At 47.1% G+C, this 71,690-nt stretch overlaps 3 protein-coding genes across 3 annotated transcripts; all 3 read right to left on the bottom strand.

Annotated features, from left to right (window-relative positions):
* Positions 1–23,718: 23,718 nt before the first annotated feature.
* Positions 23,719–24,657, bottom strand: LOC119565193 (olfactory receptor 52K2-like). The gene has a single exon (XM_037889650.1). The coding sequence runs from the start codon at positions 24,655–24,657 to the stop codon at positions 23,719–23,721; it is 939 nt and encodes a 312-aa protein (XP_037745578.1).
* Positions 24,658–49,894: 25,237 nt separating this feature from the next.
* LOC119565192 (olfactory receptor 52K1-like) lies at positions 49,895–55,861 on the bottom strand. Its single transcript, XM_037889649.2, has 2 exons — positions 55,779–55,861; positions 49,895–50,961 (listed from the first exon to the last, which is right to left on the bottom strand). The coding sequence occupies exon 2, from the start codon at positions 50,891–50,893 to the stop codon at positions 49,895–49,897; it is 999 nt and encodes a 332-aa protein (XP_037745577.2). The 5' UTR covers positions 50,894–50,961; positions 55,779–55,861.
* Positions 55,862–69,316: 13,455 nt separating this feature from the next.
* Positions 69,317–70,330, bottom strand: LOC114020140 (olfactory receptor 52R1-like). The gene has a single exon (XM_037889648.2). It carries the CDS (start codon positions 70,313–70,315, stop codon positions 69,317–69,319), a length of 999 nt encoding a protein of 332 aa, XP_037745576.2. The 5' UTR covers positions 70,316–70,330.
* Positions 70,331–71,690: the final 1,360 nt, after the last annotated feature.

The following is a 71,690-nucleotide window of genomic DNA, read 5'->3' as shown; positions in this document are numbered from 1 at the left end:
AAGAAACCCTAGAAAATGTAAAGGGCAATTCCAAGAGGGAGAAAGGAAACTTGTTAATGTTGGAGAAAAGGGAGATGTGTTCGAGAAATAGTTTTGTTCTGCATTTGAAAAGGAGCAGTATCAGGTACTCAGATCACACACGGTCATGAAACACTTTCCAGTCCATTAGCAGTCAGAGAGGATGTTAAACAGCATCTACAGTAGAACCTCAGTGTTACAAAAACCAGAGTTACGAACTGACCGATTACCAAACATCTCATTCCAAATCAGAAGTAGGAAGTCGGGTAGCAACAGACCCCCCCTCTTACCCCCCAGAGGAAATAAAGGACAGTTCTGCATTAAACCTAAACTATTACTAAATAAAAGGAAAGTTTTTTAAAAAAGATTTGACAAGTTTAAGAAACAGTGGAAAAGCTGATCTGGGATAAGTTAAAAAAAATCTAGGAGTCTAATTAATGCCAGTCAACAATATGGTTTTATGGAAACAGATCTTGTCAAATAAATACGATTTCATCCTTTCATGAGAGTACACGTTTGGTTGATCAAGGGAACCAAACAGATGCTACAGACTTCAATTTCTCTGAGGCATTTGGTTTAGTCGGGGAAAACATTCAGTTAACATAATGAACAATATACAATGTTAGTAGAGCACATGTTAAATGGAGTAAAAACGAGCTCACTGACAGATCTCAGAAAGCAGTTGTGAGTGGGCCATTGCCAGCAAAAGGGGTTGTTTCTCATGGGGTTCTGCAGGGATCAGGTCTAGGCCCGGTGCTATTCAGTATTTTCATCAATCATCTGGAAACAAATAGAAAATGATTGCAGGTAAAAGCTACGGACGACCCAAAGATTGGCAGAGTGGTTACAGTGAGGCAGTCAGGGCAGGCATAGCCATTGATCTGCAGTGTTTGTTGAGTTGGGCCCATGCAAACAAAATGTTTTAATACAGTCAAATGCAAAGTGATCCTCTCGGAACATGGAATGCAGGCCCCACAACCATGCTGGGGCACAGTATTATGGAACGCAGGGATCCTGAAAAGGATTTAGGGGTCATTGTGGACAACCAACTTATCATAAGCTCCCAATGCAAGGCTGTGGCCAAAACGGCTCACGCGACCCTTGGATTCATAAACAGGGGAGTGGTGAGTTGGAGCAGGGGAAGGGTTTTATCTCTGGACATGGCATTGATGAAACCGACCGTGTCCAGTTCTTCAGTCCCCATTTCAAAAAAGGATGTTGAAAACCTGGAGAGGGTGCAGAAAAAAAACCACAAAAATGTTTGGAGACTGGAGAAAATGCCTGACAGAGAAAGAGATTTAAAGAGCTTCATCTATTTATCTCATCTAAAAAGACAATCAAGCAGAGACTTCCATGGGGAGAAAACCATGGGAACTAAGGGGCTCTGTAATCTAGTTTAGAAAGGCAGAGGAAGACCCAATGGCTGGAAGCTGAAGCCAGACAAATTCCACTCGGAAATATGGGCCAAATGATTAGCACTGGGGTGATTAATCGTTGGGACAAACTGCAAAGGGAAGTGGTGGATTCTCTAACTCCCCATGTCTGCAGATCCAGACTGGATGCTTTTCTGGAAGATCTGCTTGAGGTTTTGTCTACACTTAAAACACTACTGAGGCACTGCAAAGTGCTTCAATGTAGATACGACCTACAGGGATGGTCTGTGTACTCCCGTCAGGGAGGATAATTCACCTCCCTGAGAGATGGCAGCGAGGTCAATGGAAGAATTATTCCATCGACCTCATGCTGTTTACATCCGGGTTAGGTTGATATAGTGACAGCTCTCAGGGGTGTGGATTCTTTTGCTGTTGCAAAAAAAGCAAATGCAATTTTGGGTTGCATTAACAGAGGCATAGCATGCAAGTCATGGTAGGTGATTGTACCGCTCTACTCAGCAGTGGTTAGGTGCTGTGTGCAATTTTGGTCACCGCTGTCTAGAAAGGATGTAGAGAAACTGGTAAGGATCCAGAGGTGAGTGACAAAGATGATCCAACGGATGGCATGCAAACCATGTGCGCAAAGGCTGAAGGAAGTGGGTGTGTTTAGTTGAAAAAAGATTAAGGAGGGACATGAGAGTGGTCTGCAAGTATTTGAAAGGCTGCCATAAAAAAGATGGAGAAAAATTGTCCTTTTGAGACAAAGGGCAGGACAAAAGGCAACTGGTTCAGAGTGCAGCGGAGCAGATTTAGATTCAATCTCAGGAAAAACTCCCTAACTATATGAACAGAAGGACAATGGAACAGTTGCCTAGGCAGGTTGTGGAAGCTCCTTCACTGAAGGTTTTCTAAAGGAGGCTGGAGCCCTCTGTCCTGAATGGTTTAGACACAACAAATCCTACATCTTGGCAGAGGGTAGGACTAGCTGACCCCTGAAGGTCCCCTGTGGCTCCATGATTCTACAATGTAAAATCCTAGTGTCGACCAGAACTTAGTCAAACACAAGTTTTGGAGCTCAATACAGGGATAACTTGGGTGAAATTTAACGGCTTTTGTTCTACTGGAGTTCAGACAGGATGATCTAATTGTCCCTTCTGATCTTAAACCGTATGAATCTATGGATAAAGAAAGTAGGTCAAGTATTTATATTTACTCTGTCTCATAACACAGGAGCAAGGGAACATTCAAGTACATTGAAAGTCTGAATATATAACATTGAGAAAGAAAAATTGTTTACCTAATCCATATTTGGCCAGTGGAACTCCTTGCCACACATTATTGGAGCAAAGAGCATAGCTGAATGGGATTCACAAATGGATTGGCCATTGTAGGTGGTTCTGGTGACACCATAGTTAGTTAACGCTGTCTGACACATTCAATTAGGAGACCTCATTTTCAGTTGGTTATAAGTTTGCCAAACTTTAATCGTTTGGACTGAAATTTCACACACTGGGTTTCTGCTTCTAGCTGAATTTTTGAAACTTTCAGGCCTAACAGTTCAGCCAATTTCTCAAATGAAGCCAGGAGAAAAGCGGTCTTGCCCATGTTGAAAAATTCATATAATTCTTCCAGTGAGGAGCCCTAGCCCCTCCATGTTTTCCATCACAAAGTCAGGTGAGAGCCATCCCCATTAACAACCAGAGCCCTGAAATGCAAGAGGAGGAGGTGAGAGTCCCTGTGCATTAACTCACACACAGCTGGCTCCTGAGGTCTGTACTCAATTCTTACTCCAAGGGGAGTTTTGCTTCTGTGGGGCTTCAGAACGTATGGGCCACTGCCTCGTAATTTGGCCTTGTATTCTACATCTACTAAAACCTTTCATTCTGAAGCATCCCCTATGCCACTGAAATGCAGCCACCTCGGAGTTGGAGCCCATTAGCCAGGGGCAGAGCAAAGGGGACATTTTGGCCAGTGATATTGGAGCAAACTCATCCCCTGTGGCAAGGGCCCCAGCATGGTTAATGGTTGTGCAGAGTGGAAAGGACCACAGACCTATTCTCTATCCCATCACGCCCACGTTGCACTGGGTTTGTCAAGAAGGTGAGCTCCTCAGCAAGAGACGGGTACCTGTGAATTCTGAGCCAGACGTGTCTTCCCTGGGAATCCTCTGCAGACAGCCGTGTTCCACACCTCTCTCACCCCAGAATCTGCAGCAGCATCCAATGCTGAGAGCCGACCTGGGGTGTGCACCATTTATAATCTAGCTGTGCACACTCCCAGGGGGGTTCACTCAGCCTCTAGGGGAGAAGCGGCATCTGGATGCAAATAGGCTGGAAACCATAGACGCTCTAGCGAATGTCTCTCTTTCAGTGTCTGTGCTTCTGAGTTCTTTATCCAGGTTTAGAAGTAAACAGTCATTAAGGAACGTTCCCAAAGGGAGATGAGAACTCTTGGGCTCTCCACTGAGTCAGAGAGGAATTGGCTGCTCTGTGTATTTGTGTATATTTAAAAAGTAGAGTTGATTAGGGATAATGGGCAGCTCTCCAGAGGGTCTGATACCCTGTAAATGCCCCCTATTAATGGGTAGATAGTAGACAGAGAGATCTGGAGAAAGGTGACTATATGACTATAACAAGGTTTAAAAGAGAACTGGGACTATAACAGGGTTTAAAAGAGACCTGGATAAATTCATGGAGGTTAAGTCTATTTATGGCTATGAGCCAGGATGGGTAAGGAATGGTGTCCTTAGCCTCTGTTTGTCAGAGGCAGGTGATGGATGGCAGGAGAGAAATCACTTGATCATTACCTGTTAGGTTCACTCACTCCAGGGCATCTGGCATTGGCCACTGTCGGTAGACAGGATCCTGGGCTGGATGGACCTTTGGTCTGACCCAGTACGGCCATTCTTATGTTCTTAAGGTAAGCGAGGAGAGAAACGAACACTTTCTGCAGGCACACAGGGCTATCGCTAAGGCATCAGAAATCAGTAATTCTCATCAGTAACTGTCATCATACGGTGTAACACCTTTCATTGAAGGATCTTCAAAACACCAAGTAAAGGAAAGTCACTATGAACATATCCTCATTATACTGATAGGTAAACTGAGGCAAAGGAAGACTGACTTGGTGAAGGTCACACAGAGAATGACAGACAGAACCCAGGACTCGTGACTTCCCTGCTCTAACCAGGGTCTCTCCATTAGTAACTGAGCACATGACAAGAAGGAAATAGACTCACAGTCTAGCAGGGCTTGTTCTTTAGGTGGGTGTGACGGACTTGCCCAGGATGCAACCTGGAAAGGGCGTATCACCGAGCCCTCTGGCATACCAACCTGGGCTCCCTTTCACAATTTGAGGATGTGACAAGCTGCTATCCTCTCCAGGTTTGGACTCTTACAGCCAGACACAGCCAGACACATCTCCACCCAGCTGCAGTTACATGAAAGTTTTCACGAGGCACTCATGAACCAACAATAGAGAGGCTAAAGCCAATTCCCCACCTGCCCTCCCCTGCCCCCAGAGCTCCCCAGGCGAGGAACCCAGAGCTGTACTGTCTTACCCTGGTCAGAAGCCCAGAGACTGTAAGTTTATTACCCAGTCCACCCCTCCCTCAATGTGGAGAGGACAATACACTAGCCCCTGTTCCTGAGCACATTTCCCTTTTGCATTTAAAACAACACATTGTTTTAGATAAAAAAAAAAATATAAAACCGAGTTATTAACTACAGAAGGATAGATTTTAAGTGACTATAAGTAATAAGTGTACAGATCAAAGGAGATGACCTAAGAAATAAAGGAAAATGACTATCTGAGTTCTATAAACTTGACAGATTTGAATCACACAGTGTGTCCCCCTGATGGTACAAACAGTCCACCTGTCCTCCATGCAAAAGCTAGAAATGCCTTCAGCCTGGGACCAAATCCCCAGTTCTGTCCTTCTTCGTAAGGTTTTTCCAGGTGTTGAGTTATGCGGGGGAGTGAGGCCAAGCGATTTTCTTACTTCCACCTTTTATGGCTTCTGTCATTCGGAGGGACCTTCATTTTTCCAAGCATTTTTCCTAGCACAATTACCAGAAACGCACAGGCACAAATGGAGTCCAGCGTCACATGAGCTGCTCATATGCCCTCACATGCTTTCAGAATTTTTGGCACAAAAATGAGACATGCATACAAATAGGGTAATCATATTCAGCAAATCATAACTTTTTCACTGATACCATTGATACCTGTTGCTTTGGGGGCCCAGAATGCCACACCTCCCCCCTTAGTTTACTGCAGAAGTGTTAGTCACTGACTAGGTTGGAGGGAGTGTGCCCAATGCCTTCTTAAGGTTTGGAATATACAATGCCCAAGTGTTGCAAACCTTGGAGTGTGATCCACATGTGTTTTTACAAAGCTCTGTGTGCCTTCTATTTGTCACTCGAAAACCTGTCTTTGTAAATGTGCAGGATTGTCAAGCATTGTGTTTTTCCAACTGGTGATAACTCAATACAGATAGTCATCAATGCCATGAAGTGGTTTGCCTCAGTTTCCCCTTCCACACAGCAGACCAGGTTTATTATGCTTTCCCTGCCGTAACAAGCTTTGAGACTGTTTAGAGGTGTTAGCTGAGAAGCAGTATTCCCATAGGGCTTCTTTTTTACTACATGTAGCATGTTACAACTTTTGATAGGATTTACCATCAGTGCCAAATTCTTTGTTATAAGATTTACCATTAGCAACAAACATTGGATGAGGCTTTCTTCCAGCAACTCACGGAAGTTACTAGATGGCAGGCCCTGGTTCTCATGGGAGACTTCAATCACCCTGATATCTGCTGGAAGAGCAATACAGCGGTGCACAGACAATCCAGGAAGTTTTTGGAAAGTGTAGGGGACAATTTCCTGGTGCAAGTGCTGGAGGAACCAAGTAGGGGCAGAGCTCTTCTTGACCTGCTGCTCACAAACCGGGAAGAATTAGTAGGGGAAGCAAAAGTGGCTGGGAACCTGGGAGGCAGTGACCATGAGATGGTTGAGTTCAGGATCCTGACACAGGGAAGAAAGGAGAGCAGCAGAATACTGACCCTGGACTTCAGAAAAGCAGACTTTGATAACCTCAGGGAACTAATGGGCAGGATCCCCTGGGAGAATAACATGAGGGGGAAAGGAGTCCAGGAGAGCTGGCTGTATTTTAAAGAATCCTTACTGAGGTTACAGGGACAAACCATCCCAATGTGTAGAAAGAATAGTAAATAGGGCAAGCGACCAGCTTGGCTTAACAGTGAAATCCTTGCTGACCTTAAATACAAAAAAGAAGCTTACAAGAAGTGGAGGATTGGGCAAATGACCAGGGAAGAGTATAAAAATATTGCTCAGGCATACAGGAGTGAAATCAGGAAAGCCAAATCACACCTGGAGTTGCAGCTAGCAAGAGATGTTAAGAGTAACAAGAAGGGTTTCTTCAGGTATGTTAGCAACAAGAAGAAAGTCAAGGAAAGTGTGGGCCCCTTACTGAATGAGGGAGGCAACCTAGTGACAGAGTATGTGGAAAAAGCTAACGTACTCAATGCTTTTTTTGCCTCTGTCTTCAGGTACAAGGTCAGCTCCCAGACTACTGCACTGGGCAGCACAGCATGGGGAGGAGGTGACCAGCCCTCTATGGAGAAAGAAGTGGTTCCGGACTATTTAGAAAAGCTGGACGAGCACAAGTCCGTGGGGCCGGATGCGTTGCATCCGAGAGTGCTGAAGGAGTTGGCGGATGTGATTGCAATGCCATTGGCCATTATCTTTGAAAACTCATGGCGATCGGGGGAGGTCCCGGAGGACTGGAAAAAGGCTAATGTAGTGCCCATCTTTAAAAAAGGGAAGAAGGAGGATCCTGGGAACTACAGGCCAGTCAGCCTTACCTCAGTCCCTGGAAAAACCATGGAGCAGGTCCTCAAGGAATCAATTCTGAAGCACTTACAGGAGGGGAAAGTGATCAGGAACAGTCAGCATGGATTCACCAAGGGTAGGTCATGCCTGACTAATCTAATTGCCTTCTATGATGAGATTACTGATTCTGTGGATGAAGGGAAAGCAGTGGCTGTATTGTTTCTTGACTTTAGCAAAGCTTTTGAGACGGTCTCCCACAGTATTGTTGCCAGCAAGTTAAAGAAGTATGGGCTGGATGAATGGACTATAAGGTGGATAGAAAGTTGGCTAGATTGTCAGGCTCAACGGGTAGTAATCAATGGCTCCATGTCTAGTTGGCAGCCGGTATGAAGTGGAGTGCCCAAGGGTCAGTCCTGGGTCCGGTTTTGTTCAATATCTTCATAAATGATCTGGAGGATGGTGTGGATTGCACCCTCAGCAAGTTGCAGATGACACTAAACTGGGAGGAGAGGTAGATATGCTGGAGGGTAGGGACAGGATACAGAGGGCCCTAGACAAATTGGAGGATTGAGCCAAAAGAAATCTGATGAGGTTCAACAAGGACAAGTGCAGAGTCCTGCACTTAGGATGGAAGAATCCCATGCACCGCTACAGACGAGGGACCAAATGGCTAGGCAGCAGTTCTGCAGAGAAGGACCTAGGGGTTACAGTGGACGAGAAGCTGGATATGAGTCAACAGTGTGCCCTTGTTGCCAAGAAGGCCAATGGCATTTTGGGATGTATAAATAGGGGCATTGCCAGCAGATCGAGGGACATGATCATTCCCCTCTATTCGGCATTGGTGAGGCCTCATCTGGAGCACTGTGTCCAGTTTTGGGTCCCACACTTCAAGAAGGATGTGGAAAAATTGGATAGCGTCCAGCAGAGGGCAACAAAAATGATTAGGGGACTGGAACACATGACTTACGAGGAGAGGCTGAGGGAACTGGGATTGTTTAGTCTGTGGAAGAGAAGAATGAGGGAGATTTGATAGCTGCTTTCAACTACCTGAAAGGGGGCTCGGAAGAGGATGGCTCTAGACTGTTCCCAGTGGTAGCTGATGACAGAACAAGGAGTAATGGTCTCAAGTTGCAGTGGGGGAAGTTTAGATTGGATATTAGGAAAAACATTTTCACTAGGAGGGTGGTGAAACACTGGAATGCGTTCCCTAGGGAGGTGGTGGTATCTCCTTCCTTAGAAGTTTTTAAGGTCAGGCTTGACAAAGCCGTGGCTGGGATGATTTGATTGGGGATTGGTCCTGCTTTGAGCAGGGGGTTGGACTAGATGGCCTTAGCTACAGGGCAGGAGCTGGTCTCAACCACCCCCACCCCTGGAAACATGCACCTTCACCCTCCTGCAGAGGAATCAAGGAGACCTCTCATTCTTTGAGCAGTTCCTGGGACTTTCCCATTTCCCTCTGAGGTCCCAACAGAAAACACCTTCTTGCTGAAGGTTGACACTCTAACAGCCTGAGCTACATAGAAGAAATCATTGCCAATTAGCTTATCAATAGGATTATCGTCTCCTACCCCTACTGATAATACAGCTTCCAAACCTTCGGTTTCTATGTGCATTTTAGCCAAAGGCAAAAGGATTTTGTAAAAGCAAAAAACAAAATAATAAAAGTTCTGCCATCTGTCCTGTCAGTATGTTTCCTTGTTGCAGTATACCTCTCCTAACCACCGAAATTTCTGCCCCTGTATCTTCCCACTCAAGGTTTTCCCTGCTATTAATGCTGACAGCCTTTAAGTGCTTCATGCCTAGTTCAGCAGAGGCTAATTTTAGAAACCTTATGATAAATGACACGTGCCCAAGGGGCTTCTCTGCTCAGAATCGCAGCATTCACATGGGCTACCTGCTGCCTGCTTTCTTTGAGCAGAGGGCATTTATTCCTCGGGTGATCAGTGAAATTACAATGATAGCACCTCCTAGACTCTTCTGTTTTCACAGGAAATTAGGTTGGGAATTAGAAGAATGGGGTAAAATGGGACCATACTTCCCATCAAGTGTAAACCCCTCTGTCTGTGGTTTATTCACAATAATTGCTTGTCTTCTCAAAATCATCAGCTAGAGAAGCCATCTCATCCACAGTTTTCACCTTTTTGTCCCACATACACAGTTTCACATCATCTTTACCTGTGTTTAAAAAGTGTCCTGAGAAACAAGTTCAAACATTCCTTCAAAGCTTGTAACACCTGTGCCCCTTACCCACTTTCCCATCTAGACTGGGTCAGTAGCCTGACCAGTGTAAGTTTATTTTCCACTCCAATCCTCCCTCAATGTGGAGAGGACAATGCACCAGCCCCCGTTCCTGAGCAGATTTCCCTTTACACTTCAAACAACAACTATTTTAGGTAAAAAATATTAAAATGATTTATTTACTACAGAAAGTGATTGTAACTAAGAAGTGTACAGCTAAAAGTACATAAGCTAAAAAATAAAGGAAAATCACAATCTGAGTACTATAAACTAGACAGGGTTTGAATCAAGCAGTATCTCACCCTGATGGCACAAACACCCTGATGGGACAATCTTCCCTACATAGGCCAGGATTTCTCCTTTCCAGTCTGCGACCACCTCCCCAGTCAAAATCTTTTCCCTCCAGCCATGTCTTGTGGTGTTTAATTGCAGGGGGAGTGTGGCTAAGTGATGATGTCACTTCCCCATTTTATAGCTTCTGCCATGTTCAGGGAACTTCATTGTTCCAAACAAAGCCCCCAGCACTGTCAGTGGGAAAGTACAGGCACAAGATGGAGTCCAGTGTCACATGACCTGGTCACATGTCCTTGCATCCTTCAGTGAGTCATCACAGGGACCATTACCCACATTCTGGCCAGACATCTACAGGAAAGTCCACCAGGGAGGAGAAGCTTCTTCCATGGCCCATTGTGGGCTCATTGATGGGCCATCAACTTGAAAAGTCCTTCATAATGTTCTGGCTCGACTAGATGTAAACTACCATGTGGGAGTTACCACAGGAGGAATCACATTTGAAATACAGGTACATAGTAGATATTCATATTTGCATACAAATGGGATAATCATATTCAGCAAACCATTGCTTTTCCACTGACACCTCACATGACATAGTTTGTACAAGATTTGGGGCAACTATATAACAGTGGTGAATATGGGGGTTCCAGTGTGTTGCTTTGGGGTACAACATGTCACAGCAATATATCTATCAAACTAGAGCTCTCTAAGATCTAATTTTGTGTTTTAATATAAGCCATACATCCATGTCCTGAAAAAGACAACATTCTGTTCTGTACTACAGGAGAAAAGCAAGCCATCATTCAGAGCAAAGGAAACAGAAAGAGTGTTTTCCCAGCTACCCATCACATGTGCAGTCTGTGACCCCCTGAAAATGTCCAATTCACTTGCATTGTTCAGCGAGTGTCTCTTGCACTTTCTGTTTCTCAGACCTCAGCCTCACACACATTACTGGAGAAACAGACCTTTTGCCACAGTATCTGGGGAGCCGTTCGTCCCATCAGCCATCATCATTATTTTCATGGCAAATCCCAAAGGAACATAGCCTCCTTGCAAACCGAGCGCTGCCCCGATTAATCTCTGGAAGGTGTTTAAGGGGATCAGGTTGTATATTCACGCAGTGGCAGGTCTGTTGTGCCACCTAAACGTTTGGCACCCAGGTGACCACTGGCCATATCGTGATATTCCTTGGTATGCCCACTTCAGAATATGCTGGTCTTTCACTCTAGCTCTGTGTCCCCAGCAAGAAGGCTGCCAAGACTGGCACAGCGCTGATGGTCGTGGTTGTGGGTTCAAGAATTCCTCACGCCTGTTCTTGTGCTGCTGATCTTGTTACGGAGCAGCTGCTGGAGACTGTGAGCTCTGAAAACATCAGCCTGGAGTTCCTCAGCCCCCCACATTTTCCTTCCATCCACTGGAGCTGGGGTACCCATTGTTCTATAGATCTCTAGCTTGGTAGCAAGCCTGCGGCCATGACATCCCCACAAATGCTGCACTGTAAGAGCGCAGCCCCCACATCTTTCTAGCAGCATCCAGCCCTATCTAAGAAGCTGCCTTCTGCCCAGCAATCCCTCTAGACAGGTTAATACTGAGCTGGTTGCAGTTTGCAGTTGCAGGCTGCTTGATGGTAATGACGAGGGACTTAAGGTTATGTGGATTAATAACCAGACTAATGCGCACTGCTTCATGCCCAGCCAGGTCAGTGCTCAGCCGCAGCAGTTCACAGTGCTACACCTGCTATTTCCACTGAAGTGGATGGAATTACAGAGCCTTGAGTGTTTGTAACTGGCACCTAGGGTGGGATGCGCATTAGAAGTGGCAGAGAGAGGGAGGCATGTGTGTGTGTGAGGAATTAGAGAGGAAAGGGAGAGAAAAGGCACCAAAATTCTTGGATAGAGAGAGTGAGATGGGACAAAATCCACGAGAACAGGGTCTTCCTGCCTCTTCCATTCTGCGGAGCACTTTCCAAAGGAGAGACTGTCAGGGTTCCCCCTCCCCACACACTCTGAACTTGGGGTACAGATGTGGGGACCCACATGAAAGACCCCCTAAGCTTATATTCTACCATTTTAGGTTAAAACTTCCCCAAGGCACAAATTCCTGTCCTTGTCCTTGGACGGTATTGCTGCTACCATCGAGTGATTTTATCAAAAACTCAGGGAAGAATCTCTTGGAATCCCTATTCCCCCAAATATCCCCCCAAGCCTCTTCACCCCCTTTCCTGTGGAGGCTTGAGAATAATAGACCAGCTAATTGCCTTAGCAATGTGTGCACACACTAGACCCTTTGTCTTCAGGACTCTGAAATTTATCAGGTTTTTAAAAGAAGAACTTTATTATAAAGAAAAAAGTAAAAGAATTATACCTGCCAAATCCAGATGGAAGGTAACTTTACAGGGTAATAAAAAGATTTCAAAGAAAGAGGATTCCCCTCTAGCTTCATCTTCACAATTACAAAAACAGGAATCCAACTACCTCGGTAGCATAGAAGATTTCTCAGTTGAAATCCCGGACGATCCGCCACTTGAAACACCGACAGACCCTGGTCGTCAGTAGGCGGGATCGAACTCTGGATCTTTGGAGCTTAGTACATGAGTCTCTACTACATGAGGTAAAAGCCAACTGCCTATTAGTTAAGGCTGTCAAGCAGACTCATTTTATCTCTCTCTTTAAGTGGTCTCAGTGCCACTAGATGGGACAGAACACCACACCCAGGAGGCGTGTGGGTTATACAGAGAGCTCCATACCAAGCACCAGGGCCCAGAGACTAGATTTGGCTTGGCTCCCGCAGACTCTCCAATTGCTTCAACACACCTTCCCAGAGCCCCCCCACCTTGGGCAAACTCTGTTTTCAGTTTCTCTCTTTCAGGGCACAGGATTGTTAAAGCAAACAGATCCAGGCCTTCCAAAAGGGGTTGCTAAACCAATTCCTCTACTTTACACAGCACAAGAGATACCCGGATCCAGTTAAACACAATACAACACCGGCACACCATTCCCACCTCAGTGTCCTCACTGCCCTGGAGCATTCTTTGGGATTTCGTCAGAGCCCTCTAAGGTGTCCAGAGGCCACCTCCTGGCTTCTGCTCCATCTGGAGTCTGTCTCTCTGCTGCAGCCATAGCTCTGAAACCAGAGAGTCCCCTCTGCCGCCATTGTGCCTCTCTCCTGCCCCAGCTTCTTCTGACTCATCCAATCTCTGTGTTTGTAAAGGGCTGGACCAATACTGCCTCTCTCTGGTCCCTCTTCTGAGGAGGTTCCATTCCTTCCAAGCCCACCCATCAGCAGAGAAGCTGGAGAAAACGGATTTTATCTAAAATGCAGTTACTCCTTTCTGAAGGGTTCATGTTTAGTTCATCCACCTGGAAACAGTCAGGGTACACCCTGACTGTTGTGTAGGAGCAATGCACACATTGCTCCGTCCAAGGACGAGGACCAGATATGAACCATGGGAAGTTAATTAAAGGACAGTAATCATGGGAAGCTTCCTTGGCCTGGCCTCAAGGCCTGAGAATTAGGATTGTAGTAGATAGAGGCTGGTAAATAAGAATATTAAGCAAAGTCATGTATTCCTTTGTTGTGTCTTTTTGCGGTGGAAGTAGGTAATGCGCGGGGGGAGAAATATAATAAAAGGGAAGGTGGAAAGCTGACAGGCAGCAGCCCATTTCAGCTGACCAGCTTGCTTGCTTGGATAAATTTGTGTTCTGTCTCATCATTGAACCGCCACAACTGGCGCCCAAACGTGGGGCCTTCAGCACTCACCTCGCCCGGCAAGGGTTTCAGACCCGTCACTCATCCGCTTCGTGGATCCCGGTGAGTATTCTTCGCTGTGGTAAGTATGGGAAGCTCCCTCTCTGCTTTGCAAGTGCAACACCGCAATGAGCTACAGTATTTGCTGCGTAAGGCTCAGCATGACTGCCCTGCTCGAGCACTCACTCTCCTGTTACAGGAGGTACGTGCCCAGTGCCCATGGTACCCTGAAGCAGGAACCCTTAAGCTAGCGGACTGGGAGCGATTGGGCCAGACATTGCATGAAGAGCCTCGGGCGCCCGTGCAGGCTTTACATGCCTGTCACCTCTGTCACGACGCGATACTGCGTGTCAACTCGGACAGACCCTCCACCGCGAGGCTCGTAATCTCGCTGAGCCCGTCGGCTCCTGCAGCTCCCCTTGCAGCTCTCCCCCTTCCTACCAATGCAACACAGTGTGTCGCCTCGGAAAGACCCTCTCCCGCGGCAATAGAGGGGCCGCTGATTTCGCCACCACCCCCATCCGCTCCTGCAGCCATCCCTCTCCCTGCTTCGCCCCCAGTGCCTTTATTACCACCGCCTCCCTTACCTTCCCCGCCGGAGCCGGTGTGTGATTACCATCCCCCCCGGGACCCCATGCTTCGGGGCCCCCCGGGGGGTCGTCTGCATCTGCTCAGAGGCTTTCGCTGGTGCAACAAATGGTTCACGCAGCGAAGGCTCGCTCAGATCTTACAGCAGAGGAGCTGGCTGAGCTGGTCTCGGTTTGTCCGGTGACCTGGCACAATGATGACCAGGGCAATCCGGTTGGAACCTGGGCCAGTTTGCCCTACTCGGTGATCAGAGAGGTAAAGAAAGCAATTCGCGAGTTTGGTCTGACTAGCACGTTTGTGCGTGGTCTCATTGAAGGGCTAGGTGGTGGGTACTCCCTGATCCCTGAAGATTGGAAGGTGCTGTTGCGCATGATGTTGTCACCGAGTCAGTATGTTATTTGGATTAGTGAGTATCGGCAGGAGGCGGAACGCCAAGCCCAGATTCATAGAGGGATGGGTGTTATTTATGAGCACTTGGCAGGGGAGGGACAGTTTGCTACTGTTGAGTTGCAGTCTCAGCTCCCTCAGAACTTCTACCCTATTATTTCCACCTGTGCCCAGCATGCTTTCCGGAAGGTCCCAGATTCAGGCAAGCCTACTAAAAGCTTTGTCAGTGTCCGTCAGGGTGCATCAGAGTCCTTTCTGGATTTTACCAACAGATTGCAGGAGGCTATCCTCCGACAGGTGGATAACACTGAGGCAGCTCAGGAGATCCTGTTAAAATTGGCGGTTGAAAATGCAAATGAGGATTGCCGCCGTGCTCTCCAGGCGGCGCAAGCCTCTGGCATTTTAGAGCTCTCAGACATGCTGCAGGCGTGCCAGAACATCGGCACACAAACCCATAAGGCTGGAGTTCTGGCTGCCGCCCTGAGAAAAACCGGGAAGGAGGGGAAGCGTTGTTACCGCTGTGGTAAGGAGGGTCACTTTCAGCGGGAGTGCCGCTCATCAAAGGCACCCGCCCGACCCTCAAAGAAGTGCCCCAAGTGTCGGAAGGGCAATCACTGGGCTAATCAGTGTCGTAGCGGGTCGGGAAACCGCACGACGGGTCTCCCCCGAACCCAGGGCCAAACGGGGGTGTTTCCCACTCAGACAACCGTTCCTCTGCCTTAAAATCCATAGACTCTATGAGGGCGGCGACTGCTGGAAGTGCAGGGCTTGATTTGATCATGCAGGAGGACACTGATTTTCGGCTGCCAGGCGAGGTCTGCGCCATACCTACGCAGGTGACGGGCCCTCTCCCTGCCGGCTTTGTGGGTCTCGTTCTCCCTCACTCTCATGCTGGGAAACAGGGCTTTTTTGTCATCCCCGGGGTCATTGATGCCGATTACACCGGCATTATTAAGGTTCAGGTGTGGACTCATCTTCCACAGTCGCTCCCGCGTGGACGATCAATTGCACAATTGATTTTAGTCCCCTATCAGGTGCCAGCTGCCGAGGATCGAACTCGGGGCGGAGGCGGCTTTGGATCAACGTTGTCTCACTTGCCGTCTCACAGCACGTCCTCTCCACTTGTTGCTCTGACAATGTCAGTCCGCCCCTCGAAACCTCAGTTAACACTTCTCTTAGATGATGTTCCTTTCACAGGGCTGGTGGACACTGGAGCTGACGTTACGGTGATTTGTAATCCGGAGTGGCCAGTTAGTTGGCCTACGGTTCCTTCTAAAGAGTTGTGGGGGATCAGGGGTAGTAAACCCGGGCGACAGAGTTTGTCTTGGGTCACAGTCTCTAAACCGGGAGGCCGTACCCTTGCTACGATCCGCCCTTTTGTGCTCCCTGTCCACCTCAATATTTGGGGCCGTGATTTACTTACAAAGCTGGACACCACCCTCGATATTAATATCTGATGGCCCAAAACCCTCCCTCACCCACATTGCCCTCCGCATTACCCTTGGTATGGCAATCCTTAGAGCCCGTCTGGATTGACCAGTGGCCCCTCCCTCTAGAAAAGCTGAAAGCACTTCATTCACTTGTGCAGCAGCATTTGCAGGCACAGCGCTTGGAGAGCTCTACTAGTCCCTGAAACACCCCGGTGTTCGTTATTAAGAAAAAATCTGGTGCGTGGCGGCTGTTACATGATTTAAGGGAAATAAATAAACGCATCCAACCTATGGGCCCCTTGCAATATGGATTACCAAATCCAAATTTAATTCCTCAAACCGATCAGCTCTGTGTGTTAGATTTAAAAGATTGTTTTTTCACCATCCCCCTTTGCCCACAAGATCGCGAAACATTCGCGTTTACGGTGCCACAATATAATAATCAGCAACCCTCTCAAAGGTATCAGTGGAAGGTCTTACCCCAGGGAATGCAAAATAGTCCTACCTTGTGTCACCTTTTTGTGGATCGGGCCCTCACCCCTTTTCGTGCCCGGTACCCTACGCTAAGGGTCTACCATTATATGGATGACATTTTGCTTAGTGGTCCCCAGGTCACGGAACAACAGATTGAATCTTTGTCTCAGATTCTCGGCCAAAATGGCCTGTTGGTGGCACCAGAAAAAATCCAACGCTCTTATCCCTACCACTACCTCGGCCATAAGGTTTTACAAACCTATGCTGCTCCGGTTCGTCCGGCACTAACTCTACCTCAACCCCTAACCTTTGTTAAGTTACAACAGATTTTGGGTCATTTAAATTGGATTCAGCCCTATTTTCGTCTCCCCACCTCAATGCTGCAGCCGTTGTTCGAGCTCCTCCGTGGAGCCCGGGCACCGGGTGCAGTTATTGCCATCACTGAAGAGCACATTGCCTGCATTCGACAAATCAATGCAGCATTGAGTCAGCAGTTTGTGGACAGACCCCCTGAGGTCCGTCCCCTACGGTTGATTCTTCTTGCCACCCCTCATACGCCCACTGCGGCTCTGTTTGTACCCCGTACGAATACAGCCGTCTCTATCATAGAGTGGCTGTACCTCTCCTCCACTCCTCCTCGGAATATTTACCCATATCTAGATGCCCTGTCTGATCTTGTTCGTAAAGCCCGCCACCGTGCAGTGCAACTCACTGGCACTGATTTAGTTGATATTGTGTTCCCCTTGTCCCGTAGTGAATTTGATTCCTTGTGCCACACCTCCTTGGCTTGGCAGGTTGCTCTTTGTGATTATGTGGGAGAAATTTCTTATAATCCCCCGAAAGATCCTCGGTTGGTAATTACCCAAAAGGTGCCTCTAATTGTTCATCGTCTTAGCCGCTCTCAACCCATTGTTTCTGCTGTTACTCTTTTTACTGATGGCTCTCCACATCGAGGTGTTGTCACCTATCAATCCGGTGACCCCCCTCGTTGGCATTCTCGTTTTACACTGCCTCAGCGTTCCGCACAGCGTTCAGAACTGGCTGCTGTTATTTTGGCCTTTCAACTTTTTGCTGATTGTCCCTTTAATTTAATTGTGGACACCCATTATGTTTATCAAGTGATGGATCATTTACCCCTTGCCCTCATTACCCCTCAGGTCGATGCGGACCTCCTTTGCCTATTTTTGTCCTTGCAATATCTTATCTCCACTCGTAATTTCCCTTATTTTGTTGCTCATATTCGCAGTCATACCCCTTTGCCTGGGTCACTCACTGAGGGCAATGCGCGCGCCGATCGCGCATTACATGGTCAGGTAAACTCCCTTTTTTCTGACCCCATTGAAAGCCATGCCTTTTTTCATCAGTCTGCCTCTGTTTTGGCCCGGCAGTTTCACATTCCTGCTGATCATGCACGTTCCATTGTTCGTTCCTGCCCACACTGTGCCGCTGCTGCTCCTACTTTCTCTTATGCCGTTAACCCCAGAGATACCGCTGCAAATCAGCTATGGCAAATGGATGTCACTCACGTGCCACAATTCCACCCCTACTCGTTTTTACATGTTTCCGTTGATACTTATTCGGGATTCCTTTGGGCAACCCCACAGCGTGGGGAAGCCACTGCCAAAGTAATTTACCATTTGCTAGCCTGTTTTTCTGTTATGGGTCGCCCAAGCCAGATTAAAACGGATAACGCCCCAGCCTACTGCTCCACAGCCCTCTCCACCTTTTGTGCCCGATGGGACGTCCGTCTTAAACATGGGATCCCTTATAATTCCACGGGCCAAGCCATTGTCAAACGTGCCAATCGCACGCTCAAAACCTTGCTTGCTAAACAATTAAAACAAGGGGAGCTGCGTCTCCGAACCTTAGGAGACATTCAACAACAAATGCATATCCTTTTGTTTACTTTAAATAATTTAACGCTGATCGCAGATCAACAGACCCCCGCGGATCGCCATTTTCACAAATCTGAGGTACTGGAAAGACCACGTGTCTTTTACCGTCAGCTGCCTGATCCGCAGTGGCTGGGCCCAGTACCTCTAATCACTTGGGGTCGGGGATATGCTGCTGTGTCTCTCCCTGCAGGACCGTTGTGGGTTCCAGCCCGGTGTGTGCGACCGGCACTGAAACAGCATGGCATGGCACCAGGGGCTGTTGAACCCCATACTGGAGTTTCAGCTGACCTTGGAGGAGAACGTGGTGCCTCCCGGGTCGACAATGGCGGGACGGAGACGGAGGAGACGTAGCGTCCCAAGCCAGCCCGTGACATGGGGAGCAGTAAAAGCATTGGTCGCCGCGGCTCAACGAAGACTGGCAACAAATCAACAGCCAGAGACTCCTGAGACTTTGTTTGTGGCGATTCTCGCCCAAATCACTGCTAATTCTGTACTGATTGTATGCCTTTTGTGCCTGCTATTTCCTGTAGGGGTTGGCTCGGGAGCGCTTCCCCCGTTACGGGCCCGAATGACATATAACATATGGGAAAGATTGGCTTCAATAGCAAATGTTACCCACTTTTGTTTGTCTGATTCTGTAGCAGCCGGAGAATTGTTAGGTACATGCCTTATACCAGTATGTCATCACCCTGAGGAGATAGGGAATGAGACGATGCTCGCTGCTTACGCGAATCTCTCTTCCCAGTACTCTGGCATGGCTAATTGGGGCCCGGCCAACTATATCTTGCCTCACACGGCTATATCCCTCCACACACCGTACCTGGCCGGGGCCAACAATGTCACCTGTACGCGTGTGGTTAACTGCACTAGTATAAAGGTGCCCGTGGGCTGTCGGCAAATTTCTCAACCCCTTTTAAATTGTTCCCACGCTGTGAATGTTTCATACAATTATGGCCATATCATTCTACCATCAGGGTGGTTTTTTACCTGCGGCTCACGCACCTTTAGTTATATTCCCGCAAATTTAAGCGATGGTACCCTTTGCTGCCTTAGTAGAATGACACTTATTTTGCCTTTTGCCGGCCAAAAACGCAGTAAAAGAGATACACCCCTCTCAGAAGATTGTGTCGCATATGTCAATCTTCTCAGCCGCTCTGAGTATACCGCCTTAGCGGCCTCTATTGTTGGGGTCCCCGGGCTTGCCACTTACACAGCCAGAACCCTGAATGCCCTGGCGTGCTTTGCAGCAAAGGCAATTAATACAACATCCAAGGCAATTGCCCTACTCAACGCAGAGCAACACGAATTAAGGGATGCAATTTTAGATAACAGAGCAGCCATTGATTTTCTGCTCTTGAAACATCACCTAGGCTGTTCCACGTTTCGGCATATGTGTTGTTTTAATTTAACTGATAATAGTCGTTCTGTAGAAACTAGACTGGCTGAATTGGCCAATCTTACGGCACACATACGCCAAGATCTGGGATTTGAGGGCTTCTGGAATTGGCTTACAGGTTGGCTGCCCTCTCTAGGATGGCTGCGACAGCTTTTTGGTTATGCTGTGTTTGTGATTATTGGGCTTGTTTTTTGCTGCTGCTGTGTACAATGTATTCCCTCTTTGCTAAGGCTTTCTAGAGATTCACCCTGGCAGGCTCCCCGAGTTATGTCCTTGTCTGTCCGGGAGTTAAATTGCTTGCAAAAGCAAATTGACGGCTACCATGAGATGGCCGAGTATAATTAAACAAAAAACGGGGGGATGAAGGGTTCATGTTTAGTTCATCCACCTGGAAACAGTCAGGGCACACCCTGACTGTTGTGTAGGAGCAATGCACACATTGCTCCATCCAAGGACGAGGACCAGATATGAACCATGGGAAGTTAATTAAAGGACAGTAATCGTGGGAAGCTTCCTTGGCCTGGCCTCAAGGCCTGAGAATTAGGATTGTAGTAGATAGAGGCTGGTAAACAAGAATATTAATCAAAGTCATGTATTCCTTTGTTGTGTCTTTTTGCGGTGGAAGTAGGTAATGCGCAGGGGGGAGAAATATAATAAAAGGGAAGGTGGAAAGCTGACAGGCAGCAGCCCATTTCAGCTGACCAGCTTGCTTGCTTGGATAAATTTGTGTTCTGTCTCATCATTGAACCGCCACACTTTTCTTCTGTCTGCCCAAGCCTCCTGCCTCTGAGCACAAGGAGCATGAGTGAAGAGTACAGTAAAAGCCCCAAGACATAAGGATACAGATGGTTCCTACGATCAAATGTGAGTAAATAGGTGTGACATGGTCAGAAAGGGTTACGCAACTAGCACGCTAACTGACCAAAATTCAACCTTTAAAGACATATTAGAGAAGTACATAAATGGTCATTACGGCCATTTCTCATAAATAGCAACATCGCCATGGGAAATGGACTTGAGCTTTGAAATGCAAACCTGTACTGTTAGAGAATTAGAGGTGTCAGGGTTCCCTCCCCACTCTGAACTCTGGGGTACAGATGCGGGGATCCGCATGAAAGACCCCCTAAGTTTATTTCTACCAGCTTAGGTTAAAAACTTCCCCAAGGAACAATTTCTTCCTTGCCCTTGGTATCGCTGCCACCACCAAGTGATTTAAACAAACGTTCAGGGAGGGCCACATGGAGCCCTATCTCCCCTAAAATATCCTCCCAAACTCCTACACCCCCTTTCCTGGGGAGGCTTGAGAATAATATCCTAACCAATTGGTTACAAACCAAGCACAAACCCTAACCCCTGGGTCTTTAGGACACTGAAAATCAATCAGGTTCTTAAAAGAAGACTTTTATTTTTTAAAAAGGTAAAAGAATCACCTTGGTAAAATCAGGATGGAAGGTAACTTTACAGGGTAAGAAAAGATTTAAAACACAGAGGAATTCCCTCTAGGCAACTTTAAAGTTACAAAAACAGGAATAAACCTCCCTCTAGCACAGGGAAAAGTCACAAGCTCAAACAAATGATAACCTAATGCACCTCACCTTGCTTACTTACACTTTTTGTGGTATGAAAGACTTGTTTCAGGATGGTCTGCAGGAGAAGGAGTTTTCTGCCTGGCCCCTCTCAGTCCCAGGAGAGAGCACACAAACAAAGAGCCCTAACAAAGCCTCCCACCCTTCCAGATTTGAAAGCATCTTCTTTCCCCATTGGTCCTTTTGGTCAGGTGCCAACCAGGTTACTTGAGCTTCTTAACCGCTTACAGGTAAAGGAGGAATTCTAGGCTACCCTTAGCTGTATGGTTATGACAAGAGGTAATCCTAATTGTATGTGTTTATTTATATCTTGTTAGATGTTAACCATGTAAACAGATGGTTCCTGTCTGTTGGTATATCTGTTGATTCAAAGATCAAAAGAAAATAGTAACATTGAAATTAAACTTGGGTGTAATAATTTCATTGTCTAGATTTCTATTTGATGTTTCTGTTATCTACCAATGCACACTTAATGGATAATTACCTTATGCTGATTAATCGAAGCGTTACCAGTGTATTCACAGGAAATAGGTAATTCTATTTCAAAGCAACAATTCTTCATTATCATAGCCTGAAAATGGTCCTTAAAAGAATACTTTGGTCCTGATCCCGTCATCGCAAATCCACTTAAGCTTCGTCAGGAGAAGCTCAAGTCACAAGACTGAGGTCTACGGTTCCATTCTGGATCACCCTGATACTGAACATTGGACTGCAAGCTGAGGATTAGTTCTGAAAGAACTCTTTGCAACTCTAAAGCTCACCATCTTGACCATGAAACTGACTTAAGAATTCTATTCATATCTCTATGTATAAGGATGTCCAGTTACTGCAGGGCAGAGGTAGGCATTGGGTCATTAACTGGGGCTGCCTCCTACCCGCACACAGGCTCCTTGTCAGGCTGCAGCATCTCCCGTCCCATCCCCAGAGAAGAGGGAGCCCAGCTGGGGGCACTGGGTGGGAGGAGGAGATTGGGATGTGATGTATCTCTGGGAGAAGCCTGGAAGCTGTTGGAACCGCTGTGCCCCCAAACCATTCAGCTGGGTTGGCCTCTCCCCCTGCTCTGCTGGTGACACAGAGCCAGCCCCTCCGGGCCCTGTTCTCACCCAACACAAGAGCATTGTTGCCACACACTCAACTAAGTTACCTGAGTGCTTTACCTAAGCTACTCATCTACTTCAGCCAATATCCCAGCTCCCCAGCCATGCACCCCTCAAGGAGCATGGCTGAGATGTGTATGGTGCAAGCTCATTAATTAGCCTCTCCCCCCTTGATGGGGGAAGATATGCATCTTTCTTTGCTAACGGAGCTAAGAGTCCCTGACACTTCACTCAAGAACACACTAGTTAAGATGAAACATAAATCAGGTTTATTAACTACAGAAGGATAGGTGATAAGTGATTATAAGTGATAAAAGAACAGATCAAAACAGGTTGCTCAGGAAATGAAACAAACCTGCAGCGTAAGACTTGCACATGCTCGATAGGATTTGAATCAGCAATATCTCACCCTGACTGATGATACAAGCAGGCTTACAGATTCCTGAGGAACAGGCTGTACCTGCTTTGAAGCCTGGGTTCCCTTCCCCGATTCAAACTCCTTTGTCTTCCTGAGCTTCTTGCAGCTGTTGAGTTGTGGGGGAGTCAAGACAAGAGATGATTTCACTTCCCACCTTTTATAGTTTCTTCCAGTTTTATGAAAAGTCTGTGTATGTGACGTGCGGCGTCCGCCCCCATTGGCCAAACATTCTCCATTGTCTCCGTACTCCCTCCGTGGAGGCTTTCTTATACAGAGTTCCTGTGCTAGTAGATTTTTCCCTCAATGAGTGTTTATGACAGCAATTAACACTGTCTAGCTAATCCTTTGACATATATGAAAGGCTGGTTTGGGGTGTTTCCAGCCTCGTATCACACTTTAGGAACTCACACAAAGCATGATTTCATTACTTCATATACAACCCAAGGGGATATCAATGTTAAGCAGATTAAGCCCTTTAGAATAATACCTCACAGGACATACTTTGTACAAAACGTACCATAATTGCATCACCATGGTAAATATGGAGTGCTTTGGAGTGCAGAGTGTCACAGGGACGATCCAGAGAGTGACAGGAGGTGGGGAGGAGAGGAGAGAGTGAGGGGCAGGGCCTTGAGGGGAAGACGCAGAGCGGGGGCGTAACCTGGGGGAAGATGCATGGTACATGGGTGGGGCCTCATGCTTCCAGTTACCAGGAATTAGAAAGGCGGCAACCCTCGGAGTTGCACATAGTCAGATTCCCCAGTTTGTCACACTGACACAGCACAGTAAAGTCAGGAAAGGGTTTCAGGTCTCTTTGACTGGCCAGTCAGTGATTCAGGGAAGAGGGCCCAGCACCATGTCACCAGCCAGCACTGCATGGAGCTCAGTATGAGAGCCAGAACACCAGGAGAAAGCTTTAGGACCCTTAATGAGTAAAGAGCTGGAGCAGACTATCCCGAATCTGCTGGGTCCTCACCCCATAGATGATGGGGTTTAACATGGGGGGCACCATGAGATACATGTTGTTCATGAGAACGTGGAAATGCAGGGCCATATTGTGCCCAAACCGTTCTGTGAGGGCGGAGACGAGATGTAGGCTGTAAGAGGCTAAGATGACACAGAGGTGGGAGCCGCAGGTCCCAAAAGTCTTGAGGCGGGCGTCCTTTGTTGGGAGGCTGAAGATGGCCCTGAGGATCTGGGTATAGGACATGGCGATAGAAAACACATCCACACCGGTCACCAAGAATGCCACAGAGAGGCTGTAGTAACTACTGAGGCGGATGTCGGCGCAGGCCAGCTTCACTACAGCTATGTGCTTGCAGTATGTGTAGGGAATGATGTTGGTTCTGCAATATGGCCACCTCCTCACCAGGAAGGGAAGGGGCAATACGAGCATGATGCCACGCACCACCAGGGCCAGGCCAATTTTGGCCACCACAGGGTTTGTCAGAGTGGTGGAATATCTCAGGGGATCACAGATGGCCACATAGCGATCAAAAGCCATGGCCACGAGGATCCCAGAATGCATCACAGAGCAGCTGAGAAGGCAGAACATCTGAGTGAGGCAGGCGCTGAAATGGATCTCCCTGGAATTGAACCAGAAGATACTTAGCATTTTGGGTAGGATGGCCGTAGATGGGACCATGTCGGCGACGACCAGCATGCAGAGGAAATAGTACATGGGCCCATGGAGGCTTGGCTCCCTCTTCACGATGAACAGGATGGTGAAGTTCCCCAGGATGACTATGACGTACATGGCACAGAAGGGGATGGAGATCCAGACATGGGCTGCCTCCAGGCCAGGAATGCCCAGCAGGATGAAGGTGGAGGGGTTGGTGAAGTCGGTTGAGTTGGAATCTGACATGGAGTAGGAGAGAAGGTGTCCAGCCCTGAGGCACAACTATGTTTCCTGCATGTACCGAACGTTCCCCTGACTTCCTGATTGTGCCCAGGGTCTAGGGTGATGGTCGCAGGACAAATTTCTGGATGGAGAGAAAATGTTAATATTAGACACTACATACACAGCTGGAGGCTGGTGTCATGGATGAAGCAGATTGGTCGCTCTTCACACACTGAGAAATGACATTTTTATGATTAAGATAAATGAATTATGAACAATCGACCCTACTAATGTCAGTTCCATATTTTATGGTGCTCCTTTCATCAATAATTCCTACACATCGTGGTGTGGGAAACCTTAATAGGCAGGAAACACAAGTGGATGCTGGTTTTCCCTCATTGTTCCTTAGGCCTTATCTGCACTGCCAAGTTTTTTTGCCAAGAGGCAGCATTTGCTGAAGAAATAGTGGAGGTGTAAACACTACAAAGCCGCTTTTGAAGACAGAACTCTTCAGTTTCAGTGACGTAATAAAGGCACCTTAACGAGAGGTGTAAGGGTTTGCAACAATGATTTCTTTTCAAGGCTCTTTGGTCATTGACCAAACTTTCAGAGAAAAAAGTCTGCCAATTTACACATAGGCTTAATGAAATGAAACCCAGACTAGAGAGTCCATGCTGTAGGCAGTTTCCCCATTCACCTAGTTACTGAAAATCTGAGAGTGGGGAAAAAACACCTTTGCTAAGACGTGTGCCGGGGGAAACATCCCAACTAGAAATCTCCTCAGGGAAAAGACTTGGGCATCATTGATAGCAGCTCCACAGAAACACCTGCTCATTTACAGTAGTGGCCACAACAAAGACAATGTTCAGATGACTAAGGAATGGGAGGGAGAATATCCTGCTTTGGAGATGCACTCACTTTTGGTCACCCAGTCGCTATAAAGGATCTAGTAGATAGAAAGGGGATTTCCCAGGCAGGCTGTGAGAATGGGGGAGGCTGGCATATGCAGAAAGACTGAAAAGTCTGGGACTGGTTAGTTTAGAGAAGAGACAATTAAGGGGGAATACGATAGAGGAGAACAAAATAAAGAATGGAACTGATTACATTGCTATGGACAAGCAGAGAACAGCTCCCAGCCAGTAATAGCTATCTACAGATATCCTTCGAAAGGGCCAATTCCCCAAAGATAAGGCAAATTATCAGCAAAACTGATTGTGAGGAAAAATGTAGACAGAAAAAGGGGAATGAAAAATGGAAGTTCTTTAAGAAGAGTTTATGAGAGAACTAAAAAGCCATGATTCCACAATCAAGAAAGTGGAGAACTTTGCTTAAAAACCCAGTTCAGTAGCAAAGTGAAGGCAGCAACTGAGGGGTGGGGAAAGCAATATATAACAAATGGGGAAAAGGGAAAATAGATAGCAAGCAATAGAAATTGGAAGTTACGAAAATAGATACAGGATGTTACAGACATCAGGGGGAAATCCATGCTTTGCAGGGCTAAGGATAACAAAAAGGAGGTTATTAATTATCTTAAGAAGAAAAGAAACCCTTGAAAATGTATAGGCCAATTCCTAGAGGGAGAAAGGAAACTTGTAAATGTTGGAGAAAAGGGAGATGTGTTCAAGAATTAGTTTTGTTCTGCATTTGGAAAGGAGCAGTATCAGGTACTCAGATCACACACGGTCATGAAACACTTTCCAGTCCATTAGCAGTCAAGGAGGATGTTAAACAGCATCTACAGTAGAACCTCAGAGTTACAAAAACCAGAGTTACCAACTGACCAATCACCAAACATCTCATTCCGAATCAGAAGTAGGCAGTCGGGCAGCAACAGACCCTCCGACCCGTTACCCGCCAAAGGAAATAAAAGACAGTTCTGCATTAAACCTAAACTGTTAAAAAATAAAAGGAAAGTTTTAAAAAGAAGATTTGACAAGATTAAGAAACAATGGAAAATCTGATTTTGGATAATTTAAAAAAAATCTAGCATGATCTAATTGTCCCTTCTGATCTTAAACGTATGAATCTATGGATAAAGAAAGTAGGTCAAGCATTTATATTTACTCTGTCTCATAACAAAGGAACAAGGGAACATTCAAGTACATTGAAAGTCTGAATATATAACACTGAGAAAGGAAAATTCTTTACCTAATCCATATTTGGCCAGTGGAACTCCTTGCCACAGACATTGTTCGAGCAAAGAGCATAGCTGAATGGGATTCACAAATGGATTGGGCATTGCAGGTGGTGCTGGTGACACCATGGTTAGTTAACGCTGTCTGACACATTCAATTAGGAGACCTCATTTTCAGTTGGTTATAAGTTTGCCAAATTTTAACCGTTTGGACTGAAATATCTGACACTGGGTTTCTGCTTCTAGCTGAATTGTTTTGGAAAGTTTCAGGCCTAACAGTTCAGCCAAGTTCTCAAATGAAGCCAGGAGAAAAGAGGTCTTGCCCATGTTGAAAAAGTCAAATAATTCTTCCAGTGAGGAGCCCTAGCCCCTCCATGATTTCCATCACAAAGTCAGGTGAGAGCCACCCCTTTTAACAGCCAGAGGCCTGAAATGCAAGAGGAGGAGGTGAGAGTCCCTGTGCATTAACTCACACAGCTGGCTCCTGAGGTCTTTACTCAATTCTTATTCCAAGGGGAGTTTTGCTTCTGTGGGGCCTGAGAACGTATGGGCCACGGCTTCGTAATTTGGCCTTGTATTCTACATCTACTAAAACCTTTCATTCTGAAGCATCCCATGTGCCACTGAAATGCAGCCACCTCGGGGCTGGAGCCCATCAGCCAGGGGCAGAGCAAAGGGGAGATTTTGGCCAGTGATATTGGAGCAAACTCATCCCCTGTGGCAAGGGCCCCAGCATGGTTAATAGTTGAGCAGAGCGGAAAGGACCACAGACCTATTCTCTATCCCATAACGCCCACGTTGCACTGGGTTTGTCGAGCACGTGAGCTCCTCAGCAAGAGACGGGTACCTGTGAATTCTGAGCCAGACGTGTCTTCCCTGGGAACCCCCTGCAGACAGCCGTGTTCCACACCTCTCTCACCCCAGCATCTGCAGCAGCATCCAATGCCGAGAGCCGACCTGGGGTGTGCACCGTTTATAATCTAGCTGTGCACACTCCCAGGGGGGTTCACTCAGCCTCTAGGGGAGAAGCGGCATCTGGATGCAAATAGGCTGGAAACCGTAGACGCTCTAGCGAATGTCTCTCTTTCAGTGTCTGTGCTTCTGAGTTCTTTATCCAGGTTTAGAAGTAAACAGTCATTAAGGAACGTTCCCAAAGGGAGATGAGAACTCTTGGGCTCTCCACTGAGTCAGAGAGGAATTGGCTGCTCTGTGTATTTGTGTATATTTAAAAAGTAGAGTTGATTAGGAAGAAAACTAGGGATAATGGGCAGCTCTCCAGAGAGTCTGATACACTGTAAATGCCCCCTATTAATGGTTAGATGGTAGACAGAGAGATCTGGAGAAAGGTGACTATATGACTATAACAAGGTTTAAAAGAGAACTGGAACTATCACAGGGTTTAAAAGAGACCTGGATAAATTCATGGAGGTTAAGTCCATTTATGGCTATTAGCCAGCATGGGGAAGGAATGGTGTCCTTAGCCTCTGTTTGTCAGAGGCTGGTGATGGATGGCAGGAGACAAATCACTTGATCATTACCGGTTAGGTTCACTCACTCCAGGGCACCTGCCATTGACTACTGTTGGTAGACAGGATACTGGGCTGGATGGACCTTTGGTCTGACCCAGTATGGCCATTCTTATGTTCTTAAGGTAAGTGAGGAGAGATACAAACACTTTCTGCAGGCACACAGGGCTATCGCTAAGGCATCAGAAATCAGTAATTCTCATCAGTAACTGTCATCATACGGTGTAACACCTTTCATTGAAGGATCTTCAAAACACCAAGTAAAGGAAAGTCACTATGAACATATCCTCATTATACTGATAGGTAAACTGAGGCAAAGGAAGACTGACTTGGTGAAGGTCACACAGAGAATGACAGACAGAACCCAGGACTCGTGACTTCCCTGCTCTAACCATGGTCTCTCCATTAGTAACTGAGCGCATGACGAGAAGGAAATAGACTCACAGTCTAGCAGGGCTTGTTCTTTAGGTGGGTGTGATGGACTTGCCCAGGACGCAACCTGGAAAGGGCGTATCACCGAACCCTCTGGCATACCAACCTGGGCTCCCTTTCACACTTTGAGGATGTGACAAGCTGCTATCCTCTCCAGGTTTGGACTCTTACAGCCAGACACAGCCAGACACATCTCCACCCAGCTGCAGTTACATGAATGTTTTCACGAGGCACTCATGAACCAACAATAGAGAGGCTAAAGCCAATTCCCCACCTGCCCACCCCTGCCCCCAGAGCTCCCCAGGCGAGGAACCCAGAGCTGTACTGTCTTACCCTGGTCAGAAGCCCAGAGACTGTAAGTTTATTACCCAGTCCACCCCTCCCTCAATGTGGAGAGGACAATACACTAGCCCCTGTTCCTGAGCACATTTCCCTTTTGCATTTAAAACAACACACAGTTTTAGATAAAAAAATATATATAAAACTGAGTTATTAACTGCAGAAGGATAGATTTTAAGTGACTATAAGTAATAAGTGTACAGATCAAAGGAGATGACCTAAGAAATAAAGGAAAATACTATCTGAGTTCTATAAACTTGACAGGATTTGAATCACACAGTGTGTCACTCTGATGGTACAAACAGTCCACCTGTCCTCCATGCAAAAGCTAGAAATGCCTTCAGCCTGGGACCAAATCCCCAGTTCTGTCCTTCTTTGTAAGGTTTTTCCAGGTGTTGAGTTATGCGGGGCAGTGAGGCCAAGCGATTTTCTTACTTCCACCTTTTATGGCTTCTGTCATTCGGAGGGACCTTCATTTTTCCAAGCAGAAGCCCCCAGCACAATGACCAGAAACGCACAGGCACAAATGGAGTCCAGTGTCACATGAGCTGCTCATATGCCCTCACATGCTTTCGGAATTTTTGGCACAAAAATGCGTACAAATAGGGTAATCATATTCAGCAAATCATAACTTTTTCACTGATACCATTGATACCTGTTGCTTTGGGGGCACAGAATGTCACACCTCCCCCCTTAGTTTACTGCAAAAGTGTTAGTCACTGACTAGGTTGGAGGGAGTGTGCCCAAGGCCTTCTTAAGGTTTGGAATATACAATGCCCAAGTGTTGCAAACCTTGGAGTGTGATCCACATGTGTTTTTACAAAGCTCTGTGTGCCTTCTATTTGTCACTCGAAAACCTGTCTTTGTAAATGTGCAGGATTGTCAAGCATTGTGTTTTTCCAACTGGTGATAACTCAATACAGATAGTCATCAATGCCATGAAGTGGTTTGCCTCAGTTTCCCCTTCCACACAGCAGACCAGGTTTATTATGCTTTCCCTGCCATAACAAGCTTTGAGACTGTTTAGAGGTGTTAGCTGAGAAGCAGTATTCCCATAGGGCTTCTTTATTACTACATGTAGCATGTTACAACTTTTGATAGGATTTACCATCAGTGCCAAATTCTTTGTTATAAGATTTACCATTAGCAACAAACATTGGATGAGGCTTTCTTCCAGCAACTCACGGAAGTTACTAGATGGCAGGCCCTGGTTCTCATGGGAGACTTCAATCACCCTGATATCTACCGGAAGAGCAATACAGCGGTGCACAGACAATCCAGGAAATTTTTGGAAAATGTAGGGGACAATTTCCTGGTGCAAGTGCTGGAGGAACCAAGTAGGGGCAGAGCTCTTCTTGACCTGCTGCTCACAAACCGGGAAGAATTAGTAGGGGAAGCAAAAGTGGCTGGGAACCTGGGAGGCAGTGACCATGAGATGGTTGAGTTCAGGATCCTGACACAGGGAAGAAAGGAGAGCAGCAGAATACGGACCCTGGACTTCAGAAAAGCAGACTTTGACAACCTTAGGGAACTAATGGGCAGGATCCCCTGGGAGAATAACATGAGGGGGAAAGGAGTCCAGGAGAGCTGGCTGTATTTTAAAGAATCCTTACTGAGGTTACAGGGACAAACCATCCCAATGTGTAGAAAGAATAGTAAATAGGCGACCAGCTTGGCTTAACAGTGAAATCCTTGCTGACCTTAAACACAAAAAAGAAGCTTACAAGAAGTGGAAGACTGGGCAAATGACCAGGGAAGAGTATAAAAATATTGCTCAGGCATGCAGGAGTGAAATCAGGAAAGCCAAATCACACCTGAAGTTGCAGCTAGCAAGAGATGTTAAGAGTAACAAGAAGGGTTTCTTCAGGTATGTTAGCAACAAGAAGAAAGTCAAGGAAAGTGTGGGCCCCTTACTGAATGAGGGAGGCGACCTAGTGACAGAGGATGTGGAAAAAGCTAACGTACTCAATGCTTCTTTTGCCTCTGTCTTCAGGTACAAGATCAGCTCCCAAACTACTGCACTGGGCAGCACAGCCTGGGGAGGAGGTGACCAGCCCTCTGTGGAGAAAGAAGTGGTTCCGGACTATTTAGAAAAGCTGGACGAGCACAAGTCCATGGGGCTGGATGCGCTGCATCCGAGAGTGCTAAAGGAGTTGGCGGATGTGATTGCAATGCCATTGGCCATTATCTTGGAAAACTCATGGCGATCGGGGGAAGTCCCGGAGGACTGGAAAAAGGCTAATGTAGTGCCCATCTTTAAAAAAGGGAAGAAGGAGGATCCTGGGAACTACAGGCCAGTCAGCCTTACCTCAGTCCCTGGAAAAACCATGGAGCAGGTACTCAAGGAATCAATTCTGAAGCACTTAGAGGAGGGGAAAGTGATCAGGAACAGTCAGCATGGATTCACCAAAGGCAAGTCATGCCTGACTAATCTAATTGCCTTCTATGACGAGATCACTGGCTCTGTGGATGAGGGGAAAGCAGTGGGCGTGGTATTCCTTGACTTTAGCAAAGCTTTTGAGACGGTCTCCCACAGTATTGTTGCCAGCAAGTTAAAGAAGTATGGGCTGGATGAATGGACTATAAGGTGGATAGAAAGTTGGCTAGATTGTCGGGCTCAATGGGTAGTAATCAATGGTTCCATGTCTAGTTGGCAGCCGGTATCAAGTGGAGTGCCCAAGGGTCAGTCCTGGGGCCGGTTTTGTTCAATATCTTCATCAATGATCTGGAGGATGGTGTGGATTACATTTTTCCAAGCATTTTTCCTAGCACAATTACCAGAAACGCACAGGCACAAATGGAGTCCAGTGTCACATGAGCTGCTCATATGCCCTCACATGCTTTTGGAATTTTTGGCACAAAAATGAAACATGCATACAAATAGGGTAATCATATTCAGCAAATCATAACTTTTTCACTGATACCATTGATACCTGTTCCTTTGGGGGCACAGAATATCACACCTCCCCCCTTAGTTTACTGCAGAAGTGTTAGTCACTGACTAGGTTGGAGGGAGTGTGCCCAATGCCTTCTTAAGGTTTGGAACATACAATGCCCAAGTGTTGCAAACCTTGGAGTGTGATGCACATGGTTTTTACAAAGCTCTGTGTGTCTTCTATTTGTCACTAGAAAACCTGTCTTTGTAAATGTGCAGGATTATCAACCATTGTGTTTTTCCAACTGGTGATAACTCAATACAGATAGTCATCAATGCCATGCAGTGGTTTGCCTCAGTTTCCCCTTCTACACAGCAGGCCAGGTTTATTATGGTTTCCCTGCCGTAACAAGCTTTGAGCCTGTTTAGAGGTGTTAGCTGAGAAGCAGTATTCCCGTACGGCTTCTTTTTTATTACATGTAGCATGTTGTAACTTTTGATAGGATTTACCATCAGTACCAAATTCTTTGTTATAAGATTTACCATTAGGAACAAACATTGCATCATAAGATGTATCAATAACTCCGTATTTGCATACCCTCCGTCCCCCTTCTCTCTATCTGCGAGAGGACAGTTGTGTGACTGCTCCCCTCCGGCAGGTCAGTTACACAGTTCCCTCTCAAAGCCAGAGCCACAGGCTGGGTGGCTGGGAGCACAAACGCTGAATCAGCCATTCTGTCCTGAGCATCGTCCCCCATGTGATCAGTGAGGAGACATTCCTGTACTCTCACTGTTCCTCCCCCATTTTTCTCCTCTGCGGCCCCCTCTAGGACACATACCCCTGTGCTCTCTAGAGTGGGAGCTATCCCCTTTTCATGCGTGAAGGACTCACAGCTAACACCCTGGACAGATGTCTCAGTGGCAGGCTCCAAACCCCTCTCCCTTTCTCAGGTGGCCTTGCCTCCTGCTGCTTTGTTAAAGGAACCCATAACCACCTCTTCAGTAGTTTCTATGATTCTATCACCCTGCTCTGGGCTCCTGTAGTGGGGTGAGCAACCCACTCCATCCCCGGAGGGGTTAAAACAACCCTGGGAGAGGGCTGCCCTTGGGAGCCAATAGTAAAAGCAGCCCTGCAGAGGGCTGCGGCTGGAAAAAAGGAGTGAAAGCAGCAAACCTCGTTGATTGGGGAAGCAGCCACAGCTGTGGCCAGCTCAATCAGGGCCCAGGTGGCCCTTGGAAGAGGGCTGTGGGCCGGGAGCTGGGAGGAGACCCTCTCTCTCCAGCCTGGAGGGAGAAGAACCTGTCTACCTGAGAGAAAGGGTACCTGAGGGAGAGTAGTGCTGGGGAAAGGCAAAAGGAGCTGGTGAGCTCCAGCCTGGCAACTCCCCAGGCTGCAGGCCTTGAGCAAGGCCTATGGAGGTATTGGGGCTGCAGAGGGGCGGCCCAGGAATAGGCAGAGGCAGCTGGTCCCAACCTCCTTGCCAGTAATGAGTGGCCTTTACAGACTGCAGTTTGCCTCAGTGAGAGGGGGCTAGATGATGACTGGCAATAGCCACTGAGGCAAGGTGGGGATAGAGGATTGGGGGGTTCCCCTGGGAGGGGAAATGCAGAGTAAGGGGGTACTGCTGGGGGAGGCACCTTGACGTTAAAGGGCACAGGGATGCAGGTGAGACACTGGCCAGAAGGAGGCACGCCGGAGCTGCAAAGAGCTAATTCCCAGGATGACCAGCACGAGGTGCCGCACCAGTGAATCTTTGCTTTACTACAGCTCCCCTCTGGAACACATCTCCTGGTGCTCCCTAGCATTGGGTTTGCCCCTTGTTTAGCTTCAACACTGACATACTTTCCCTAAGGCGATGCTTTCTTTATCTACAGGGCAGGAGCTGGTCTCAACCACCCCCACCCCTGGAAACATGCAGCTTCCCTCTCTTGTAGAGGAATCAAGGAGACCTCTCATTCTTTGAGCAGTTCCTGGGACTTTCCTCTTTGACCTCTGAGATCCCAACAGAAAGCACCTTCTTGCTGAAGGTGGACACTCTAACAGCCTGAGCTACATGGAAGAAATCATTGCCCATTAGCTTATCAATAGGATTATCGTCTCCTACCCCCACTGATAATACAGCTTCCAAACCTTCGGTTTCTATGTGCACTTTAGCCAAAGGAAGAAGGATTTTGTAAGAGCAAAATAATAAAAGTTCTGCCATCTGTCCTGTCAGTATGTCTCCTTGTTGCAGTATATCTCTCCTAACCACTGAAATTTCTGCCCCTGTATCTTCCCACCCAAGGTGTTCCCTGCTATTAATGCTGACAGCCTTTAAGTGCTTCATGCCTAGTTCAGCAGAGGCTAATTTTAGAAACCTTATGATAAATGACAGGTGCCCAAAGGGTTTCTGTGATCAGAATCGCAGCATTCACATGGGCTATCCTGCTTTCTTTGAGCACAGGGCATTTATTCCTCAGGTGATCAGTGAAATTACAATGATAGGACCTCCTGGACTCTTCCCTTTTCACAGGAGATTAGGGTTGGGGATTAGAAGAATGGGGTAAAATGGGACCATACTTCCCATCAAGTGTAAATCTCTCTGTCTGTGGTTTATTCACAATAATTGCTTGTCTTCTCAAATCATCAGCTAGAGAAGCCATCTCATCCACAGTTTTCACCTTTTTGTCCCACAGACCCTGTTTCACATCATCTTTACCTGTGTTTAAAAAGTGTCCTGAGAAACAAGTTCAAACATTCCTTCAAAGCTTGTAACACCTGTGCCCCTTACCCACTTTCCCACCTAGCCCGGGTCAGTAGCCTGACCAGTGTAAGTTTATTTTCCACTCCATCCCTCCCTCAATGTGGAGAGGACAATGCACCAGCCCCCGTTCCTTAGCAGATTTCCCTTTACACTTCAAACAACAACTATATTTGGTAAAAAATATTAAAATGATTTATTTGCTACAGAAAGTGATTGTAACTAAGAAGTGTACAGCTCAAAGTAGATAAGCTAAAAAATAAAGCAAAATCACAATCTGAGTACTATAAATTAGACAGGGTTTGAATCAAGCAGTATCTCACCCTGATGGGACAATCTTCCCTACACAGGCCAGGATTTCTCCTTTCCAGTCTGGGACCACCTCCCCAGTCAAAATCTTTTCCCTCCAGCCACGTCTTGTGGTGTTTAATTGTGGGGGGAGTGTGGCTAAGTGATGATGTCACTTCCCCATTTTATAGCTTCTGCCATGTTCAGGGAACTTCATTGTTCCAAACAAAGCCCCCAGCACTGTCAGTGGGAAAGTACAGGCACAAGATGGAGTCCAGTGTCACATGACCTGGTCACATGTCCTTGCATCCTTCAGTGAGTCATCTCAGGGACCATTACCCACATTCTGGCCAGACATCTACAGGAAAGTCCACCAGGTGGGGAGAAGCTTCTTCCATGGCCCATTGTGGGCTCATTGATGGGCCATCAACTTGAATAGTCCTTTCATAATGTGCTGGCTCGACTAGTTGTAAACTACCATGTGGGAGTTACCACAGGAGGAATCACATTTGAAATACAGGTACAGAGTAGATATTCATATTTGCATACAAATAGGATAATCATATTCAGCAAACCATTGCTTTTCCACTGACACCTCACATGACATAGTTTGTACAAGATTTGGGGCAACTATATAACAGTGGTGAATATGGGGGTTCCAGGGTGTTGCTTTGGGGTACAACATGTCACAGCAATATATCTATCAAACTAGAGCTCTCTAAGATCTAATTTTGTGTTTTAGTATAAGCCATACATCCATGTCCTGAAAAAGACAACATTCTGTTTTGTACTACAGGAGAAAAGCAAGCCAAGGTTCAGAGCAAAGGAAATGGAAAGAGTGTTTTCCCAGCTGCCCATCACATGTGCAATATATGACCCCCTGAAAATGTCCCTCTCACTTTCATCGTTCAGCAAGTGTCTCCTGCACTTTCTGTTTCTCAGACCTCAGCCTCACACACATTACTGGAGAAACAGACCTTTTGCCACAGTATCTGGGGAGCTGTTCGTCCCATCAGGCATCATCATTATTTTCATGGCAAATCCCAAAGGAACGTAGCCTCCTTGCAAACCGAGTGCTGCCCCGATTAATCTCTGGGAAGGTATTTAAGGGGATCAGGTTGTATATTCACGCAGTGGCAGGTCTGTTGTGCCACCTAAATGTTTGGCACCCAGATGATCACTGGCCATATCGTGATATTCCTTGGTATGCCCACTTCAGCATATGCTGGTCTTTCACTCTAGCTCTGTGTCGCCAGAAAGAAAGCTGCCAAGACTGGCACAGCGCTGATGGGCGCGGTTGTGGGTTCAAGAATTCCTCACGCCTGTTCTTGTGCTGCTGATCTTGATACGGAGCAGCTGCTGGAGACTGTGAGCACTGAAAACATCAGCCTGGAGTTCCTCAGCCCCCCACATTTTGCTTCCATCCACTGGAGCTGGGGTACCCATTGTTCTATAGATCTCTAGCTTTGTAGCAAGCCTGCAGCCATGACATCCTCACAAATGCTGCACTGTAAGAGCGCAGCCCCCACATCTTTCTAGCAGCATCCAGCCCTATCTAAGAAGCTGCCTTCTGCCCAGCAATCCCTCTAGACAGGTTAATACTGAGCTGGTTGCAGTTTGCAGTTGCAGGCTGCTTGATGGTAATGACGAGGGACTTAGGGTTATGTGGATTAATAACCAGACTAATGCGCACTGCTTCATGCCCAGCCAGATCAGTGCTCAGCTGCAGCAGTTCACAGTGCTACACCTGCTATTTCCACTGAAGTGGATGGAATTACAGAGCCTTGCCTGTTTGTAACTGGCACCTAGGGTGGGATGCGCATTAGAAGTGGCAGAGAGAGGGAGGCATGTGTGTGTGTGAGGAATTAGAGAGGAAAGGGAGAGAAAAGGCACCAAAATTCTTGGATAGAGAGAGTGAGATGGGACAAAATCCAGAAAAACAGGGTCTCCCTGCCTCTTCCATTCTGCCAAGCACTTTCCAAGGGAGAGACTGTCTGGGTTCCTCCTCCCCACACACTCTGAACTCTGGGGAACAGATGTGGGGACCCACATGAAAGACCCCTGTCAAAGTTTGACTCAGACTCACAATTTATCAGACCACTCTGTTTTATTAGCAAAGCTGCTCTACTAATACATTTAGAAGTGAGCCCCCCGAGTGGGGCTTGTGTCTCTTAATTTATACAGTTTTTTGGAGAACAAGTTACAGAGAAGTTACAGACTAAAGAAGAAAAAGATTTTAGTCACCACCCTTCAAGATCCCTGAGACCAGTCACGTATCTTCAATTACCTGCCACCCTTAACAATCTCCTTTAACAGCTTCCAGTTAACTTAACTAATTGCCCTTCACACCTTCCATTCTGATGCCTGCTTCTTAGATGTGCTGGCTCTATCTTAATTACTTCTCCATTCAAAAGCTAACTGTCCCTACGTGTGCTCCCTCAGATACTTTGTAACATGTTTTGGCATGCCCTCTCATATACAATGTATCCAGCATGTCCCCTTATACAACGTTATACTTATACAATGTTATACTTCCACAACCCCCCCTTTTGGTCAAGGCTACGCCCATGACCAATGACTTACTGGATTCCATACATCAATCGTTCTTTTTCATTACTTTCACTGGTGACATTTAACAACATTAGATTAGCACTCTGGTTAGGGGTAACCTGATGGATGGTGTGTCTTGTGCAGTTTTGGATACAACAAGAAATCAATTGAAAACACACAAAGATTATTAGAATTCCAAATAGGATAGTCAGGATTCCTTGAAACAACCAGTTTCCCAGACTAGAGAAATTGAATAAGTTACTTATCCAGTTCCACAAGGAACTTGGTTCTTCGTGGGGAAGGTATGCCATTTGCTCCAGATGGCTAGCATGATTTATTACCTCATTAGTATTATCAGGTATGTATACACAGCATTCTGTTCCAGTTAGAGCACAGGTCCCTCCTTTGGCTGCCAGTGTTATATCTAATGCCCAACGGTTTTGGAGGGCCACTTGTCGGACCGCTCCTGCTTCTTTGGCTAGAGCTTTTAAGCTCTCTCCTGTTTCATTGGCCATGATCTCAACCACCGCTTGTAACCTTGAAAGCCTTTTTGCATGGTGGATTACCCCCCCTACTGGGACTAAAGAAATGCCAACAGCTTCTTCCCAAGTTAGGGGGCTTATGTTATCCACATACCATTTAGCATCTGGCAAGTCCCTCCTTTTTCGCCTGAAATTACGGAGGCGATTTCGTGGGAGGGATTGAAGCACCCGGAATTGTGGGAAAAGCTGAGCAGGATAACAGATACCTGACCAATTTGCTGGTAACACAGTGTAAGCATTTTCCCCACAAACCCAATGATGTCCCATTAAAGCTGGGAAGGGTTGACTGCAACCCTTTGACATGTAAGAATTTACGAAGGAGGAATAGTATCCCCCAAAGGGCACAGGATGATTTTCACTGGGAGAAGAGGTAGCATTCACATGACATTTGTAGATGGTGCTGTTTTTCTCAGGGAGGCTGAAGGGGGAGCAAGAGATTGAATCTTTGGTTTGATCCCAGGTTGAGAGGAAGTTTATCTTTCTATACCCGGTTCGCCATTCTCCAACCTTGTTTGAATAGTCCCATACACCATGGGACACGATGTATTGGAGACAGCTGCTCCTCCCTAGATTCAGCCCTGTCCCATTACACACCCAGCACCAGTGGCCCTTTCCTTTCACCACACTTATAAGTTTAGGAACATATGTTTTTCCCAGCCCCCAAAGTGTCATTTTCCTTCCATGTCCTTTTAAGTGGATAGGGTTCTCCAGCAAGCTCTGAGGAATTCAAAGGGATTGCCATGGTGGGGATACTAGCTTGTGAGTGAGCTGGGATGTGGCTGCAGACCCAGCAATTAGAAATATTCAGGATCTGGGCTATCTGCACCTGTTGTTGGATGAAAGAATTGTCACTGTCACTCTGGATTCCCCAGACCCTCAGGACACAGTAGCTGAGGATTAAGCTTCTCAAAGGACACATGTTGGAAGCAGGACCCTTTCTGGTTCCGACAACCCCTTTCGAGGGAACCGCAGTCACGGTTTTAAGTCCACCAGGCAGCAGGTGCTAGGCTCACTACTGCTTCTTGTTTGTTGGGTCCTGGTGTCTGCTTACCCTCTGCTTCTGGCAACCCTTACGAGAGCGCAGATTGTAAGGTATTGCAGGCTGTTCCTCTTTGTCTTCTGGGGTTGAAGCTGGTTCTGCGTGGTCTTGCAGAGGTGCTTGGTCCCCTTGAGGTGGCGCTGGCTTACACTGTGAGGCATGGATCCATGCAGCGATGCCGGATAATTTCACTGCTGTCTGGGTGGTGAGCAGTACCTGGTATGGACCCTTCCACCGGGGTTCCAAGGCCTGCTTCCGAAGGTGGTGCCGCAGGTAGACCCAATCACCGGGCTCAAGAGTGTGACAGGCAGCAGACGTGGGTTCCGTCGGCCAAGCGCTCGCACCTGCGAATGGAAGGAGCTCACAGCTTGCATTAACCCTTTGCAGCACTGGAGGAGCGTGCTGTGAGTTAGGTTTAGGTCTGGGGCTGGGGTAATAGTAGCCATTGTTCACATAGGGCATCCCATGATGATTTCAAATGGACTCAATTTGTGTCTCTGGGATGGGGATGACCGAATTTCCATAAGGGCCAGTGGTAAAGCAGCTGGCCAGTTTAACCCTGTGGAACTACAGATTTTTGCCAGCTTATTTTTAAGCACACCATTTCGCGTTTCAGCTGCCCCTGCACTCTGTGGATGGTAAGGGCAGTGCAACAGGTGGGTGACATGTAATACCTGGTTTAGATGTTGAACAATTTTTCCAGTAAAATGTGTTCCCCGGTCACTAGACAAAGTGGCAGGAATTCCCTTGATAGGGATAATGTGGTTTAACAGACATTTTGCAACGGACAATGAATCAGCTTTGCGACAGGGAAAGGCTTCAATCCAACCCGAAAACAGACATATTATAACTAAAATGAATTCATATTTTTGACACTTTGGCATTTGTACAAAATCAAGTTGCCAGTGTAGGAAAGGTGCTTGAGGCAAACCCCGGAACCCTTGTGTTACTTTTACAGATTTGCCTACATTGTGGCTTTGACAAGTAACACAAGCGGCACAGTGGTGGGTTGCAAAGGAGCTGAAATGGGGAGCCCACCACCCCGCCTTACTCATAGCAGAGACCATCCCCTCCTTGCCGACATGCGAAACACCATGTAGCAGGGCGGCTAGAGACGGGTAGAGTGAGAGGGGGGCTACAAAGGTACCGGTGGGCGATCGCCAAAGGGAATCAGAATGCAAAGAGCAACCCAAAGCACTCCAGGAGTCTTTCTCTGTTTCTGGGGAAGAATTCTGGAGCTGAGCGAGATGAGACAGGGATGGTGGCTTTACAGAGACAGAGAGGGGACCAAGAAATACTTCTGGTGAAGGTTTTATAGTGGCGGCATGTTTTGCAGCAGCATCAGCAAGTGCATTACCTTTTGCCACCTCGGTGTCTGCCGCTGAGTGGCCAGTACACTTAACAATTGCCAAGGCAGACGGTAGTAAAACTGCATACAGGAGGGCGGCAATGTAGGGGGCATTCTTGATAGGGGTACCAGTAGAGGTAAGAAAACCTCGAGCCTGCCAGAGGGTGCCAAAGTCATGCACAACCCCAAAGGCATACCGAGAATCAGTAAAAATAGTGGCAGAGAGCCCCTCGGCTAGAAAGCAGGCACGGGTTAGAGCAATCAGTTCAGCCACCTGGGCAGAGGTCACAGAGGGTAAGGGCGCAGCTTCTATGGTCTCAGAGAGAGAGACCACAGCGTACCCTGCAAGAAGGTGGCCTTGGTCATTTCTATAACAGGACCCATCAGTGAATAACACCAGGTCAGAGTTAGGGAGAGGTACATCTGAAAGGTCGGGGCACGGGACAGTGATAGCGGAGACAGTTGCAAGGCAGTCATGGGGGTTCACCATCACTAGGTAAAGGAAGGAGGGTAGCAGGGTTTAACCGGGAGCAGCGCTTAATAGTGATATGTGAGGCTGAAAGCAGCAAAAGTTCATACCTAGTGAGGCGAGCAGAGGAGAGGTGAGCAGTGTTGCGTTGCAGAAGGAGAGTTTCCACAGAATGGGGAACCATGAGAGTGAGAGGAGAGCTGAGGACAAGGGACTCAGACATCTCGACCAGGCGCGCTGCAGCAGCTACAGCGCGTAGGCAAGGGGGGTAAACCCTGGGCTACAGGGTCCAAGGTTGCAGAAAAATAAGCCACCGGGCGATTTCTGTCACAGTGCTCCTGAGTAAGAACCCCGAGGGCACAAGCAGATTGTTCGTGACAGAAAAGGGTAAAAGGCTTGTCATAGTTAGGTAACCCTAAGGCAGGGGCAGAGGCTAAATTCTGCTTAAGGGAGATGAAAGCAGCATTTGCTTCAAGTGGCCATGGCATGGGGTTAGGTACAGAGGATCGAGTGAGTTCTTGGAGTGATTTAGCCAGAGAAGCATATTGGGGAATCCATTGCCTACAGAACCCTGTCATGCCTAAGAATTTTCTGACCTGGCGTGGAGAGCAAGGCTGGGGAAAGCTAAGGATGGCTTGTACCCGGGCTGGAGAGAGTGTACGGGAGCCCTGGGAGAGAAGGAAGCCTAGGTATGTGACAGAGGTTTGGCAGAGCTGCAATTTTGTGCGAGAAGCCTTATGACCCTTGTTCGCTAAAGCTGTGAGAAGTGTTAGTGAATCAGTTTCTGAGGCAGACAGAGAGGGGGAGCACAGGAGTAAATCGTCCACATATTGGATCAGTGTGGATCCTGATGGGAAAACCAGATCAGCGAGATCCCTGGCTAGGGCTTGAGAAAAATAGGATGGACTCTCTGTATACCCCTGGGGAAGGGTAGTCCATGTATATTGCTGACCCTTGTAGGAGAAGGCAAAGAGATACTGGGATTCAGAGTGAACTGGGACAGAGAAGAAAGCGGAGCACAAATCTACAACAGTAAAGTGGGTTGCATATGGAGGAATAGACACTAGTATTGTAGCAGGGTTAGGAACCACTGGAAAAGAAGGTATGACAATACGGTTAATAGCTCGAAGGTCTTGAACAAATCGCCATGATTTGCCATCAGCCTTTTGAACTGGGAGGATAGGGGTGTTACAGGGGCTGGAACAAGGGACAATAATTCCTTGTTCTTTTAATGCAGATATAACTGGAGCAATCCCAGCCTCTGCCTCAGGATTCAAAGGATACTGAGACAGGCGAGGCAGAGGTTTGGAATTGTCTACAGTAATCCGAACTGGGACAGTATTTAATCGGCCCACTTCAGATGGGTGAGATGGCCATAGGGAGGAAGGAACCTGAGAGATTAGGTGCTCTAGGGACGGAGTTAAGGGACAGCAAGGGACCGGAGTGGAGAGGGAAGTTTCAGACAGCAGGGAGGCTACAGAATCACATAAGGAAGACTGAGGGATTTGCAGATAGACGCCATCTGGGGAGCAGTAAATAGAACAGCCAAGTTTGCATAGCAAGTCCCGTCCCAGAAGGTTTGCAGGGGTGGAATCAGAGAGGAGGAATGCATGCTCCTCAGAGAGGGGACCGACCTGAACAGACAAAGGTTTTGAGAGGGGAAAAGAGGTAGGGATCCCTGTAATGCCAACAGCAGACACAGATTTTCCAGATCGGGGAACCTCAGGCAAGTCAGTGGTGCGGATTGTAGAAAGACAAGCTCCAGTATCAACAAGGAAAGGGAGAGAGAGATCATTTACAGTCAGGACACATTCTCCAGTAGGGGACAGCAGTAATAAGGGAGCTAAAACTTTGTGAGGTTCCCCAGCATCCCGTCATTGTTGGGGTGAAAAATAGGGTTGGGGATCAGCTGGAGGAACCAGCGGGGGGTTCACTTGATTTCCCATACAATTATTAGGTCGTCTTGGACACCCTTTTTTCCAGTGTCCAGGCTGTTTACAGTAGTTACAAACCCCAGTTAATCCAGCCCCCCGCCCCCTTCCGCAACGCCGTCCCTGTCCCCGGTGTGGTCTGCTTAGTCCTGAATAATGCTGTATCTGCAGAGCCATTAACTTTTGGGAGGACGGTTCCTCCTTTCCTTTTAAAGTGTGGTGGCAATGCTCTGCTACTGCCAGCAATTTGTCCATGGTTTCAGTCTCCCATCCCACACTTATTCGTTTTAACATGCTGCCTGTGGCAGGGAGAAGACCATCAACAAATGCATGTGCCAAGGCCCCCTGTCCATTTACATCGGGCTCTTGTATTCCTGAAGGCTGTAGGAAAATATCAGTTAGCCGGGACCTATAGTCGCCTGGGCTTTCTCCTTGCCCTTGCTTACAGCAACGTATTGCTGTCCAGTTTGTTTTAGGAGACCACACTTTGGGAATGGCTTGATGCAGGTGCTTCCAAAGAGACATACACTGTTCTCTGTATGCTGAATCTGGGCCAGTACTTTTTATGGTTGAGTGGCGTGCCTCAGCTGGCCAGTCTGCGGCAGCCAACCATTTTTCATAATAACTGGCAGGAGCTAACAATTTACACAGTTGGAGGAGATCTGTCTCAGAGGGTTCATAGATTTCACAGATTAACAGAAACTCCTCAGCAAATTTGACAGAGTTTTCCTGTGGTTTGGGAAAACTTTTAACTATAGATAAAAGTTCCGTACGAGTCCAGGGCTTATAATCCCATATGGACTCGCTTTCTCCCATCTTAAGGACTCGTAAGGGTGCCACAACAGTTTGATCAGAGTCTCTCATTAACCTCCCATCAGGTTCTCTTTTCAGAGATGTCAAGAGAATCTTTGCAGTCTGCTTTGGATTTCTTCTTCATAAGATTTTGCAGAGCTGCGAGGCCAATGAGAGTATCTTCTTCACTTTCATTATCTGTAGTCACTGAAGATTTTTCCTTTTCTGATTTCTTATTTGCGCAGGAGTATGGTGGGGGTCGGGTTTGATCCGGATCATTGCACAGGACTGGGCAAAGGGGAGCGCTCGGACTAGTGGTGGGAGAGACTGCATCCAATTGAACTGTAAGTTTTTTGATAGAATTTTTAAGAGAGGTGAGTTTTGACTCAGTCCATCTACGATTTGCCTCTTCCCACCACTGCATGAAGCAGTCTACTTCTCCTCTCTCCAATTTGGTTTTTGGGAGGATGAGTTTGCTTTTTAAAGTGTCCACTCGATCCTTGTCCCAAGAACCTAACAGTGGCCACTGTAATTTGGGGTTCTCTAGAGCTAATTTGGACCATTTTTCAAGAAACCTACAACAGTCCGGACCCCTCCTAAAATACATAAAATAAGCTGGAGTTCCCTTAGGGAACTGTTCTACCTTAGACTTCTGATTACCCATCCAGGAGGACTTCACACAGCACTCACACAAGAAGGAAATTCGGGCTCAGCAGAGTGGTACCCGGTGCAACACACAGAAAGGAGCCCACAGGCTACTGCCTCAACTGCCCTTGCTTTCACACCAGGGGTTATACCCAAGGCGTGGTGTGGCTGCAGCTGTGCAGATTCCACTTATTCAGACCGTGGGGACGGGGACCCCTTGGTCAGCCAGCCTCCGGACAGAGATGGCTCCCAGATTCACACACACACCACGGGGAAGACGGATAGACACAAAGACAAGACAGTCCTCAAACCGGTTAAAGCACAAAAATAATAATTACCTGAGACGTCTGATTCCAGAAGCTGGATCCAAAGACCTCTACCCGAACAGAGTGGGAACCAACAAGTTCAATGGCATAGACTGCGCTGCTGCTGTGTACCTTTCTGTCTTGTGGAGGATCGCTTGGACTAAGCATCCAGGCACCGGCTGCCACGATCGTCGTGCAAGGCAGTCAGGGATCACACAGCCTCAGTGAAGCTGCTTGCCATCTCGGTGGGACCTCCAAACTGTCAAAGTTTGACTCAGACTCACAATTTATCAGACCACTCTGTTTTATTAGCAAAGCTGCTCTGCTAATACATTTAGAAGTGAGCCCCCCGAGTGGGGCTTGTGTCTCTTAATTTATACAGTTTTTTGGAGAACAAGTTACAGAGAAGTTACAGACAAAAGAAGAAAAAGATTTTAGTCACCACCCTTCGAGATCCCTGAGACCAGTCACGTATCTTCAATTACCTGCCACCCTTAACAATCTCCTTTAACAGCTTCCAGTTAACTTAACTAATTGTCCTTCACACCTTCCATTCTGATGCCTGCTTCTTAGACGTGCTGGCTCTATCTTAATTGCTTCTCCATTCAAAAGCTAACTGTCCCTACGTGTGCTCCCTCAGATACTTTGTAACATGTTTTGGCATGCCCTCTCATATACAATGTATCCAGCATGTCCCCTTATACAACGTTATACTTATACAATGTTATACTTCCACACCCCCTAAGCTTATATTCTACCATTTTAGGTTAAGACTTCCCCAAGGCACAAATTCCTGTCCTTGTCCTTGCACGGTATTGCTGCCACCATCAAGTGATTTTATCAAAAACTCAGGGAAGGATCACTTGGAATCCCTATTCCCTCAAAATATCCCCCCAAGCCCCTTCACCCCCTTTCCTGAGGAGGCTTGAGAAGAATAGTCCAACTAATTGCCTTAGCAATGTGTGCACACACTAGACTCTTTGTCTTCAGGACACTGAAATTTATCAGGTTTTTAAAAGAAGAACTTTATTATAAAGAAAAAAGTAAAAGAATTACACCTGCAAAATCCAGATGGAAGGTAACTTTACAGGGTAATAAAAAGATTTCAAAGAAAGAGGATTCCCCTCTAGCTTCATCTTCACAGTTACAAAAACAGGAATCCAACTACCTCGGTAGCATAGAAGATTTCTCAGTTGAAATCCCGGATGATCCCCCACTTGTAACACCGACAGACCCTGGTCGTCAGTGGGCGGGATCGAACTTTGGACCTTTGGAGCTTAGTACATGAGCCTCTACTGCATGAGGTAAAAGCCAACTGCTTATTAGTTAAGGCTGTCAAGCAGACTCATTTTATCTCTCTCTTTAAGTGGTCTCAGTGCCACTAGATGGGACAGAACACCGCACCCAGGAGGCGTGTGGGTTATACAGAGAGCTGCATGCCAAGCACCAGGGCCCTGAGACTAGACTTGGCTTGGCTTCCCCAGACTCTCCAATTCCTTCAACACACCTTCCCAGAGGCCCCCCGCCACCTTGGGCAAACTCTATTTTCAGTTTCTCTCTTTCAGAACACAGGATCATTAAAGCAAATAGATCCAGGCCTTCCAAAAGGGGTTGCTAAACCAATTCCTCTACTTTACACAGCACAAGAGATACCCAGATCCAGTTAAACACAATACAACACCGGCACACCTTTCCCACCTCAGTGTCCTCACTGCCCTGGAGCATTCTTTGGGATTTCATCAGAGCCCTCTAAGGTGTCCAGAGGCCACCTCCTGGCTTCTGCTCCATCTGGAGTCTGTCTCTCTGCTGCAGCCATAGCTCTGAAACCAGAGAGTCCCCTCTGCTGCCATTGTGCCTCTCTGCTGCCCCAGCTTCTTCTGACTCATCCAATCTCTGTGTTTGTAAAGGGCTGGACCAATTCCGCCTCTCTCTCATTCCTCTTCTGAGGAGGTTCCATTCCTTCCAAGCCCACCCGTCAGTAGAGAAGCTGGAGAAAACGGATTTTATCTAAAATGCAGTTACTCCTTTCTTCTGTCCGCCCAAGCCTCCTGCCTCTGAGCACAAGGAGCATGAGCGAAGAGTACAGTAAAAGCCCCAAGACATAAGGATACAGATGGTTCCTACGATCAAATGTGAGTAAATAGGTGTGACATGGTCAGAAAGGGTTATGCAACTAGCACGCTAACTGACCAAAATTCAACCTTTAAAGACATATTAGAGAAGTATATAAATGGTCATTAGGGCCATTTCTCATAAATAGCAACATAGCCATGGGAAATGGACTTGAGCTTTGAAACGCAAACGTGTACGGTTAGAGAATTAGAGGTGTCAGGGTTCCCTCCCCACTCTGAACTCTGGGGTACAGATGCGGGGATCCGCATGAAAGACCCCCTAAGCTTATTTCTACCAGCTTAGGTTAAAAACTTCCCCAAGGCACAATTTCTTCCTTGCTCCTGGTATCGCTGCCACTACCAAGTGATTTAAACAAACATTCAGGGAGGGCCACTTGGAGCCCTATCTCCCCCATAATATCCCCCCAAACTCCTACACCCCCTTTCCTGGGGAGGTTTGAGAATAATATCCTAACCAATTGGTTACAAAGTGAGCACAGACCCAAACCTCTGGGTCTTTAGGACACTGAAAATCAATCTGGTTCTTAAAAGAAGACTTTTATTTTTAAAAAAAGGTAAAAGAATCACCTTGGTAAAATCAGGATGGAAGGTAACTTTACAGGGTAACAAAAGATTTAAAACACAGAGGAGTTCCCTCTAGGCAACTTTAAAGTTACAGAGACAGGAATAAACCTCCCTCTATCACAGGGAAAAGTCACAAGCAAAAACAAATGATAACCTAATGCACCTCACCTTGCTTACTTACACTTTTTGTGGTATGAAAGACTTGTTTCAGGATGGTCTGCAGGAGAAGGAGTTTTCTGCCTGGCCCCTCTCAGTCCCATGAGAGAGCACACAAACAAAGAGCCCAAACAAAGCCTCCCACCCCCCAGATTTGAAAGTATCTTCTTTCCCCATTGGTCCTTTTGGTCAGGTGCCAACCAGGTTACTTGAGCTTCTTAACCCCTTACAAGTAAAGGAGGGATTCTAGGCTACCTTTAGCTGTATGGTTATGACAAGAGGTAATCCTAATTGTATGTGTTTATTTATATCTTGTTAGATGTTAACCATGTAAACAGATGGATCCTGTCTGTTGGTATATCCGTTGATTCAAAGATCAAAAGAAAATAGTAACATTGAAATTAAACTTGGGTGTAATAATTTCATTGTTTATACTTCTATTTGATGTTTATAGTGATCTACCTATGCATGCTTAACGGATAATTACTTTATGCTGATGAATGGAAGAGTTACCAGTGTATTCACAGGAAATAGGTAATTCTATTTCAAAGCAACAGTTCTTCATTATCATAGCCTGCAAATGGTCCTTAAAAGAATACTTGGGTCATGATCCTGTCATCTCAAATCTGCTTCAGCTTCGTCAGGAGAAGCTCAAGTCAGAAGACTGAGGTCTACATTTCCATTCTGGATCCCCCTGATACTGAACATTGGGCTGCAAGCGAAGGGTTAATTCTGAAAGAACTCTTTGCTACTCTAAAGCTCACCATCTCGACCATGAAACTGACTTAAGAATTCTATTCATATCTCTATGTATAACGATGTCCAGTTACTGCAGGGCAGAGGTAGGCATTGGGTCATTAACTGGGGCTGCCTCCTACCCGCAGGCAGGCTCCTTGTCAGGCTGCAGCATCTCACGTCCCATCCCCAGAGCAGAGGGAGCCCAGCTGGGGGCACTGGGTGGGAGGAGGAGATTGTGATGGGATGTACCTCTGGGAGAAGCCTGGAAGCTGTTGGAACTGCTGTGCCCCCAAACCATTCAGCTGGGTTGGCCTCTTCCCCTGCTCCGCTGGTGACACAGAGCCAGCCCCTCCGGGCCCTGTTCTCACCCAACACGACAGCAGGTGTTGCCACACACTCAGCTAAGTTACCTGAGTGCTTTACCTAAGCTACTCATCTACTTCAGCCAATATCCCAGCTCCCCAGCCTTGCACCCCTCCTGGAGCATAGACTCAGAATTACACCGTCTTGCACAACACAGAGATGTGTATGGTGCGAGCTCATTAATTAGCCTCTCCCCCCTCGATAGGGGAAGATATGCACCAGTCTTTGCTAACGGAGCTAAGAGTCCCAAACACTTCACTCAAAAACACACTAGTTAAGACGAAACATTAATCAGGTTTATTAACTACAGAAGGATAGATGCTAAGTGATTATAAGTGATAAAGAAACAGATCAAAGCAGGTTATTCAGGAAATGAAACAAACCTGCAGCGTAAGACTTGTACATGCTTGATAGGATTTGAGTCAGCAATATCTCACCCTGACTGATGATACAAGCAGGCTTACAGATTCCTGAGGAACAGGCTGTACCTGCTTTGAAGCCTGGGTTCCCCTCCCCGATTCAAACTCCTTTGCCTTCCTGAGCTTCTTGCAGGTGTTGAGTTGTGGGGGAGTGAAGAGAAGAGATGATTTCACTCCCCTCCTTTTATAATTTCTTCCAGTTTTCTGGAAAGTCTTTGTAATGTGACGTGGGGGGTCCGCCCCTATTGGCCAAACATTCTCCGTTGTCTCCATACTCCCTCCGCGGAGGCTTTCTTATACAGAGTTCCTGTGCTAGTGGATTTACGACAGCAATTAACACTGTCTGGCTACTCCTTTGACATACCTGAAAGGTTTGTTTTGGGTGTTTCCAGGCTCATACGACACTTTAGTAACTCACACGTAGCAAAATTTCATAGCTTCTCATAAAATACAACCCAAGGAGATATCAATGTTGAGCAGATTAAGACTTTTAGAATGATACCTCACAGGGCATACTTTGTACAAAACATACCATAGTTACATCACCATGGTAAATATGGGGTGCTATAGGGTACAGAGTATCACAGGGATGATCCAGAGAGTGACAGGGGGTGGGGAGGAGAGCAGCAAGTGAGGGGCGTGGCCTTGAGGGGAAGAGGCAGAGCAGGGGTGGAACCTGGGGGAAGATGAATGGCAGAGGGGTGGGTCCTCAGGGTTCCAGTTACCAGCAATTAGAAAGGTGGCAACCCTATGAGTTTTACACACAGATGGATTCCCCTGTTTGTCACCCTGACACAGCACAGTAAGGTCAGGGAAAGGTTTAATGTCTCTTTGACTGGCCAGTCAGTGATTCAGGGAAGAGGGCCCAGCACCATGTCACCAGCCAGCTCTGCATGGAGCGCTGTCTGAGAACCAGAGCACCAGGAGAAAATTTTAGGTCCCTTTCTGAGTAAAGAGCTGGAGCAACCTATCCCGAATCTGTTGGCTCCTCACCCCATAGATGATGGGGTTTAACACGGGGGGCACCAGGAGATACACGTTGTTCATAAGAACGTGGAAATGCAGGGCCATATTGTGCCCAAACCGTTCCGTGAGGGCAGAGAAGAGACGTGGGGTGTAAGACGCTAAGATGACACAGAGGTGGGAGCCGCAGGTCCCAAAAGTCTTGAGGCGGGCATCCTTTGTTGGGAGGCTGAAGATGGCCCTGAGGATCTGGGTATAGGACACAGCGATAAAAAACACATCCACACCGGTCACCAAGAATGCCACAGAGAGGCTGTAGTAACTACTGAGGCGGATGTCGGTGCAGGCCAGCTTCACTACAGCTATGTGCTTGCAGTATGTGTAGGGAATGATGTTGGTTCTGCAATATGGCCACCTCCTCACCAGGAAGGGATGGGGCAGTATGAGCATGATGCCACGCAGCACCACGGCAAGGCCAATTTTGACCACCACAGGGTTTGTCAGAGTGGTGGAATGTCTCAGGGGATCACAGATGGCCACATAGCGATCAAAAGCCATGGCCACGAGGATCCCAGACTGCATCACAGAGAAGCTGAGAAGGAAGAACATCTGGGTGAGGCAGGCGCTGAAATTGATCTCCCTGGAATTGAACCAGAAGATGCTCAGCATTTTGGGTAGGACGGCCATAGACAGGACCAGGTCGGTGACGACCAGCATGCAGAGGAAATAGTACATGGGCCCATGGAGGCTCGGCTCCCTCTTCACGATGAACAGGATGGTGAAGTTCCCCAAGATGGCTATGGCATAGATCACACAGAAGGGGATGGAGATCCAGACGTGGGTTGCCTCCAGGCCAGGAATGCCCAGCAGGATGAAGGTGGAGGGGTTGGTGAAGTTGGTTGAGTTGGAATCTGACATGGAGTACGAGAGAAGGTGTCCAACGCTGAGGCACAACGGTGTTTCCTGCATGTACCGAACGTTCCCCTGACTTTTCTGTATGTGCCCAGGGTCTAGGGTGATGGTCGCAGGACAAATGCCTGGATGGAGAGAAAATGTTAATATTAGACACTACATACACAGCTGGAGGCTGGTGTCATGGATGAAGCAGGTTGGTCGCTCTTCACACACTGAGAAATGACATTTTAATGGTTAAGATAAATGAATTATGAATAATTGACCCTACTAATGTCAGTTCCATATTTTATGGTGCTCCTTTCGTCAATAATTCCTACACATCGTTGTGTGGGAGACCTTAATAGGCACCAGTAGGAAACACGAGTAGATACTGGTTTTCCCTCATTCTTCCTTAGGCCTTATCTGCACTGCCAAGTTTTTTTGCCAAAAGGCAGCCTTTGGTGAAGAAATAGTGGAGGTGTAAACACTACAAAGCCGCTTTTAAAGACAGAACTCCTCAGTTTCAGTGACGTAATAAAGGCACCTTAATGACCGGTGTAAGGGTTTGCAACAATGATTTCTTTTCAAGGCTTTCTGGTCATTGACCAAACTTTCAGCAAAAAAAATCTGCCAATTTACACATCGGCTCAATACAATGAAACCCAGGCTACAGAGTCCATGCTGTAGCGAGTTTCCCATTCACCTAGTTACTGAAAATCTGAGAGTGGGAAAAAAACACCTTTGCCAAGACATGTGCCGGGGGAAACATCCCAACTAGAACACACCTCAGGGAAAAGACTTGGGAATTATTGATAGCAGCTCCACGGAAACACCTGCTCATTTGCGGTAGTGGCCACAACAAAGACAATGTTCAGATGCGTAAAGAATGGGATGGAGAATATCCTGCTTTGGAGATGCACTCAGTTTTGGTCACCCAGTCTCTATAAAGGATATAGCAGATAGAAAGGGGACAAAATAAAGAAAGGAACTGATTACAGTGATATGGACAAACAGAGAACAGCTCCCAGCCAGTAATAGCTATCTATAGATAACCTTCAAAAGGGCCAATTCCCCAAAGATGAGGCAAATTATCAGCAAAACTGAGTGGGAGGAAAAATTTAGACAGAAAAAGGGGAACGAAAAATGGAAGTTCTTTAAGAAGAGTTTATGAGAGAGCTAAAAAGCCATGATTCCACAATCAAGAAAGTGGAGAACTTTGCTTAAAAACCCAGTTCAGTTGCAAAGGGAAGGCAGCAACTGAGGGGGGGAAAGCAATATATAACAAATGGGGAAAAGGGAAAATAGATAGTAAGCAATACAAATTGGAAGTTATGAAAATTGATACAGGATGTTTTAGACATAAGGGGAAATCCATGCTTTGCAGGGCTAAGGATAAAAAAAGGGGTTTATTATTTATATTAAGAAGAAAAGAAACCCTAGAAAATGTATAGGCCAATTCCGAGAGGAAGAAAGGAAACTTGCTAATGTTGGAGAAAAGGGAGATGTGTTCAAGAAATAGATTTGTTCTGCATTTGGAAAGGAGCAGTATCAGGTACTCAGATCACACACGGTCATGAAAATTTTTCCAGTCCATTAGCAGTCAAGGAGGATGTTAAACAGCATCTACAGTAGAACCTCAGAGTTACAAAAACCAGAGTTACGAACTGACCGATCACCAAACATCTCATTCCAAATCAGAAGTAGGCAGTCGGGCAGCAACAGACCCACCCCTACCCCTTACCCCTCAAAGGAAATAAAGGACAGTTCTGCATTAAACCTAAGTATTAAAAAATAAAAGGAAAGATTTTTGAAAAAGATTTGACAAGTTTAAGAAACAATGGAAAAGCTGATCTGGGATAAGTTAAAAAAAATCTAGGAGTCTAATTAATGCCAGTCAACAATATGGTTTTATGGAAACAGGTCTTGTCAAATAAATACGATTTCATCCTTTCATGAGAGTACACGTTTGGTTGATCAAGGGAACCAAACAGATGCAACAGACTTCATTTTCTCTGAGGCATTTGATTCAGTCAGGGAAAACATTCAGTTAAAAAAATGAACAATATACAACGTCAGTAGAGCACATGTTAAATGGAGTAAAAATGAGCTCACTGACAGATCTCAGAAAGCAGTTGTGAATGGGTCATTGCCAGTGAAAGGAGGTGTTTTTCATGGGGTTCTGCAGGGATCAGGTCTAGGCCCGGTGCTATTCAGTATTTTCATCAATCATCTGGAAACAAATAGAAAATGATTGCAGGTAAAATCTACGGACGACCCAAAGATTGGCAGAGTGGTTACAGTGAGGCAGTCAGGGCAGTCATAGCGATTGATCTGCAGTGTTTGTTGAGTTGGGCCCATGCAAACAAAATGTTTTGATACAGTCAAATGCAAAGTGATCCTCTCGGAACATGGAATGCAGGCCCCACAACCATGCTGAGGCACAGTATTATGGAACGCAGGGATCCTGAAAAGGATTTAGGGGTCATTGTGGATGACCAACTTATCGTAAGCTCCCATTGCAATGCTGTGACCAAATCGGCTCACGCGATCCTTGGATGCATAAACGGGCGAGTGGTGAGTTGGAGCAGGGGAAGGGTTTTATCTTTGCACATGGCACTGATGAAACCGACCGTGTCCAGTTCTTCAGTCCCCATTTCAAAAAGGATGTTGAAAAACTGGAGAGGGTGCAGAAAAAAACCACAAAAATGTTTGGAGATTGGAAAAATGCCTGACAGAGAAAGAGGTTTAAAGAGCTTCATCTATTTATCTCATCTAAAAAGACAATCAAGCAGAGACTTCCATGGGGAGAAAACTATGGGTACTAACGGGATCTGTAATCTAGTTTAGAAAGGCAGAGGAAGACCCAATGGCTGGAAGCTGAAGCCAGACAAATTCCAGTCGGAAATATGGGCCAAATGATTAGCACTGGGGTGATTAATTGTTGGGACAAACTGCAAAGGGAAGTGGTGGATTCTCTAACTCCCCATGTCTGCAGATCCAGACTGGATGCTTTTCTGGAAGATCTGCTAGAGGGTTTGTCTACACTTAAAACACTACTGAGGCACTGCAAACTGCTTCAGTGTAGACACGACTTACAGGGATGGTCTGTGTACTCCCGTCAGCGAGGATAATTCACCTCCCTGAGAGATGGCAGCGAGGTCAATGGAAGAATTGTTCCATCGACCTCATGCTGTTTACATCCGGGTTAGGTTGATATAGTGACAGCTCTCAGGGGTGTGGATTCTTTTGCTGTTGCAAAAAAAGCAAATGCAATTTTGGGTTGCATTAACAGAGGCATAGCATGCAAGTCATGGTAGGTGATTGTACCACTCTACTCAGCACTGGTTAGGTGCTGTGTGCAATATTGGTCACCGCTGTCTAGAAAGGATGTAGAGAAACTGGAAAGGATCCAGAGGTGAGCGACAAAGATGATCCAAGGGATGGCATGCAAACCATGTGCGCAAAGGCTGAAGGAAGTGGGTGTGTTTAGTTGAGAAAAGATTAAGGAGGGACATGAGAGTGGTCTTCAAGTATTTGAAAGGCTGCCATAAAAAAGATGGAGAAAAATTGTCCTTTTGAGACAAAGGGCAGGACAAAAGGCAATTGGTTCAGAGTGCAGCAGAGCAGATTTAGATTCAATCTCAGGAAAAACTCCTTAACTATAAGAACAGAAGGACAATGGAACAGTTGCCTAGGCAGGTTGTGGAAGCTCCTTCACTAGAGGTTTTCTAAAGGAGGCTGGAGCCCTCTGTCCTGCATGGTTTAGACACAACAAATCCTACATCTTGGCAGAGGGTTGGACTAGCTGACCCTTGGAGGTCCCCTGTGGCTCTATGATTCTAGAATGTAAAATCCTAGTGTCGACCAGAACTTAGTCAAACACAAGTTTTGGAGCTCAATACAGGGGTAACTTGGGTGAAATTTAACGGCTTTTGTTATACTGGAGGTCAGACAGGATGATCTAATTGTCCCTTCTGATCTTAAACCGTATGAATCTATGGATAAAGAAAGTAGGTCAAGCATTTATATTTACTCTGTCTCATAACACAGGAACAAGGGAACATTCAAGTACATTGAAAGTCTGAATATATAACATTGAGAAAGGAAAATTGTTTACCTAATCCATATTTGGCCTGTGGAACTCCTTGCCACACACATTATTAGAGCAAAGAGCATAGCTGATTGGGATTCACAAATGAATTGGCCATTGTAGGTGATGCTGGTGACACCATGGTTAGTTAACGCTGTCTGACATATTCAATTAGGAGACCTCATTTTCCGTTGGCCAAATTTTAACCATTTGGACTGAAATTTCCCACACTGGGTTTCTGCTTCTAGCTGAATTGTTTTTGAAAGTTTCAGACATAACAGTTCAGCCAATTCTCAAATGAAGCCAGGAGAAAAGCGGTCTTGCCCATGTTGAAAAATTCATATAATTATTCCAGTGAGGAGCTCTAGCCCCTCCATGCTTTTCATGACAAAGTCAGGTGAGAGCCACCCCTTTTAACAGCCATAGCCCTGAAATGCAAGATGAGGAGTTGAGAGTCCCTGTGCATTAACTCACACACAGCTGGCTCCTGAGGTCTTTACTCAATTCTTACTCCAAGGGGAGTTTTGCTTCTGTGGGGCCGGAGAACGTATGGGCCACGGCCTCATAATTTGGCCTTGTATTCTACATCTACTAAAACCTTTCATTCTGAAGCATCCCCTGGGCCACTGAAATGCAGCCACCTCGGGGCTGGAGCCCATCAGCCAGGGGCAGAGCAAAGGGGACACTTTGGTCAGTGATATTGGAGCAAACTCATCCCCTGTGGCAAGGGCCCCAGCATGGTTAATAGTTGAGCAGAGCGGAAAGGACCACAGACCTATTCTCTATCCCATAACGCCCACGTTGCACTGGGTTTGTCGAGCAGGTGAGCTCCTCAGCAAGAGACGGGTACCTGTGAATTCTGAGCCAGACGTGTCTTCCCTGGGAATCCCCTGCAGACAGCCGTGTTCCACACCTCTCTCACCCCAGCATCTGCAGCAGCATCCCACGCCGAGAGCCGACCTGGGGTGTGCACTGTTTATAATCTAGCTGTGCACACTCCCAGGGGGGTTCACTCAGCCTCTAGGGGAGACGCGGCATCTGGATGCAAATAGGCTGGAAACCATAGACACTCTAGCCAATGTCTCTCTTTCAATGTCTGTGCTTCTGTGTTCTTTATCCAGGTTTAGAAGTAAACAGTAATTAAGGGACCTTCCCAAAGGGAGATGAGAACTCTTGGGCTCTCCACTGAGTCAGAGAGGAATTGGCTGCTCTGTGTATTTGTGTATATTTAAAAAGTAGAGTTGATTAGGAAGAAAACTAGGGATAATGGGCAGCTCTCCAGAGGGTCTGATACCCTGTAAATGCCCCCTATTAATGGGTAGATAGTAGACAGAGAGATCTGGAGAAAGGTAACTATATGACTATAACAAGGTTTAAAAGGGAACTGGGACTATAACAGGGTTTAAAAGAAAGCTGGATAAATTCATGGAGGTTAAGTCCATTTATGGCTATTAGCCAGGATGGGTAAGGAATGGTGTCCTTAGCCTCTGTTTGTCAGAGGCGGGTGATGGATGGCAGGAGAGAAATCACTTGATCATTACCTGTTAGGGCACCTGGCATTGGCCACTGTCGGTAGACAGGATCCTGGGCTGGATGGACCTTTGGTCTGATCCAGTATGGCCATTCTTATGTTCTTAAGGTAACTGAGGAGAGATACGAACACTTTCTGAAGGCACACAGGGCTATCGCGAAGGGATCAGAGATCAGTAATTCTCATCAGTAACTATCATCATACTGTGTAACACCTTTCATTGAAGGATCTTCAAAACACCAAGTAAAGGAAAGTCACTATGAACATATCCTCCTTATACTGATAGGTAAACTGAGGCAAAGGGAGACTGACTTGGAGAAGGTCACACAGAGAATGACAGACAGAACCCAGGAGTCATGACTTCCCTGCTCTAACCATGGTCTCTCCATTAGTAACTGAGCGCATGACAAGAAGGAAATGGACTGACGGTCTAGCAGGGCTTGTTCTTTAGGTGGGTGTGACGGAATTGCCCAGGATGCAACCTGGAAAGGGCATAGCACCAAGCCCTCTGGCATACCAACCTGGGCTCCCTTTCACACTTTGAGGATGTGACAAGCTGCAGTCCTCTCCAGGTTTGGACTCTTACAGCCAGACACAGCCAGACACATCTCCACCCAGCTGCAGTTACATGAATGTTTTCACGAGGCACTCATGAACCAACAATAGAGGGGGAAAGGAGTCCAGGAGAGCTGGCTGTATTTTAAAGAATCCTGATTGAGGTTACAGGGACAAACCATCCCGATGTGTAGAAAGAATAGTAAATATGGCAGGCGACCAGCTTGGCTTAACAGTGAAAATCCTTGCTGATCTTAAACACAAAAAAGAAGCTTACAAGAAGATTGGACAAATGACCAGGGAAGAGTATAAAAATGTTGCTCAGAGATGCAGGAGTGAAATCAGGAAGGCCAAATCACACCTGGAGTTGCAGCTAGCAAGAGATGTTAAGAGTAACTAGAAGGGTTTCTTCAGGTACGTTAGCAACAAGAAGAAAGTCAAGGAAAGTGTGGGCCCCTTACTAAATGAGGGAGGCAACCTAGTGACAGAGGATGTAGAAAAAGCCAACGTACTCTGTGGAGAAAGAAGTGGTTTGGGACTATTTAGAAAAGCTGGACCAGCACAAGTCCATGGGGCTGGATGCGCTGCATCTGAGAGTGCTGAAGGAGCTGGCGGATGTGATTGCAGAGCCATTGGCCATTATCTTGGAAAACTGATGGCGATCGGGGGAAGTCCCGGATGACTGGAAAAAGGCTAATGTAGTGCCCATCTTTAAAAAAGGGAAGAAGGAGGATCCTGGGAACTACAGGCCAGTCAGCCTAACCTCATTTGCTGGAAAAATCATGGAGCAGGTCCTCAAGGAATCAATTCTGAAGCACTTAGAGGAGAGGAAAGTGATCAGGAACAGTCAGCATGGATTCACCAAAGGCAAGTCATGCCTGACTAATCTAATTGCCTTCTATGACGAGATCACTGGCTCTGTGGATGAGGGGAAAGCAGTGGGCGTGGTGTTCCTTGACTTTAGCAAAGCTTTTGAGATGGTCTCCCACAGTATTCTTGACAGCAAGTTAAAGAAGTATGGGCTGGATGAATGGACTATAAGGTGGATAGAAAGTTGGCTAGATTGTCAGGCTCAACGGGTAGTAATCAATGGCTCCATGTCTAGTTGGCAGCCGGTATGAAGTGGAGTGCCCAAGGGTCAGTCCTGGGGCCAGTTTTGTTCAATATCTTCAGAAATTATCTGGAGGATGGTGTGGATTACACCCTCAGCAAGTTTGCAGATGACACTAAACTGGGAGGAGAGGTAGATATGCTGGAGGGTAGGGACAGGATACAGAGGGCCCTAGACAAATTGGAGGATTGAGCCAAAAGAAATCTGATGAGGTTCAACAAGGACAAGTGCAGAGTCCTGCACTTAGGATGAAAGAATCCCATGCACCGCTACAGACTAGGGACTGAATGGCTCGGCAGTAGTTCTGCAGAAAAGGACCTAGAGGTTACAGTGGACGAGAAGCTGGATATAGGTCAACAGTGTGCCCTTGTTGCCAAGAACGCCAATGGCATTTTGGGATGTATAAGTAGGGGCATTGCCAGCAGATCGAGGGACGTGATTGTTCCCCTCTATTCGACATTGGTGAGGCCTCATCTGGAGTACTGTGTCCAGTTTTGGGCCCCGCACTACAAGAAGGATGTGGGAAAATTGGAAAGAGTCCAGCGGAGGGCAACAAAAATGATTAGGGGACTCGAACACATGAGTTATGAGGAAAGGCTGAGGGAAGTGGGATTGTTTAGTCTGCAGAAGAGAAGAATGAGGGGAGATTTGATAGCTGCTTTCAACTACCTGAAAGGGGGTTCCAAAGAGGATGGCTCTAGACTGTTCTCAGTGGTAGCTGATGACAGAACAAGGAGTAATGGTCTCAAGTTGCAATGGGGGAACTTTAGGTTGGATATTAGGAAAAACTTTTTCACTAGGAGGGTGGTGAAACACTGGAATGCGTTCCCTAGGGAGGTGGTGGTATCTCCTTCCTTAGAAGTTTTTAAGGTCACGCTTGACAAAGCCGTGGCTGGGATGATTTAGTTGGAGATTGGTCCTGCTATGAGCAGGGGGTTGGACTAGATGACCTCCTGAGGTCCCTTCCAACCCTGATATTCTAGGATTCTATGATTGCATCATGAGATGTAACAATAACTCTGGATTTGGGTACCCTCCATCCCCCTTTTCTCTATCCACGAGAGGTCAGTTGTGTGACTGTTCCTTTCCGGCAGGTCACTTACACAGTTCCCTCTCAATGCTGGAGCCACAGGTTGGGTGCCTGGGAGCACAGATGCTGAATCAGCCATTCTGTCCTGGGCATCGTCCCCCATGTGATCAGTGAGGAGACATTCCTGTACTCCCACTGTTCCTCCCCCATTTTCCTCCTCTGCGGCCCTCTCTAGGACACATACCCCTGTGCTCTCTAGAGTGGGAGCTATCCCCTTTTCATGTGTGAAGGACTCACAGCTAACAGCCTGGACAGATGTCTCAGTGGCAGGCTCCAAACCCCTCTCCCTTTCTCAGGTGGCCTTGCCTCCTGCTGCTTTGTTAAAGGAACCCATAACCACCCTGCAGTAGTTTCTATGATTCTATCACCCTGCTCTGGGCTCCTGTAGTGGGGTGAGCACCCCGCTCCGGCCCTGAAGGAGTTAAAACAGCCCTGGGAGAGGGCTGCCCTTGGGAGCCAATAGTAAAAGCAGCCCTGTAGAGGGCTGCGGCTGGGGAAAAGGAGTGAAAGCAGCAAACCTAGTTGATTGGGGAAGCAGCCACAGCTGTGGCCAGCTCAATCAGGGCCCAGCTGGCCCTTAGAAGAGGGTTGTGGGCCAGGAGCTGGGAGAAGACCCTCTTTCTCCAGCCTGGAGGGAGAAGGACCTGGGAGAAAGGGTACCTGAGGCAGAGTAGAGCTGGGGAAAGGCAAAAGTAGCTGGAGAGCTCCAGCCTGGCAACTCCCCAGGCTGCAGGCCTTGAGCAAGGCCTATGGAGGTATTGGGGCTGCAGAGGGGCAGCCCAGGAATAGGCAGAGGCAGCTGGTCCCAACCTCCTTGCCAATGATGAGCGGCCTTTACAGACTGCAGTTTGGCCCAGTGAGAGGGGGCTAGATGATGACTGGCCATAGCCACTGAGGCAAGGTGGGGATAGAGGGTTGGGGGGTTCCCCTGGGAGGAAGGGGGTACTGCTGGGGGCAGAACCCTGACATTAAAGGGCACCGGGGTCCAAGAGGTACATGGGGCCTGAGGCAGGCGAGAAACTGGCCGGAAGAGGTGCTCCGAAGCTGCAAAGAGCTAATTCCCAGGACGACCAGCACAATGTGCCGCACCAGTGAATCTTTCCCTCACTACAGCTCCCCTCTGGAACCCATCTCCCTGTGCTCCCTAGCATTGGGTTTGCCCCTTGTTTAGCTTCGACATTGACATTTTTTCCCTTAGGCAATGCTGTCCTTAGCTACAGGGCAGGAGCTGGTCTCAACCACCCCCACCCCTGGAAACATGCACCTTCCCCCGCTTGCAGAGGAATCAAGGAGACCTCTCACTCTTTGAGCAGTTCCTGGGACTTTCCCCTTTCCCTCTGAGGTCCTAACAGAAAGCACCTTCTTGCTGAAGGTTGACACTCTAACAGCCTGAGCTACATGGAAGAAATCATTGTCAATTAGCTTATCAATAGGATTATCGTCTCCTACCCCCACTGATAATACAGCTTCCAAACCTTCGTTTTCTATGTGCACTTTAGCCAAAGGCAAAAGGATTTTGTAAGAGCAAAATAATAAAAGTTCTGCCATCTGTCCTGTCAGTATGTTTCCTTGTTGCAGTATACCTCTCCTAAGCACCGAAATTTCTGCCCCTGTATCTTCCCACCCAAGGCGTTCCCTGCTATTAATGCTGACAGCCTTTAAGTGCTTCATGCCTAGTTCAGCAGAGGCTAATTTTAGAAACCTTATGATAAATGACACATGCCCAAGGAGTTTCTGTGCTCAGAATCGCAGCATTCACATGGGCTACCTGCTGCCTGCTTTCTTTGAGCACAGGACATTTATTCCTCAGGTGATCAGTGAAATTACAATGATAGCACCTCCTGGACTCTTCCATTTTCACAGGAGATTAGGGTTGGGGATTAGAAGAATGGGGTAAAATGGGACCATGCTTTCCACCAAGTGTAAACCCTCCATCGGTAGTTTATTCACAATAGATGCTTGTGTCTGCTGAAAGTCATCAGCTAGAGAAGCCATCTCATCCACAGTTTTCACCTTTTTGTCCCACAGACACTGTTTCACATCATCTTTACCTGTGTTTAAAAAGTGTCCTGAGAAACAAGTTCAAACATTCCTTCAAAGCTTGTAACACTTGTGCCCCTTACCCACTTTCCCATCTAGCCCGGGTCAGTAGCCTGACCAGTGTAAGTTTATTTTCCACTCCATCCCTCCCTCAATGTGGAGAGACAAGGAAGGAATTTGTGTCTTGGGGAAGTTTTTACCCTTAGCTAGTAGAAATAAGCTTAGGGGGTCTTTTGTGCGGGTCCCCACATCTGTACCCCAGAGTTCAGAGTGGGGAGGGAACCCTGACAAGGGCCCAGCACCATGTCACCAGCCAGCTCTGCATGGAGCTCGGTCTGAGAGCCAGAGCACCATGAGAAAACTTAAGGTCCCTTTATGAGTAAAGGGCTGGAGCAGCCTATCCCAGATCTCTTGGGTCCTCACCCAGTAGATGATGGGGTTTAGCATGGCGGGCAGCAGGATGTACATGTTGGCCATGAGAATGTGGAAATGCAGGGCCACATTGTGCCCAAACCAGTGAGTGAGGAAGGAGAAGAGACCTGGGATGTAAGAGGTTAAGATGACACAGAGGTGGGAGCCACCGGTCCCAAAACTCTTGAGCCAGGCATCCTTTGTGGGGAGGCTTAAGATGGCCCTGAGGATCTGGGTATAGGACACAGCAATAAAAAACACATCCAGACAGATCACCAAGAATGCCACAGAGAGGCTGTAGTAACTAATAGTGTGGATGTCGGCGCAGGTCAGCTTCACCACAGAGATGTGCTCACAGTATGTGTGGGGAATGATGATGGCCACCTGCTCACCAGGAAGGGAGTGGACAGTAGGAGCATGGAGCCACGCAGCACCACGGCCAGGCCAATTTTGTCCACCACGGGGTTTGTCAGGGTGGTGACATCACAGATGTCCACGTAGCGATCAAAAGCCATGGCCACGAGTATCCCAGACTGCATCACAGAGAAGCTGAGAATGAAGTACAGCTGCGTGAGGCAGGCACTGAAATTCATCTCCCTGGAATTGAACCAGAAGATGCTCAACATTTTGGGTAGGATAGACGTAGACAGGACCAGGTCAGTGACAACCAGCATGCAGAGGAAATAGTACATGGGCCCATGGAGGCTCTGCACCCTCTTCACGATGAACAGGATGCTAAAGTTCCCAAGATGGCTATGGCATAGATCATACAGAAGGGGATGGATATCCAGATGTGGGTTGCCTCCAGGCCAGGAATGCCCAGCAGGATGAAGGTGGAGGGGTTGGTGAAATTGGTTGAGTTGGAATCTGACATGGAGCAGGAGGGAAGGTGTCCTATCCTGGGGCACAACGGTGTCTCCTGCATGAATCGTATGTTCCCTGACTTCCTGTATGGGCCCAAGGTTATGGTCACAAGACAAATACTATCTTCAGCCTCCCAACAAAGGACACCTGGCTCAAGACTTTTGGAACCTGTGGCTCCCACCTCTGTGTCATCTTAGCCTTTTACATCCCTTATCTCTTTGCTGCCATCACTCAACGGTTTGGGAAAAATGTGCCCCTGCATTTGCGCGTTCTCGTGGACAAGGTGTATCTCCTGGTGCCCCCTATGCTAAACCCCATCATCTACGGGGCAAACACCCAACAGATCCGAGATAGGCTGCTCCAGCTCTTTACTCAGAAAGGGACCTAAAGTTTTTGCCTGGTGCTCAGGCACTCATACAGCGCTCCATGCAGAGGTGGTTGGTGACATGGTGCTGGGCCCTTTTCCCTGAATCACTGACTGGCCAGTCAAAGAGACATTAAATCCTTTCCTGACACTACTGTGCTGTGTCAGTGTGACAAACTGGGCAATCTGTCTATGAACAACTTGTAGGGTTGCCACCTTTCTAATTGCTGGTAACTGGAAGTTTGAGGCCCCACCCCGTACCATGCATCTTCCCCCAGGTTCCGCCCCTGCTCTGCCTCTTCCCCTCAAGCACCTGCCCCTCACTCTCTCCTCTCCTCCCCACCCCCTGTCACTCTCTGGATCATCCCTGTGACACTCTGCACTCCAAAGCACCCCATATTTACCATTCGGATGTAATTATGGTATGTTTTGTACAAAGTATGTCCTGTGAGGTATCATTCTAAAAGGCTTAATCTGCTAAACACTGATATCTCCTTGGGTTGTATGTGAAGCTATGAAATTTTGCTATGTGGGAGTTACTAAAGTGTGATATGAGGCTGGAAACACCCAAAACCAACCTTTCAGGTATGTCAAAGGAGTAGCCAGACAGTGTTAATTGCTGTCATCAACACCCATCCAAGGAAGAATCCACTAGCACAGGAACTCTGTATGAGGAAGCCTCCTCGGAGGGAGTATGGAGATAATGGAGAATGATTGGCCAATGGGGGTGGACCCCCCATGTCACATACATAGACTTTCCAGCAAGCTGGAAGAAACTATAAAGGATGGGGAGTGAAATCATCTCTTGTCTTCACTCCCCCACAACTCAACACCTGCAAGAAGCTCAGGAGGACCAAGGACTTTGAATGGGAGAGGGGACCCCAGGCTGCAAAGCAGATACAGCCTGTGCCTCAAGAATCTGTAAGCCTGCTTGTATCATCAGTCAGGGTGAGATATTCTGATTCAACTCCTACCTAGTATGCACAAGTCTTAGATTGCAAGTTTGTTTCATTTCCAAAGTAATCTGCTTTAATCTGTTTACTATAATTCAGAATTACGTTACACCTATCCTTCTGTAGTTAGTAAACCCGATTTATGTTTTATCTTAACCAGCGTGTTTTTCAGTGAAGTGTTTGGGAATCGTAGCTCTGTTAACAAAGACTGGTGCATATCTTCCCCCGTCAAGAGCGGAGCAGACTAATTAATGAGTTCACGTTGTACATATCTCTGTGCAGTGAAAGACGGTCTAATTCTGGGTTTATGCTCCAGTAGGGTTGCCAGGCTGGGGAGCTGGGAAATTGTCTTGTTCCTCTACTGTTGGTCTATGAGTGGCTTAGGTAAAGCACTCAGGTAACTCAGTTGGGTACATGGCGCCACCTTCTGTTGTGTTGGGTGATAACAGGGCCTAGAGGGGATGGCTGTGTATCACCAGCAGAGAAGGGGGAGAGGCCAACCCAGCTGAATGGTTTGGGGGCACAGCAGTTCCAACAGCTTCCAGGCTCTACCGCAAAACAACACCTGGCACCCCTGCTTTCACCACTGTTTTATAGTTTCCACAAATCTTGTACAAACTATGTCATGTGAGGTGTCAGTGGAAAAGCTATAGTTTGCTGAATATGATTATCCTCTTTGTATGCATGTCTCATTTTTGTATCTGAAGTTATGAATTTTGACTATGTACCTGTATTTCAAATGTGTTTCCTCCTGTGGTAACTCCCACAAGGTAGTTTACATCCAGTCGAGCCAGCACTTTGTGAATGGACTATTCAAGTTGATGGCCCATCAGTGAGCACAATGGGCCATGGGAGAAGCTTATCCCCACCTGATGGACTTTCCTGTAGACGTTGTAGCCAGAATATGGATAATGGCCCCTGTTATGGCTCACTGAAGCACGCAAGGGCATGTGACCAGCTCACCGGACTCCATCTTGTGCTTGTACTTTCCCACTAAAGTTCCCTGCACCTGGCAGAAGCTATAAAAGGGGAAAGTGATGTCATCACTTGGCCTCACTCCCCCCACAACTCAACACCTCAAAACACAGCTAGAGGAAAAATATTTTAACTGGGGAGTTGGTCCCAAGCTGGAAAGGAGAAATCCTGGTATGTGTATAGAAGATTGGTGAACTGTTTATACCATCAGGGTGAGATACAAACCCTGTCTACTTTGTAGAAGTCAGATTGTGATTTCGCTTTATTTCTTCAGGAATCTACTTTGATCTGTACGCTTATTAGTTAAAATCACTTAAAATCTATCTTTCTGTAGTTAATAAATTGGTTTTATGTTTTTTACCTAAAACAGTGTGTTGTTTGAAATGCAAAAGGGAAATCTGCTCAAGAAGAGGGGCTGGTGCATTGTCCTCTCCACATTGAGACTGGGCGGACTGCATAATAAACTTACACTGGTCAGGCTTCTGACCAAGGCAAGACGGTACAACTCTGGGGTCCTAAGCTGGGGAGCTGGGGGGAACTGGTTGGAGCCTCTCTATTCTTGGTTCACGAATGGCTGGTGAAAGCATTCATGTAACTCAGCTGGGTGTGTCCCTGCCTGTGAATGTTTGTATGAGTGCAGGACTTGGAGGGGTCTGTAGCTTGTCACATAATCACAGTGTGAAAGGGGACTCAGATTAGTGTGCCAGAGGGCTCAGTGGTACCCTAGTTCTGTGTTGCACTCCGGGGAAGACTGGCACAGTGAGCAGGTTGAAATGCAACCCTTGTTCTGAGTGAGATTTGCACTTCATACACTGGTGTAGAAATTTTAAGTGAGATTTTGAGTGGGGTAGTTGGAGATCAGTCAAAGAGGTGACCAGTTTGTTATTTTCTGTTTGCTTATTTTGGGAAATGGAAGTAGGAACAGAAAAGCAGCAAGATGAGTGAAAACTGAGAAATGATTGTAAAATTGGAGCTATTCAGATTGGAGGCAGTAGAAAAAGAAAAAGAACATAGGAGAATTTTGCAGCTAAAGCCAACAGAGGCTGCCAGAGAGGAGACTGAACACAGAAAGGCTATGGAACTAAAACAACAAGAAAGTGAGAAGAAAGAGAGAGAGAGCAGAATTACCAATTGGACTTGCTGGAAAAGCTGAACTTGAACCCTTCCACTCCACTGATTTCCACCTCTCCAAAAATCCTCAAATGGGAACAGCTGTGTCCTGCATACAAGAAGGCAGGGGATATTGGTGAATATCTTTGAGAGTCTGTGTGTGATACATAAGATTCCTGATGACCAGAAGATGCCCTCTTTAGTTGCTAATTTATCTGGTAAAGCTCTGGATATAGTCAATAAAATGCCAACTGATGATGCTTTAGATTATTGTAAATTCAAAGACATGGTTTTGAAACAATTTCAGATTTTCCTCTGAAAGATATAGAGTGAAATTTAGGAATCTTAAGGGGGTGCTGGTATGCAACATGGAATATGTTTAAAAAATTAAAGATATTATGGGAAAGTGGGTAAGGGGCACAGGTGTTACAAGATTTGAAGGAATGTTTGACCTAGCTGGTTGGTTAGGAGCACTTCTTAAACACAGGTAAAGATGATGTGAAACAGTGTCTATGGGACAAAAAGGTGAAAACTGTGGATGAGATGGCTTCTCTAGCTGATGACTTTGAGCAGACACAAGCATCTATTGTGAATAAACTACCAACGGAGGGTTTACATGTTGGTGGGTAAGCATGGTCCCATTTTACCCCATTCTTCTAATCCCCAACCCGAATCTCCTGTGAAAATGGAAGAGTCCAGGAGGTGCTATCACTGGAATTCCACTGATCACCTGAGGAATAAATGCCTTGTACTCAAAGAAAGCAGGCAGCAGGTAGCCCATGGCTGAATGCTTGCGATTCAGAGCACAGAAGCCCCTCAGGCACCTGTCACTTATCATACTAGGTTTGTAAAATTAGCCTTTGCACAAGCTAGGCAAGAAGCACTGAATGGCAGGGAATATCGTGGGTGGGAAGATACAGGGGCAGAAATTTTGGTAGTTAGGAGGAGTATAGTACAACAAGGAGAACGTACTGACAGGACAGACGGCAGGGCTTTTATTGTTTGGCAGTTACAAAATCCTTGTGCCTTTGGCTAAAGTGCACATCGAAACCAAATGTTTGGAAGCTGTATTATCAGTGGGGGTAGTAGACGAAACCCCTATTGATATGCTAATTGGCAATGATTTTTTCCATGTAGCTCAGGGTGTTAAAGTGTCCGCACACAGCAAGAAGGAGCATTCTGCTGGGACTTCGGAGGAAAAGGGGAAAGTCCCAGGAACTGCTGAAAGAAAGAGACAGAGTCTCCTTGATTCCTCTGAAGGAGGAGGAAGCTGCATGTTTCTAGGGGTGGGGGTGGTTGAGACAAGCTCCTGCCCTTCAGCTGAAGGTAGCGGTGCCTCAGGGAGAAAAAAGTCCATGGTGCTGCCAAACACAGGCCAAACCCAATCTAAGGGAGCATAGGAAGATGTGTTCCAGAGGGGAGCCTAGAGGAGGGAGATAGAATCATAGAAACCACTGAGGAGGTGGGTGTGGGTTCCTTTAACACTGCAGCAGGAGGCAACACCACCTCAGGAAGAAAGGGGGGTGTGGAGCCTGCCACTGAGACAACTGTCCAGGCTGCTAGCTGTGAGCCCTTCACAGCTGACCAGGGGATAGTTCCCACTCTAGACAGCATAGTAGTAGCTGTCCTAGAGGGGGCCATGAGGAGGAAACTGGGGGAAGAATAGTGGGAGAACAGGAATGTCTGCTCACTGATCACATGGGGGAGGATGCTCAGGACAGAATGGATGATTCAGCATTTGTGCACCCAGGCACCCAACCTGTGGCTCAGACTTCGAGAGGGAACAGTGTAACTGACCTGCTGGACGGGAGCCATCACACAACTTACCTCTCGGGGATAGAGAGAGGGGTGACATAGGGTATTCCAATCCAGGTCACAATTTTTCAGGACTTTGTTCCTGACGTGCTTGTGAAAACTAACTCTGTCTCTTGAAGACAGGATGCAGGTCCAACTGAATCAATGGTTGTCTGTGGAAATGCTAATGACCCAACTGACAGAGGGGAGGAGGAAATTCCCAGGGTTGGGAAGACACAGAAAGCAGCTGTGAAAGGACACACCTCTTAGCCCAGAGAGCACAGATCACAATCCTCTAGGAAAGGGGGAGGGGAAGGTCCCAGTGCTGGGAGTGGGGATCACAGGGAAAGTGCAAGGTGTGTGTGTGTGCGGGGGGGTGGATTATTTTCATGGGCATAACCCTGGGGTTGGGACCTAGCTCTGCAGAGGGCTGGCCAACATAAAAATCCCTCTTACTTCCTTACCTCATCAGACCCTGGCATACCAAGACCCCAAAGATTGCCTGAAATTGAGATCCCTCCTGAAGGGGGGTGATGTTATTGATGTGAACTGTGATCGTACAGATCATTGTTGCAAGCAAGGTCTTATAGTGGCACCAAATCTTGTACAAAGTAGGTTGAGTAAGGTTTCTATAAAAAGGCTGTAATTTGCTGGTTATGATTATGCTGTCTGAATGTGTGTATCATTTTTGTATTTGAAGTTACGAATATTGGCTATGTTCTTGTATCTCAATGTGTCTGATTCTAAGTAGCATCCATGAAGCATTTGGTCAGCTTCTCAAGAAAGGACTATTCTGAGTAAGTGCCCAATGAAGAAACACTTAACTGACAAGGGAGCTTGGGAGACTCCAATCCACATCTGAGGAGCCTTCCTGGGAACGTTCAAGATAGCATGTGAGCAATGGCTGCCGCCTGCAAACTGAGTCATGCATGGACATGTGACTCGCCCATGTGACTCCAAGCTCCACCTTTCTGCTGTGATTTTCCACAGTAAGAAGAAAGGGGTATCCTTCCACATGCAGAGGATATAAAAGGTCCTGGAATCCCCTCCATTTTGTCTTCAATCCTGCTTCTGCCCTCTGGAGGAACTGTGCTTGAAACTGAAGCTCTGAACAAAGGACTGAGCAACGCATCCAGGATGGGATCTTTGTACTCCAGAGACTTCATTGGTTTAAATCAGCTGTAGTCCCATCAAGCCTGAAACAAGCCTGAACTTTAATAACACACACATAGCACGATTTCATAACTTCACATACAATGATCGCATGTACAACCCAAGGAGATATCAATGTTTAGTGACAGGGGGAGGAGAGGAGAGAGTTGCAGGAGGGGCCTTGAGGGGAAGAGGCGTGGAGCCTGGGGGAAGAGGCAGGGTAGAGGGGTGAGGCCTTAGGCTTCCAGTTACCAGCAATTAGAAAGGTGGCAACCCTATGAGTTGCACATAGACAGATTCCCCAGTTTGTCACGCTGACACAGCACAGTAAGGTGAGGAAAGGATTTAATATCTCTTTGACTGGCCAGTCAGTGATTCAGGTAGGAGGGCCCAGCATTATATCACCAGCTACCTCTGAATGGAGTGTGGTCTGAGAACCAGAGCACCAGGAGAAAACTTTAGGTCCCTTTCTGAGTAAAGAGCTGGAGTAGCCTATCCCGGATCTGTTGGGTCCTCACCCCATAGATGATGGGGTTTATCATGGGGGGCACCAGGAGATACACATTGTCCATGAGAACATGGAAATGCAGGGCCACATTGTGCCCAAACCGTTGCGTGAGGGCAGAGAAGAGATGCGGGGTGTAAGAGGCTAAGATGACACAGAGGTGGGAGCTGCAGGTCCCAAAAGTCTTGAGGCGGGCATCCTTTGTTGGGAGGCTGAAGATGGCCCTGAGGATCTGGATATAGGACACAGCGATACAAAACACATCCACACCGGTCACCAAGAAAGCCACAGAGAGGCTGTAGTAACTACTGATGCGGATGTCGGCACAGGCCAGCTTCACCACAGCTATGTGCTTGCAGAATGTGTAGGGAATGATGTTCGTTCTGCAATATGGCCACCTCCTCACCAGGAAGAGATAGGGCAATACGATCATGACGCCACGCAGCACCATGGCCAGGCCAATTTTGACCACCACAGGGTTTGTCAGAGTGGTGGAATGTCTCAGGGGATCACAGATGGCCACGTAGCAATCAAAAGCCATGGCCACAAGGATCCCAGACTGTATCGCAGAGAAGCTGAGAATGAAGTACATCTGGGTGAGGCAGGCACTGAAATTGATCTCCCTGGAATTGAACCAGAAGATGCTCAGCATTTTGGGTAGGACGGCCGTAGACGGGACCAGGTCAGTGATGACCAGCATGCAGAGGAAATAGTACAAGGGCCCATGGAGGCTTGGCTCCCTCTTCACGATGAACAGGATGGTGAAGTTCCCCAGGATGGCTATGGCGTACATGGCACAGAAGGGGATGGAGATCCAGACATGGGCTGCCTCCAGGCCAGGAATGCCCAGCAGGATGAAGGTGGAGGGGTTGTTGAAGTCAGTTGAGTTGGAATCTGACATGGAGTAGGAGAGAAAGTGTCCAACACTGAAGCAGAATGGTGTTTCCTGCATGTACCGTACTTTCCCCTGACTTCCTGTATGTGCCCAGGGTCTAGGGCGATAGTCGCAGGACAAATACCTGGATGGAGAGACAGTGTTAATATGAGACACTTCATGCACTACTGGAGGCTGTTCTCATGGATGAAGCAGGTTGGTCGCTCCACACACACTGAAAAATGACATTTTCATTATTCAGATAAATGAATTATGAACAACTGACCCTAATAATGCCATTTCCATATTTTATGGTGCTCCCTGTGTCAATAATTCCTACACATCGTGGTGTGGGAAATCTTTATAGGTGCCAACAGGAAACACGAGTGGATACTGGTTTTCCCTGATTGTTTCTTAGGCCTTGTCTACACTGCCACCTTTTTTTGCCAAAAGGCATCATTTGCTGAAGAAATAGTGGAGGTGTAAACACTACAAAGCCACTTTTGATGACACAACTCCTCAGTTTCAGTGATGTAATAAAGGCACCTTAACGAGAGTTGTAAGGCTTTTTATGCAAAAATTTTGTCACTGAAGTGCCAGTGTACACACTGTGCTTGATTTCATCACTGTAATTGGCCTCTGGAAGGCATCCCACAATGCCCATTCTAACCTCTCTGGTCAGGAGTTTCAACTCTGCTGCCCTGCATCCAAGTAAATACTTTCCTCTCCTCCCTCTTTAAAGACCCAGAAATTTTGAAATTCCCCTTCCTGTTTGCTCGGCGTGGAGTGTTCACATCATATCTTCCCAGGTGGCCATGGCGGCTCTATGCAGCAAATGGTCTCCCGCTTGGACCACTGTGGAGCTGCTGAATCTGCTCAGTATTTGGGGAGAGGAAGCTGTGCAGTTCCAGCTGTGCTCCAGCTTTAGGAATTTCGGTGCCTAGGGGAAGATTTCTTGCAGCTTGTGGGAAAAGGGCTATGATCGGGAGAAGCTGAAGTGCAGAGCAAAGGTGAAGGAGCTGAGGCACACGTACCAGAAGGCAAGGGAGGCAAACAGTCGCTCCTGTGCTGAGCCCCAGACTGCCATTTTTATAAGGAGTTGGACGTTATCCTTGACAGCGACCCAACTTCTACCACCAAGAGCCCTGTGGATATTTCGGTGGGGCTGGAGCCTAAAGAAACTGGACCTAACCCAGAGGAGGAAGTCATTCATGAAGAGGTGGAGGCATTAAAAGATGTGCAGCCTATGCCAGGGTTGCCCAGTGCTGTGTCCAGTCAGGAGCTGTTCTCCACGCTGCAGGTGTCCAGCCAGTCTCGGCAGTCACAATCAGGTGAGCCAGAAGCAGGAGAGGAGACCCCTGGTAAGTGGTTTTGCTTTGTGAAGTGCAGAGGTGGGTTGAGGGCAGAGAAATGTACAAGGCTGGCAGTGATTGTGTTTGCTGGGCATTTCCCC

Source organism: Chelonia mydas, chromosome 1 (genome assembly GCF_015237465.2).
Source record: "Chelonia mydas isolate rCheMyd1 chromosome 1, rCheMyd1.pri.v2, whole genome shotgun sequence".
Lineage (NCBI taxonomy): Eukaryota > Metazoa > Chordata > Testudines > Cheloniidae > Chelonia > Chelonia mydas.
The sequence above is the reverse complement of the archived record's forward strand: the minus strand, read 5'-3'. Positions and strand labels throughout refer to the sequence as shown.

What these genes read in the sequence shown, in the direction of transcription:
- LOC119565192 (XM_037889649.2), bottom strand. Translation starts at nt 50,893, where the DNA reads ATGCAGGAAACACCGTTGTGCCTCAGCGTTGGACACCTTCTCTCGTAC.
- LOC114020140 (XM_037889648.2), bottom strand. Translation starts at nt 70,315, where the DNA reads ATGCAGGAAACACCATTCTGCTTCAGTGTTGGACACTTTCTCTCCTAC.
- LOC119565193 (XM_037889650.1), bottom strand. Translation starts at nt 24,657, where the DNA reads ATGTCAGATTCCAACTCAACCGACTTCACCAACCCCTCCACCTTCATC.